Source organism: Lithobates pipiens, unplaced genomic scaffold (genome assembly GCF_037356315.1).
Source record: "Lithobates pipiens isolate NorthernLeopardFrog02 unplaced genomic scaffold, aLitPip1_a1.2 Scaffold_28, whole genome shotgun sequence".
Classification (NCBI taxonomy): Eukaryota; Metazoa; Chordata; class Amphibia; order Anura; family Ranidae; genus Lithobates; species Lithobates pipiens.
The window spans coordinates 161095356-161167444 of record NW_027507789.1 but is presented as its reverse complement, the minus strand read 5'-3'; the positions used below and the strand labels follow the sequence as shown (position 1 = coordinate 161167444).

The 72089-nt window shown below is 43.7% G+C and overlaps 1 protein-coding gene across 2 annotated transcripts; it reads right to left on the bottom strand.

Annotated features, from left to right (window-relative positions):
- Window positions 1-11609: 11609 nt before the first annotated feature.
- On the bottom strand, window positions 11610-48087 carry LOC143935728 (amine oxidase [copper-containing] 3-like). 2 transcript variants are annotated; one of them, XR_013263578.1, is made up of 5 exons: window positions 46377-48028; window positions 30578-30863; window positions 22606-22735; window positions 12313-14760; window positions 11610-12265 (listed from the first exon to the last, which is right to left on the bottom strand). XR_013263578.1 is itself a non-coding variant. In XM_077459811.1 (4 exons), the coding sequence occupies exons 1-4, from the start codon at window positions 47956-47958 to the stop codon at window positions 14473-14475; spliced, it is 2286 nt and encodes a 761-aa protein (XP_077315937.1). In that variant the 5' UTR covers window positions 47959-48087; the 3' UTR covers window positions 11610-14472. The 2 variants fall into 2 exon arrangements, 1 of the variants encoding a protein (XP_077315937.1); XM_077459811.1 differs by having other exon boundaries at window positions 11610-14760; window positions 46377-48087.
- Between the last annotated feature and the right edge of the window lie 24002 nt (window positions 48088-72089).

Genomic DNA, 72089 nt, shown 5'->3' with positions numbered 1-72089 from the left:
GCATGCGCCATACTTAGTCCGTCCAACTTGCCTACACACGAGCGGACTGTCCGCTGAAACCAAGTTTCGGAAATTCCGAAAGACTTAGTCCGCCAGACTGTCCGCTGAAAAAGTCAGCTGAAGCCCACACACGAGCGGATTGTCCGCTGAAACACGTTTCAGCGGACTAAGTTGGGCAGACAATCCGCCCGTGTGTACGCGGCCTAAGGCTTTATAGATGTGGTTATAAGGTGAGAGTTCTGTGAGCACTGAGGTGACTGGTAAAAGCACAGCATTTTTTTGGATTTCAACAAAGAAGGATTATATACAATACTTGAATAGATCACTTGTATACTTTATTTTATATTCAATAAATTTACGTTGGTTCATTATTGATTTATGGTTTATGGTGATTTGTATGACTTTATATACAACAATCACTGAATATATGTTATGAATGTTTATGTTGATTTCACATTGGGGCATTAGAGGAATTGCACACCACTTATTATTTAAATTCTTTATATATGTAATTGTGAACACAATAGGTATTGCAGCATTTCCATTGAAGCACATTTGCTTTAATTTACTATAGTACTATTCATCAGTTTCAAGGATACCACTATTTATTACACTACCTAGTAGCACAGGGGACAACAAACAAATGCACACATGCTGACATGTGTTAGAACTGTTAAAAATTGATATCTAAGCATCTTTGATATAAATTAAAATTTGCCTCCTAAAAGAACAAATTGAAAATGGTTTTCATACCTTGTTTTCGGTCTCAGATGTTTAGGAGGTCTACGACCCAGGGGGAAGATTTCTTATTCTTAAATGTAAAATTAATAAAATATAATTTACTTTGATCAGTCTGTATACCAGGGGCGGACTGACAATTCATGGGGCCCCCGGGCAATAGGAGATTATGGGGCAACACAGTATACACACACACAGTATACAATCGCACAGTATACACATACATGTTGGCTGAGAAGGTACTGGAGAGGCCAGGCAGCTATAATCTCCAGATTTTTAGACCAAAAGGATGTCGGTAAGGGACATTTCAGAGACAGATGTAAAAAAACATTGATTTTTACATACTGTCCCTGGTTTTACTGAGGCTGGCAACCATGATGGGGCCCCCTAGTGGCCGGGCCCTTGGGCAGTGCCCGAGTGGCCAAATGGTCAGTCTGCCCCTGCTGTATACTCCTAATCATTGACAGATCCCTATGCTGCTTGCCCTCTTACATAAAGTGGGTTCTCTGGTGGATGGGAGGAGATCTACCGGTAAATATTATACTTGATTCATAATTAGATTCAACCTCAACCTGTGTTCGTTTTTCCCTTCCCCAACTTAACAGGTTAATTTGTGGCAGGTATTATATCCAACTGAACGGGACTACACATCAAAAGTGTCCGATCTATCCTTCGTAATGTCGCAGTACCACTAAAAAGCGCAGATCACTGCCACTACTAGTAAAAAAAAAAAAAATGCCATAAATCTTTCACATTTTGTAGACGCCAACGCACTTTTGCGCAAACCAATCAATATACGCTTACTGTGATTTTTTTTTACCAAGAATATGTAAAAGAATTTATATTGGCCTAAACTGATGAAGAAATTTGCCAAATTGTAAAAAGTGCTCTGATCAGAAAGGGAATAAAATCTTCCAGGGCTGAAGTTGTTAAAGATCAAAAAGACCCAGCCAAATGCTCAAGCTACCTTCCAATATCTTTAATCAATGTTGACCTTAAAAAAAAAGCTAAACTATTGCCGGATAGACTTCAGTTGGTCATTCCAACTATTATTAGTCTTGACAACAATTGGTTTTGTCCCCACTCATGAACCACGAGATAACACTATTAAAATGATTTCCCTTAACTCTCATTGTCAATCACGAAAGATCCTTCTCTGTCTTCTCTCAATTGATACAGAAAAAGAGTTTTTATTCGCTTAGACTGGGCATTTCTGAAAGCAACGTTGGAGCAAATTGGCTTATCCTCAGCTTTTATCCACAAAATAATGGCCCTTTATTCTTGCCCTACAGCTTGGATTAGAGTAAATGGTTTACTTGCCGACCCAGGTCATATATCTAATGAGATCTATCAAGGACGTCCTCTTTCACCGCTTCTGTATGTATTGGCAATAGAACACTTGGCGGTTGTTTTGTGCTCCAATAATTCAATGCAAAGTGTGGACATTGCTGGCAAACAATATAAGATTAGTTCATTGTAACAATAAAAACCTCACCTTTACTGGTGAGACTGAAAACGGTGAGATACACTAGTTGGATGTACTCCTTAAGGGAGTGAATAAGGATGATATTACTATTCTCTATAGAAAACCTTTGTCAGGAAATTCCCTCCTTTTAGCTCAATCAGGACACCCTAGACACACCATTAAGGGGATCCCTGTGGGACAGTTTGTATGAATCAGTAGAATCTGTAGGGATGATGTCGATTTTGAGCAAGAGGCAGCATCTTTATCCCACCAGTTCTTGGAAAGAGGATATCCAAGATGGATGATCAATAGGTCCTGGATGATTGCCAAGAATAAAAACAGATTGGACCTTATCAGTAGTTTGTCTCTTCTATCTCCATTTGAACAGTTAACAAAAGAAATAAGCTCAACTAATGCTTCCATTGCTGAGGTTATTCCCTTGATTGCTGCACTGAAATGTCTGCTTGGAAAAGAGGTAGAAACAGACCATGGTGTAAAAACAGCTAAAACCACTCTACTGGAGGCCGTTACCAATCAGTTTCAAGACACCGAGTCCATCACTCTGTACTTCATTGCAACAGTTCTAGATCCTCGATTTAAAGAGCATTACTCTAATGTTGAGAAAAAACAGCGTGCACAGGAAATGATACTGGCACAAATGGAGGTGGTGGAAGCATCTATTGAACGAGTTTAGAGGTGTTGCACAAAGGAAAGGGAGAAAGGTCACATACATGTGAAGAGGAACACACTCCCTCCATATCTGATATGTTTGAAGAAATTTTACACGAATGCACCCCAATCCATAGCAGTGTCACAAAAAGTGCAGCTACCCAACAGCTGGACATTTATTTAGCCTATTGCCAGAAGCAACAATCCCCTTGAGTACTGGCGCATCAAAAAATAACATTTTCCCTTGCTTGCACAGATTGCACACAGATATTTATCTGCCCAAAGCACCAGTACAGAGAGTGAGAGACTATTCAGTGTAGCATCTCATATTCTTGATGAGAAGAGAAACCGTCTCTCCTGTGAGAAAGCTGAACAACTTTTGTTCTTAAAGCGAAATCTGCCACTTTTACTGAAATAGATTTAAAAATCCGTAGAATAGACCAATTCATTTACCATGTTGAATATAGTAAATGAATTGGTATTGGACTGTGCTATTGGACAATTGGAACATACAGCATAGTATGACTGACTAAATAGTATGTTCCAATTGTCTAGTTGTGCCATTTGTTGGTTGTTCATTGTAGTTCTTCTACAGTTTTTTGCACTTCAATTTAAGAGAGAACTCCAGCTTTTGAACTACTGTACCATAGTTTGTTGCTGTTGGGCCAAACTATGTTTTTCCCTAAGCTGTCAGCCCACTGCATGTGCAAATGCAAAATTATATGTTCTGTATACATAGTGTGAGGGGTTAGCTCGGCAGCGGGTGTGTGTGACCCCCTGGATGGGTTCACAACACAAAATCAGGCACAGCAGACAGCGTTGTAGGTGCAAAAAACAAAAGATGCGGTTTATTTATGCTACATGCAGTGATACATATAACAGCCAAACAAAAATAAAACATGAAAATAAATCCTGGTCAGCTTGACCTCTAACTACATACTTAGATTCCCTGTCTAACAACTGAGTGCAGCCTTGTGCTGCACCAGTCCCTGTCTCTGTTGTAGAGGTTTGCCACACAGGCGTTAACTCACCGCACAGAACAGATATCACACTCCCCAGTCTATACAACACAAAACTGGTTCCAGGATGGAGCATCTCCCTAAGCATGCTGGGGTTTTTTGTAGAGGTCTTAATGAGCCCATTTACTTCAGCTGGGCTCATTAACTCTTTCCCTCTAGTTGTACAAGTCTGCATAAAGCCTGAATCTAGGGCACACATATTTCCCATCCTGGATACAACCAGGTGATTTTACCTGCGTGTTGCCACAATAGTTTGTTTGCACTTCATAGTTTGTTAATGGGCCAAACTATGTCATTGTCTCTCCCTAAGCTGTCAACCCGCTGCATGTGCAAAATTGTATGTTCTGTATCTGTGGCTGTCTACATACTACAGTACCGCACTGTGTTCCGGGTATGGGCGGTGACCTCCATAAACACAGACTAGTCTACATTGCTTGCTGTGATTGGCTGAGCACTGCTGTTGTAGACTAGTCTGTGTTCCAGTGTTCTGTCTCCGCCCATACCCAGGGCCGTAACACAGTGCAGTCTACTGTATTGACTATGTATCTAACCCGCAGCTACATACATACACTTTTATATCGCATTGTCTCTCTCTAAGCTGTCAGCTCTCTGCATGTGCAAAACTGTATGTTCTGTATCTGTGGCTGTCTACATACTACAGTACTATATACACTATACCGCACTGTGTTCTGGATATGGACGGAGACTTCCATAAACACAGACTAGTCTACATTGCTTGCTGTGATTGGCTGAGCACCGCTGCTGTAGACTAGTCTGTGTTCCAGGATGTCTCCGCCCATACCCGAGGCCGAAACACAGTGTGGTCTACGCTATGACTATGTATGTAGCCCGCAGCGACATACATACACTCATCACACATCCAGCCGCTGACACCTTAGGAGGAGAGAACTGAATTACTAGTTCTGATGTAAATTGGAAATTAATAATATAAAAAATTCAGTCTTTGGCATTTTTATATTATTATCAATTATTATTATTAATATTATATATTATTATTTATTTTATTTTTTATGCCTGTTTTATTTGGTATGGTGGCGTAATGTGCACCGACTGCAGTCTTATTTTATTTTATTTTTATCTTCTGTGTCCACTGTCCAATTTTATGTGGGTTACTTTTTATTAAAGTACTTTTTGACATTACTGGATTGTAGTATTCTTTTCTTCATAAAACGAATGATTAAGTTGAATATAAATAATAACTAATACGAATGTAACACAATTTTGCTTATCCAATAATTTTTTGGGGGTAATATATAAAATAAAGCCTATTTCGGTTACGGTATCGGTTTTGGTTTTTGGGATGAAGGAAGATTTATTTTCGGTATCGGTTGGCCCCAAAACCCATTCGGTGCATCCCTAGTAATTACATATACATTTATCCAGGTTTCATGGAGTATAGCAAACATACATTCATCTTTAATCACTGGGATATAAATAGGTTGTAATGTTTTTAAATGTGGATGTTTTTTCTCTTCTATATGTGTATATGTGTGTGTGTGTATATATATATATATATATCTATATCTATATATATATATATATATATATATATATATATATATATATATATATATTTTTTTTTTTTTTACTCATACTTTATATGTACCGTATATACTCGAGTATAGGCCGACCCGAATATAAGCCGAGGCCCCCAATTTACCCCCAAAAAACTGGAAAACTTATTGACTCGTGTATAAGCCGAGGGTGAGACATGGCTGTCCATCCCTGTGTGTCCGTCCATCCCTGTGTGTGTGTCCGTCCATCCATCCCTGTGTGTGTGTCCATCCATCCATCCATCCATCCATCCCTGTGTGTGTGTCCGTCCATCCATCCCTGTGTGTGTATCCATCCATCCATCCATCCCTGTGTGTGTGTGTGTGTGTGTGTGTGTGTGTGTGTGTGTGTATCCATCCATCCATCCATCCCTGTGTGTGTGTGTGTGTGTGTGTGTGTGTATCCATCCATCCATCCATCCATCCCTGTGTGTGTGTGTGTGTGTGTGTGTGTGTGTGTGTGTGTGTGTGTGTGTGTCCGTGCAGCCTTGTGTGTGTGTCCAGCCTACCTGTGTCCCAAGCCTCCGTCCCGAGCCGCCGTCGTCCCGAGCCTCCTCTGTCCCGTGCCTCCTCTGTCCCGTGCCTCCTCTGTCCCGTGCCTCCTCTGTCCCGTGCCTCCTCCGTCCCGTGCCTCCTCCGTCCCGTGTCGTGCCGATGGATCGCCGCTCCAGGATCGCCGCTCCAGGATCGCCGCTCTTCTCGGCGGCCATTCTACAATTCAAAAGCCGCGCCTCCGTCCTCCGCCTGTGATAGGCGGAACACTCAATTTCCCAGCAGCCTGTGTTCCGCCTATCACGGACATCCTCTCATACTCGTCCGTAGTATGAGAATGAACGGATGTCCGTGATAGGCGGAACACTGACTGCTGGGAAATTCAGTGTTCCGCCTATCACAGGCGGAGGCGGAGAAGGAGGCGCGGCTTTTGAATTTTAATGTCCGCCGTCTGTCTGCTCGATACGCTGATCGAGCAGTCAGACAGCGGTGACTCGAGTATAAGCCGAGGGGGCACTTTCAGCCTCAAAAAAGAGGCTGAAAATCTCGGCTTATACTCGAGTATATACGGTACACATTTTTCCTGTTTTTTCATAGCATATGAAATGTCTATATTGGTATATCCTCACTACTACCATTTATTTATGAAAGGTTATCCAAATATGTGCAAGTTTATATAACAGTTTTTTTCTTTCTCATGAATGTTTATGTGAATCACATGTGGCTAGAAAGAAGTCTGCAATTTAATGATCTGTATCACCTGTTGCTATATTGGATAGATTTATATAAGGAGAATAATGCTGACTTATCTTTGTAATAACTAAGCGCACCTGTTAGTGTGTGAAACGCGTCTACCATTTGAACTGTCTGTAACACTTGCGATGTTTTTTATTAAATAAGAATTCTGATGTATCTTGGAATGCAGCCATTTCCTCAGTGTTGATCGTATGCGGAGGCGAGCCGAGGCGGGCACCTGTGATATCATTAGGCTTCCTGTCTCACCTGGAGCAGCGAGTTCTTTTGTTTGGATACACCGCTTCTGTATATATTGGCAATAGAACACTTGGTGGTTGTTTTGTGCTCCAATAATTCAATAGAAGGTGTGGACATTGCTAGCAAACAATATAACATTAGCTTATTTGCGGATGATCTCTTGCTCTATATTACCAATCCGATAATAGCTTTCCTCTCACTATTAAAGGAAATTGAACTATATGGCAGTAATTTTAAAATTAATGCTACTAAATCATATTGTTTAGATATATCACTTCCGGCAGGTACTTGAGACTCCATTGCAAATAAATTCCCATTTCATTGGGCACAGAATTCATAAAATATCTAAGCCCTTGTACACACGGTCAGACATTCTGATAACAAAATCCGTTGGATTTTGTTCCGACAGATTTTGTCCGAAACTTGTGTTGCATACACACGGTCGGACACAGTTGTCAGAAAATCCGATCGTACGTAACATGATAACGTTATTTCGTTATGACGGGACAACGTTCAGGCTAGTAGCCAATAGCTTTGGTCTAGGAATTTGATCTGAGCATGCGTGGCACTTTGTCCAAACAGGATTCTCTAGAAACGATAGGACAAAGTCCCATCGGATCATGTTGTCGGAAAATTTTATATCCCAGCTCTAAAACTTTGTCGGTCGGATATTTCGACGGAAACAGTCCGATGGAGCCCACACACGGTCGGATTGGACATTTTCCGTTGGAATGTCCGACCGTGTGTACAAGGGCTAAGAGTTCAAATACCTTTGCAGCTTCAAAAACTGAACAAGATAAAATACTCTCCGCTCCTGAATAACATGCAGCTGCGCTTTAAGAGATGGTCATCAATGCGTCATTCTGAGCTAGGACGGATGTCCCTCTTTAGGATGGACATCCTCCCTATAATCATTTAAAATGCAGCCATTTATTTTTAGGGTACCCCTGAGACAGTCACGTGATGTGACGTAACGAGTAGGGCATGGCTGGAACAGAAGGTGGAGAGGAAGTGAAGTGAGAGTCAGAAATGCCGATGTTTTAAAGTTGCCATGCTTTTTTAACTCTAATATTTAAATAAATGGCTATATTTTAAATGATTTCACACTATGAGAGGCATATTGTCTATTTCATTCCCCTATGTGGATTGGTGCTATTAGTGATAATTCAAGAGCCTGGATCTTGGAAACAACATAAAGCAGATAAGGAGAGAGGTACTCCAAGGAATGTTCATCAGTCCCATATATTGGATTTTAACAAAGAAGGATTATACACACTACTTGAATAGATCACGTGGACACTTTCACTTATATTCAACACATTTACTTTGGTTCAGTATTGATTTATGGTTTATGGTGATTTGCACTACTTTATAAACAACAATCACTAAATAAATGTTATGAATGTATATGCTGATTTCACATTGGAGCATTAGAGGAATTGCACAACACCATTTATTATTTTAACTCTTTATACCTGTAATTGTGAACACAATTCTGTAGGTATTGCAGCATCTCCATAGAAGCACCTTTGCTTTAATTTACTATAGTTCTATTCATCAGTTTCAAGGATACCACTATTTAGTATACTACCTAGTAGCGCAGGGGACAACAAATAAATGCACTGCTGATATGTGTTAGAACTGTCAAACTGATATCCAAGCATCTTTGATATAAACCAGGCATGTCCAAAGTCTGGCCGTGGGCGAATCACAGCCCACGTTCCAGTTTTGAACGGCCCGTCTGGTTATTTGGACCTATATATCTTTTGTGGCCCCCCCAACGATCTCCCAGCGCCGGGGTCACAAAAGATGTATATGCCTTGGAGGGGACAGGGAGGAGATGGGACGAGCAACATTCACACACAGGAGAATTTCCTGTTTATGGGCGGCCTCTGTAATAGGAAGTCTCTGGTGCTGCCATTGGACGACTGTTCTGTCCATCAAAGGAGGCTCGACTTTCTATTAAAGAGGCCGCCGTGTAAACAGGAGATTCTCCTGTAGGTAATCTTTGGCGCTCGTGATTGCATTCCTGGCAGTGGTGGGTTCTGCATTCCTGGCAATGGTGTGTTCTGCAGATAGGCACTGACCCTTATTTTGCTTCACAGTTCTTTATTTAAAATGTTATTTTATTTCCTGAAACTTGCCTCTTAGGCCGCGTACACACGGGCGGACTATCCGTCCAACTAAGTCCGTCAGACAATCCGACAGACAGTCCGTCTTACTTTTGAATGAACGGACTTGACCACACACGACGAACAGACAGTCCGCTGAAAGCTTGCGCTATGACGTGTACAGCACGTACGACGGGACTAGAAATACGACGTCCAATACACTGCAATGCAACCTTCGGCCGTGTAAATCCTTTTTGAACATGCGCCATACTTAGTCCGTCGAACTAGCCTACTCACGAGCGGACTGTCTGCTGAAACCAAGTTTGGACGGACAATATTACGGAAATTCCGAAAGACTTAGTCCGCCAGACTGTCCGCTGAAAAAGTCCGCTGAAGCCCACACAAGTCCGTCAGACAGTCCGCCCGTGTGTACGCGGCCTTAAAGTGAAGGTGCGTGTTATATGCCAATAAATACGGTGCATCCAAATAATACGCCCAAGCTCATCTCTTTACTCACACACAGCCACAAAGGCAAGAGAATTCTTGTTGCGCAGTGTATTAGTGCTCGAACAAACACACTTAGACCAAATTTTAATGGTTCAAAGAATGTCAAGCAAAATGGTCGGCCCTTGCGTATGTTCACTTTGTCAAATCTGGCGCTCTTTGAAATAAGTTTGGATACCCCTGATATAAACTAAAATGTGCCTCCTGAAAGAACAAATTGCAAATGAATTTGTATTAGGGCAGACGAAGTTTGTAAAATAAACCATCAACAAAAGGACTGGATAAGCAGTACCAAACTTCAAGGAATGAGTGCCTGAGGGTTGTTGGAACAGGGACAGTATGCCCCCTTACAGTGGTATTTACTGTCCACAGTTGTTCAGCATTGCAGTGTGCTTGGTGGAGGAACAATCATTATGATTATGTGAAAAATCTCAACTCTGAGCCTAGGACAGGAGTGAACCTTTATGACCCCTGGTGCAAGATTTCTGTAAAAATGGGATGCGATTCACTGGAACCCACTTGAGGGAAAGGGTCCAAATTTGGCCAAGAATCCCTTGTGTATGAAATATTGCAACAAGAACAATTATGTGAACAATTGTGTGTTAACATAAAAAGACCCTTTAAATCTTCATCACCTTTGTCCTTATCCACTTTTCTATATATATTTTTGTAACATGATAATATGTAAATCTCCATTTTTTTATTAGAATCTATGTATGCCCATTTATAAATTAACCTAACCCTTCATTATAAAATAAAGACACCCCTAAGTGAACACATTCTACAGTGTGTTATACCATGTGTTGCATTAAGGCAGCCCATTCATTTTGAATTGGCAGCAAACGCATCTTAGTGGCCACAGATGGCTCATATTTGTGCTATGCTGTATACTAAAACTCTTGCACATTGTATTGAGCTGTATAGATATATTGGGGAGCTAACGAAAAGAAAAATGTAAGGCACCATCTATTGTGGGATACCAGTGGTTTACTACAAGACATAGTGTGAATGAGCCCTTACTGTCACGAACAGGAATATTATTGACTGTGTAGCACTCTAGAGCAGTGGTCTCCAAACTGTGGCCTGGGGGGCCAGAAGCGGTCCTTTGCTTTCTTTTATCTGGCTCTTGGGGCACTTTTCCTTCCACTGACACCAAGAATGTGCCACTATTTCTTCCACTGACACCAACAATCAGGCATTGTTATTTGCACTGATGCCAGCAATGACACCAACCATTGACACCAACTAATGGCCAGTATTCCTGCCACTGACACCAATTATGGGGCAATATTTGTGTCACTGACACCAACAGTAGTGTATGATTCCTCCTAGTGATACCAATGATGAGGCACTATTCCTGCTACTGACACCAATGATGGGGCACTGTTCCTGTCACTGACCCCAATGATGGGGCACTGTTCCTCCCACTGACAACAAAGATGTGGAACGATTCCTCCCATTGACACCAACAATGGGGCACTATTCCTCCCCCTAATATCAAAGATGTGGCACTGTTTACTCACACTGATGTCAGGCCATTTTCTACTTCCTTGGCCACACTCCGGCCCCCCTAAAGTCTGAAGTACAGTAAATTTGGCCCTTTGTTTAAATAATTTGGAGACCCCCTGATCTAGAGGATCAAACATGCACAAGCTCCTGCCATTTGACAAATTGATCAGATCAACAGTTACAGTTACACTTGGTATGGAAGAAAGCACATGCCACTCAGATGGATTTTGGTCTAAGTCACCAAAGCTAGACGTCCACTTTTAATGGCGATCTTCAGGAATGCCAGAATAAGTATACCACTGCCCAAAGCAGCCAGCCAAAACAGAATACTCACAATGCTATTGATGACAAAACATTGCAATTTGGAAGGTGGTAGTTGGGGCATGGTGGTGAACATCTAAACTAGATGGACCAAATAAAAAAACAATGATGTTTTATTGGAAACACGTGAGACTTACAACCCATTTTGTGGCTGCCACTGGCGTTTTCAGGAAGGTCACACAAAGCACTTGAAAGAATCAAAATGACAACATCACAGAGTGTACACAATTTACTATTAAAATGAGAAATTCACATTCACATGAACTGGATTATTACAGACAATATATGATTTTTTTAAGTAATCAGTTCTATCTCCACGCTTAATACTAACGAATCATTAGTGGTTGCAGATAATAAAAAAATAACATAAAAGACACTTCCATTTTGTTGATCACTATGTAATACGATTGAAGGAAAATCTTAAATGATTTATATACTTACCTTTTCTAGCACTGTCAGCACAAGAAAGACACCTCTAGGTAATTGCACTTTAGGTTCTTTTTCAGCATAGACACCCAAGTGTCCTGGTGTGCATTTTCTTACTTAGTCCATATGTCAGAAGGTTACCTCAGCCGTTCCTGTCTCACTATTAACCAGGGGAGGTGTCCATCGTCGTACGCCAATAGAGAAGTATAAGGGACAGGAAGATATGAGGCCTGGTTTTTGACCTATCAATCCAGGAGTTACATGCATATTAGAACAGTTGAGCATTCCCAGCACCCAAGGTTCTTACACTGACATTAAGTGCATGCATTCAGAGGGGCCTGCTATGTGCTGCCAGCACGAGATTAGGTAGATAGATCACTTCAGATTAGCTTGAAATCTGGGTCCATTTTGCCTGCTTGTGCTCATGAAAAAGGGTGTATAGAACTCCCAAAAAGTTACCTCTATGGTTCAACCATGGGTGTCCGCAGGACTTTTTTCAGGGGGGGGCATCATTTTAGGGTCACCCATGCACCGCCCATTTTCGACAATGCCATTATCACATTATCATGGTCAGAGACTGCAGACATAGTACAGTCCCTAGGATAAGTAATGGATAATGGCCAACAGGCCCTCTTACCAGACCCAGCAAGAATACAGCAAGGATCCCTCCGGCTGGATGATCGCTCACTCTGGGTTCCCCGGGGGCTTCTCTAGTTAGTAGTGTAGTGTGTCTGTACCCTGGTAGTGGCTCAGTCTTTCTCTCTCTGGTAGCGCTGGGCAGTGTGGCTCTCTCTGGTGGTGCTGGGCAGTGTAGCTCTCTCTCTGGTAGTGCTGGGCAGCGCAGCTCTCTCTCTGGCTTCCACCCAGCACACTCCTCGTTCTTTGCCCTGTAGCACTCTCTCCCTCAGCTTTTTTCCATGCTGCAGTCTCTCAATCTCTCTCTTGATCGAGCTGTAGCTTCCTCCCTGTGGAAAATGGGGCCATCAATCTTTGGGACTACAGGTCCCATGATGGTCTCCTCTCCTAGTCTCCTTTGATTGGCTCTCAGTTATGGCCAATAGGGAAGGAACGGAGCGGGCAGGAAGCTGGGCGGGGAACCTGGTGAGAGCCGCCATCTCTTCTCCCTGACAGGAGAAGGGGGGGGGGGGCGAGTGGGGGAAACCTTTGATAGTCCACAGCTCACCTTTCTCCTGTCACAGCGCCGCCGAGTTCTCTGCTGAACTGAGCAGGGAATAGAGCCCGATGTCACACTACACTGATGGGGGGGCTTGACAGCACCTTGATGGTGTCACCCCACTGGCGGGTAGCACCCAGATGTGGGCTGCCTGCACTCCGATATCAACACAACTGTGCTGAATTTAAGATGTGATCCCTAATTCTGGGGGGGGGGGGGGCACTAGACCCCCCCTAGCCCCTACCTGCGGATGCCCATGGGTTCATCATAAAAACAATAAGGGCGCTTTGACACTTTTTAAAAAGTGTTGACAAATGGCCCATACTCTCCAACCCCAAAACTTCCTATTGGATCTTACAGACCAATAGGCAGGAACAGGAGAGGTGGGTAAGATACCAACATTGCTAGGAAGTGCTAGAAAGTGCCAAAGTGTGCATATGAAAGTGTCTCGAAAAGTTATATAGAGAGGAGAGCATAACAAACAATTACAATTTTAGTATGACAGTAACAACATTTCCAGCAACAAAGCTCCAAAATTCTTGGAAAGGAGAGCTAATTATGGATTGTTAGGCAAAGGTGGCTTTCTGGTGGACTACAAGATGCCTGAGAGACATCTAGATGAAAAGGTAAATGTTACAATGAGTGGTCACTAACTGAAATAGGTGTCTCTTAATATTATATCTATTTTATTACTACACATTGCCTTATTTCTATCTGGGTGCAAAGGCTTTAGCCTTTGTCCCCAACCTCACGCCATATCTCTTGCCCTGTGTCAAATAGTTGTGGAAAGGATTGGCATTGTTCCGCGTTTCTGTTTGCGTGATTTTACCACGATTGTCACTAGACCAATTGCAGCAAAATCGCAGCGTGATCAGGGTGCCATTGAAAGTGACAGGGATCGCATGGACGTCCCTTGATTTGCTGTTATTTCGAAACGCAGGCAGAATTGCAGCGATTTCACTCGTGATTCGGAATGCCACGATGTAAATGGAGCCTTAAGGCGGGTTTCAAACCTACTGTTCTGTACTACTCATTACAGTATGTTTAAGGTGTGCTGGAACATGTGTCATTGTGTTATTATGTGCATATTTACATACATTTTACAGCCATTGATATGCATTACACCACACGCTGACACATATTAACATTCACTTCCATTGATTTTAATGGGGCCCTGAGTGTGTGTTAAAGTGAAAAGGAATATATAATCAATGACTCTCACAGAACAGTGTTGTTAACCCTCCGTTTGTTACTCTATCTTCATCTTAGCACATGAACAGAACTGTAATTCTGTAAGCACCAGAGGTAATGACCACAACACAGGCCATATATGTAAGTGCGCTTATCCTATTAACAGGGCAATTATCAATGTTACCAAAAACCTAGGCCTTCAATTTATGTCTATTTTTCTGAACGCATTAGTTAAAAGAGATAAATCTAAAACCATGTCACAGTTCCTGAGCATATAACAATTCAGTTATAATATAATGTAGGTGTTCTCAAACCCATTATAGGTAAATGGTGGTGGTTTGGGAGCACACGATGCTTTTTCGGGTATACAGGCTAAAGGATTGACACTACAAGAACTGAGTTCTTCTTCGGGTAAGAAATAGACAGCATCCTCTGAGTGAACCGATGGGTCTTCATCAAAGTAGTTATAAGGTCGGAGGAAGAATCCAACTGAATTTCCAGCTGTCACGGTGTTTGGGATGTCCTCTGAATGTGGAATGTGTAGGAACCCAGTTGTAATCCAAGCAACCAAATCCTGTGTATGAAAAAAATGTTTGTGTTTGAAATAGAAATGTATCTTGTTTATTGCTGTAACATAGGCATACAATATGTAATAGGGAAGATGTAGATGTTATAATTTCAGAAGGCAGTAAGCAAACACTTACTACTGAAGTCTTAGGACTGGTCATGCCTAGGGATGAACTCAAGTGTGTTCAGATCCTATTCCAAACCCACATGAGCAAGTCCACAAGGAAGCTGTCACTGTATTGGACCAATCAATCCCAAGGCATACTCTACCCTACACATATACTGTATATGTCCCTGGTAGATGAATAGCCCAGTATAGCTTCCTAGAGGGCTTGCTCAGTTGGGTTCGGACTAGGATCTGACCACGCCTGAACTCATCCCTAGTCGTGGCTTACATTAAACCTGTGCTTTTCCCCTACAAGTTCACTTCCATACTGCACCCCATAGATCCCCCATTTCCCAGCTTATTATACTCTCTTTTCACTTCCTTGCCACTCCGTTTATGAGAGAAATTAATGTCTGGAGGACACAAAGAAGGTCCAAACTTGAGCTTACACACGACTCATCACACCCCCATGTTATACTGTCAAGCACCATTCCCATCATTTGTGAAAGAAGAATGAACCATATGGCCTTCATAGCTGTGAGAACCCGAGTACACCACTTCCTTTCTGTTTCTGTCAGATGAATGTATGGAAAAGGAACAAAATATAACTTTTGCGCAAACCAATCAAAAAAGGCTTATTGCAATTTTTATTACCAAAAATATGTAGAAGAATACATATTGGCCTAAACTGAGGAAAAAAATTAGCTTTTTTAAAAAAAAATTATGGATATTTATTGTAGCAAAAAGTACAAAATATTGTGTTTTTGTCTATAGAGCAAAAAATAAAAATCGCAGAGATGATCAAATACCACCAAAAGAAAGCTCTATTTGTGGGAAAAAAAGGACATCAATTTTGTTTGAGTACAACGTTGCATGACCGGGCAATTGTCAGTTAAATCGATGCAGTGACGTATAGCAAAAAATGGCCTTGTCATTGAGCAGCCAAATCCTTCCGGGGCTGAAGTGGTTAAAGAGAGATATCCAATTGACCCAAAAATGGGTGGTGTTTGTGACGCCACTGCGATCCTTATCCATGGATTTGATGTTTATACCTATTTAGAAGTGGACCTATGTAAGCGTACATCTATCTTTTAAATAAATCCAATTCTCCGTGTACATCCCCTCCGGTAACAGCCAATACGGTCTCTTCTCCTCTCAGCCAATTGAATGAATGAAATACTTGTATCGCGCACAATGCGAACTCAATCGCCTCTAAGCTCAATTGGGTCTCAGGACCCACTCCCTGATTGGCTGGGAGGAGAAGCAGGAAAATAATAGTGAATATTAATTTGCTATTGTCACACAACTGGGTGGGCTCAGGGTGCAGTGTTCTGCGCCCGAGCCCACCCTTTTTTTAATCCAATTAGAGCCTCAGACTCTAATCATGTGCTTCCAAAAAAAAAAGTGTTGGATACGGTTGGAGTGATTTCCTGTAACTGCGTGTTTGACTAACTGCGTGTTAGATACTTGCAGTATATGAGTCCACATTTTGTGGCTTTACACATTGGTGGTGGACCACAAATTGATGGTGGAGATTTCCGATATTCTATTCCCTCACCGGTTACACCAATCCAATCTTTTATGGGACTCATCTTTTCACAACAAGACTACTAGACTATTGATTTTAATTGATTTTTAATATCTATGAATTTTTCATCTGCATTTTACTATTGTTTGATTATCACATTTGGACCACCATAGACATTTCACATTGATTGGAGTGGTTTATTTCATAACTTTGTGGTACCGAGAGCAATGTCTCAGAACCAGTAGGCAATATTAGTTTTTGCTTTATGTATGTTTTTTATGCTTTTTATTGTTTATTCATGTGTATGCACTATATGTCTAGTGAAGTGCCAGCAGCTACATATATTCTCTAAGCACAGGTCTATTACACTCTTTTACTAGTGGTACAGAATTGACATACGTACCTCCTATTGATATTGTATTATTAAACTGAGTATGTTTAGCTGTGTTTTTGCCACCTGCCAACCACCCCTCCTTAAGCTGCAATAGGTAGTAGACGGGGTGGTTACATGCTTCGCACCCATGGCAAAGTTGACTCCCCAAGCACAACTTCTAAATGAGGCCTTACACCTTTTATGATTTTTTTTAAACAATTGGTTAAAATGTTATTTTTTTTAATTTTGAGGGGTCCTGATGTCTCACTTTTGAGATAGAGAATGTTCCTCAATCCCTTTCTCTGCAGACTCTAAATGAATGCAGGAGGCTCTATACAGAGGTCCCTGTTCATTCATAAGCAGAAGCATGGTAAATAATGTTTACTATGCTTTTGTTATAAATGAACACAGTGAGCGATCAGTAACAATCTCTCACTGTGTTTATTCAGAAAAGGAAGTGGCCTGTAATTTACATATTTACCGGCCCCTTCTTCTTTCAAGACTGAAATATCCACTTGCGTGCCTGCAGCAGCTGCTGGCGAGAGGCACAGAAGGGGAATCTAGTAGTGCTGGGGGGGCACACAAGGGGGCCTGGGCATCAGGAAGAAGTGGATGGTAGACAGGATGGAGCGAATATTGAGGTAGAGGAAGAGGGGGGCAATTACAAGAACCAATCTCCTGTGTGTCTCTGACTGCTGCCGCTGGAAGCCCTGGGTGGAGGGAGAGGAGGAGAAACTGGTTTTCAGTGGCTGCAACCAAAGACACACAGGAGATTGTAATTGCCCCCCTCTTCCTCCACCACAATGATCGCTCCTTCCTGTCCACCATCTGCTTCTTTCTCCTTCACCCCCCTATATCTGCGACCCTGCTGTCGGTACACACAGTGACTCTTTACTCTGCTTTTAATGCCTGTCACATGGAGTGAAGAGTAGTGCTGCCAAAAGCATACCTCCCAACTGTCCCTGATTTGGAGGGACTGTCCCTGATTTGGAGCGATGTCCCTCTGTCCTTCTTTCCTCCTCATTTGTCCCTCATTGTCCCTCAGTTGTATATAAAATGCACTTTTTATCTTTCAAAAAGTATTCCCCAATGCTAAAATTCTGCATTTGTAAATATTATAAGCCAATATAAAGGAATAGTAGTGTTAAAAAAAAGTCCCTTGTGGATTTTATTAACCTTTTCTTGGGTTAATTCTCCTTTAAGGGGGTGTGGCAGGGGGCGTGCCCTATGCCTACATACGTTTGCTAGTAGGTGTCCCTCATTCCCATCATAAAATGTTGGGAGGTATGCAAAAGTGTGTTAGGACTACAAACCCCTCATTGTCAGGGCAGGACTTACCATTGGGCTTGACTGGGCTCAAGCCCATGGGCCCCACCCATTAGAGGGCCACACGGGCCTTGCCGAGATACATAGCCGAGTGTACTCGGCTCCGCTCCGCTTACAGTCACGCCCAGTCCCGCTCTATGATGGACATAACACAGGGACTGGGCTTGACTGTGAGCCGAGCCGAGTACATTCGGCTACTCTCGGCTCCGCTCGGGACTGCAAGAGGACCCGAGAGCCACTGTAAGGATATATTCGGCGACCCATCGCAGTTTGCTACGAAAGTGACATTCCTTCTCCGCCATCTTGCTACACCCCACACTCGTCCACAGTAAGGATACAATAAGAAGGGGTAAAGCGGACATGTTGTTACACCCACTGGAGTTTTGCATTTTAGACGTATTTATAACATTAAGGTTAGTATATAGTGAAATACAGGACTTACAACTCCGTCTGACTACTTAGATGTTGAATTTTAAAAGCAGCAAACATCTGTCAGATTAGCAAACCTGTGAGATGGGCAGGGTTGCCGCTGCTTTTAAAATTCAAGATCTAAGTAGTCAGACGGAGTTATAAGTCCTGTATTTCACTATATAAATTGACTTTACTGTTATAAATACATTTAAAATGCAAAACTCCGGTGGGTGTAACAACATGTCCACTTTACCCCTTCTTAGTGTATCCTTACTGTGGACGAGTGTACCAAGATGGTGGCAACGGAACGCCACTTCTGTAGCAAACTGTGATGGGTCGCCGAATATCTCGTTACACCGCCAAGAGGACCCGAGAGCCGCCGAGATACACAGGACTCTATATTTTGGCGGTGCCATTTTTAAACTTCAAGACTGCAATGACAAGGCTGCAAATGACACTGGACAAGGCTGCAGATGGATGGGCAAGGCTGCAGTAATGGGCATTTAAATGTTTTTTCCTTAAACTTCCCTCCTAAAAGTTTTTTTCCTTAAAATTCCCTCCTAAACTTGGGGAACGTGTTATACTCTGATAAATACGGTAATGTATGGAAGGTAGGGCCCGAAAGTGACTCAAGCCCAGGGGCCCCCACCACCCTAAGTCCTGCCCTGCTCATTGTCATAACGTGGTGGGTGTTCTGTAGGCTGATAACATTATTTGAGGCTTCAATTTAGTTCACAGGAATTAAAAAGGACATTTTTAAAAAGGCATTCATGCCAGAATCAACATATTTTTTCTGTACTTGTAAAACACGTGTTTTTGTCCATAAAAAAAGGTAAACTAGTGCAGCCATCCCATCTAAGGACTGGTAAGCAGCAATATGTTACATCTTTGCTCTAGGGTTTGAGTGTACTGTAAGGCCAGGTTCACATATGTGCGGCCACGGTTACCAGCATGGATTCTGGTGCGTTCCTGTTCATCAGTTCAGTGCGAATCCCCAAAACACCCCTACCAATATGTGGGGGCTCTTCTTTGCCCACATAGCCACATTATAAGCTTACCAAGTTCTGCGTGGTGATTACTTCCTCACAGTCCATTGCCACTTCCAGTAACACATTGCATTGCTTTGCAGGCTGATTTATCTTTATTATTTTTTGTAGAAGGTGATGAACCGCAAATTACAAAATTATCAAAATTTGAATGTTGTAACACATAAAATCAATCACACTCCAAAATTATGATACTATTAACCTCTTCGGCTCCAGAAGATTTACCCCCCCCCCCCTTCCTGACTGGGCCATTTTTTGCGATATGGCACTGTGTTGTTTTAACTGACAATTGCGCGGTCATGCCACGCTGTGCCCAAATAAAATCGATGTCTTTTTTTTTCCCACAAATAGAGCTTTCTTTGGGTGGTATTTGATCACCTCAGTGGTTTTTATTTTTTGCGCTATAAATAAAAAAAAAGCCACAATTTTGAAAAAAAAAACAATATTTTCAAATTTTTTCATCAATGTAGGCCAATATGTATTCTGCTACATACTTTTGGTAAAAATATCCCAATAAGCGTATATTCATTGGTTTTCACAAAAGTTATATTGTCTACAAACTATGGGATAGATTTATGGAATTTACATAAAAAATAATATTTTTTTACTAGTAATGGCGGCGATCATTGATTTTTAGCAGGACTGCGAAATTGCGATGGACAAATCGGACACATTACGCCTCGTACACACAATCTGAAAATTGGACAACAGGTCTTTCGTTTTTTTTTTTTTCATGCTAGTCGTATATCAAACCTGAAGAGTTTCCTAAAGTTGCGAAAATCATGTGTTGTAGTGTATGTGTACTGTGTTTTCGGACGACAACTCTACTGTACTGATCTGGTATCTGGATGAACTGTCGTAATTGGTTATCGAAAGCTCTGTACTAAGGATCCGATTATCTTATGATCGTACGAAAGCTTAGAAAGCGGTATTTTTCGGATGATTTTTGGATCGTATGTGACGCTTTTTTGGGTCCAGTGACAATAATACAGTGATTAGTGTTAAAAAAAATACACTGTATCCAGGGGTCAAGTCCTGGGTAAAAAAGTGTGGGAACTCCCACCCTCGATCCACTCCCCCACCAAAAAAAAAAAAATGATACGCTCATATGCACGAACGCTTCAAAAGTGGTATTTTTCATCCAATTTTTGTATTGTGTGTATGAAGCTTAACTGTTAGTACATAAAAAAAACAATCCTCAATAAACATAAATACGGTCATTCTCTGAATAATCAGCATTCATTCAATTGTGCTTCCATGCAAATGTGAACATCATGTTCTGATCTTTATTGGGGAATTTTATTTTGTATATAGAGTGTTTATGTGGTGAGTTTACACTTTTCATTGAACAGAGTTTGGATAACACAGGGTTAAACGGAAAAGGTCATAAATGAACTGCACATTATCTGAACAGAATGCTTGGGGAGATAGTGATGTGTTCCTGCTTAGGAGATGTATGTTAGCTTGGGGGGGGCTGCAAACTCTGCAGGGCTCCAACAAACTCGCTGCTATTCCAACCCTTCACATTTTTTCACATAAACCTCCCTCCTGGCATTAAACTTTGCCAGGTATTGTGCTCAGCTTACCACCCCAAACTGATGTTCCTCCCTCAGCTCATCTCTCTCTCTGCATATCCTGTGAGCAGAATAGCTGATCTACCCATCAGCTAGACCTAGACCTGTTTTACCCGTCAGCTAGCTGTGATTGACAGGTAGATCAAAGTGGAAGCTGTCATGGGGCCCCCTACTAGCAATGCCTGAATGGTTAGGTATGTGGCACCTACTATTGTGAGCTGTGTCAGCAGCTGCTGGTGTAGCACCTGCCACACAGCTACATACTTCAAAGTCTTGCAGGACACGGCTGCTAACGGGAACTGAGTTCCTGTTGTGGAAAAAGTACAGGAACTCCGTTCCCATGCATTGCCGCAGGACTTGAGCCCTGACTGTATCACTGTACTAATGACGCTGGCAGGGAATAGGTTAACATCGGGGGCAATAAAAGAGTTAAATGTGTTACTAGGGAGTGCTTGCTAACCTTGGAGGAGGTGCTTTGACTGGGGGAAGACAGAGATATGTGTTCCTGCTTAGCAGAAACATAAGATCTCCATCTTCCCCTCTGACAGAATGGATATCTGCCTTTTTTGCATAGGCAGCCTGCCTCGGGGACCACCAGACCCAACGCACATGCACGCCCTCGACCCGATGAAAGAAATCACGTACAGGTACATGATTTTGCACTGGAGGGCCACCCTGCTGCAGTATATATGCATTGGAGGGGGGCGGTCCTGAAGCAGTTAAAATGCCAAGCTACAGATGTGCTCCTAGGAAAACTTCACTTCGCAAAATCAGCTTACACCAAAAGCATTAACAAGCGTTGTCATCATATGGATATTACATATGTCCGTCCAAAGATCTTTGGTCAGGGCACGTAGATCCTTCTCATCTCAATCATCAACTCACCCAGTTTTACTTCCCCTAATTTTTATGAAGCATGAATGTTATTTTCCACGTATACAAAGAGTAACTTTATTTTCTGTATTTAGACTCAGCACAGGATACAAGATAATGTTCTTGGCGCTTGCATCCCGTACTGATTACGAATGAAGGAAAGGAGTTCGACCTTTTTCTTGTATATTATGCTGATTTGGAATAATGCAAACCTTGAGCTTTATAATAAATCGTGTTCTGATTTGGAATATAGAACATAAATTGCAATCTTCTCTTATTCTTTGTTGGATGTTGTCAGGTCTGGGATAGAGACTACACCAGCATCTACACCTTGAGTCACCTCTGGGCTGGCTAGGTATAGACAGACCCGGAGCAGGTGATATGTCACCTACTCATTATGTGGCTGCCCACTTAACAGGTTTATTACAAGCAGATGATAATAATTTTGAGACATCTTGCAAGGATTGTGCTCAGCTGCATAGATACCTGTCTACATACATACCATTGAAGCATCTGGTATATTTTTCATTTTATTCCACATTCTAAATTCAGTAACTTATAAATAGTGTACAGTCCTTTTCGGAGTGAATTTGTATTATCTCATCAAAAACTCACCTCATCCTTAATGTTTTCGTTATTAATATATTTTGAGAATGCCAGTGATGGTGACCATGGATCATTTTGGTTGTAGATGCTGCTGCTCTGCTGCTCGTTGTCTTTGTATTTGGTAACAGCCAACTTGTATCTAAAAGATATACATATGAACAATTAAAAAAAAAAAAAAAAAAAAAAAAGGAGATTTTGTTTTAAAAAAAATAATAATAATTTGTGAGGGGGAGATGGTAATTTGGGGTTTTCATTATTTTGAGGCTTTTTTTGTTTCTTATGTTGCTAGGTCCTTTTTTTTAGGCCAAGCTGCTTTTTTTGTTGCAAGTATTTCCTCTAAAAACAATGGCCTTTTATTTCGGGGATAGGGGTCTAGGGGTCTTGGGGTCACATTTTTTTTTGTTTTTTTATTTTCAATTTATATTCATAAGGCCTTTTTTAAGTTTGTGGTGTTCAAAGTGTAACTGTGATTCGTTACTAGAGATGGGCTTGGGCGTGTTCGAAATCTCACGTGCCCTATCCTGCCAGGAAGCCAACACTGCACAGAGCAAATCACAAGCAGTGAGATATTTTCCAATCTGTGTAGCTGCGGACCGGAAAATGTCTCACTGCCTGTGATTAGCGCTGTGCAGTGTCGGCTTCCTGGCAGGATTGGGCACGTGATATTTTGAACGCGCCCGAGCCCATCTCTATTTGTTACTTACCATCTGTACTTGGAGCTGCCCTTTATTCACATCTGCATCATTTGAATTAAAACAAGAACCCTGCAAGAACAGCGTGCTCTCAACTCACCTTAGATTATATCAGTCACATACACCACACTCCCTATCTCCATAGTCAAATTATAAGTTAGGCATACAAAAGTTAGGCCTACTATGCATGCTTAAAACTGTTCTTCACAGAAAAAATTTAGAAAAATTTCAGGCACAGCAAACTATACAAGTTCAGCATGTAATAAGTGAGAGCAGCCTCCTCCTAACTCCATCCAGGTCATGCACCCTAACAGGTTTCGTCCCACCCATGGGGCTTAGTCATGGAGGTAAGTTTAACCCCAAGCTGGTTCATGCTTTTGACTGTATACTGCATAGGCTGATCTAATTCTCTGAGTTTGTAATTTCTCCACATGCTGAATACCAGGGTATCAACAGTATACTACTAGTATAGGGGTAAGGTTAGGTCCATTATGTTTATGTAATTTGGTAGATCTGTTTCTCTATTTTGCCATTGCAGTACTAAGGTGTAGTGCCGGGTAGACCATTGCTTGAATGGGTCACATTTTTCCACTTGTGATAGGTGCGAGTAGCAGGTATTTCTTTGGGGGGGGGGGGGGTCTTGTGGGGTGGCTTATAAGCTGATACACAGATCAGAGAGGTATGATAGCCACAGGATACATATGACATTTGTCTATGGAACTTGATGGTCTTTTTAGCTTCTGCAAGATTTCCCAACTACCGGAGAAAAGTTCTGCATATCTTCCAGGAGACATAATTGGAGTACAGTGTGAGACCGCTTCTCCTTTATTGATGGATGCCGTTTTTACACACATTCTGTTCTGGAGCAGGAGTACTTACTGTTTCCTGGTAATATCCTGATTGGAGATACAGTTTACTACACGCTCTTTACCCCTGCAGGGGTTGGGGCCTCTGGTGAGTGCACATACTTGAGGGGGAGCAGGAGAAGTCACTTTATATTGATACACTTGGTCCCTTTATTTCATGCACAAGAAGTCACTTTATTTTATGCACAGAAGAGGACATTAAGTCGCAATACCTGGAAATCAGCACAAGTCACTTTCATGAAAATATGAATATGGGACATTGAACAATTTCTTATTATATATTGGTTTATGGACTTCTGTCATCTATACACAGTGATACATACATACTTTTTTTTATGATGAACTGCTCACGGATTTTTATTATTAATTATTCACACTTGTCATTTTATCTTGCAACTTAGGATTCACTTTATTTTATCAACTATTGGTCATTGCATACCCTATGTATATGCATTATATTTGATGTGGTGAGAGAGTGGTTTTTCACTTACCATTAGATTTTCATCATACTGTTCAAAATTTGCACCTTATATTGTTTTAAATTAGATACATTACCATTACCAACTCATTAGATTTTCATAGTGGTGCAAGATTTATTTACTTCCTTGCCTTATACCCTCACCATGTTTGGGGGATAGTCAATTACACTTATTATTAGCAGCGCCAACATTGGCGTTTCTTATTACACAAGTTAAACTGAATTGGACTCAGGACAGAGCCCTGGGGCACCCCACTCACAACTCTAGACCATTCAAAAAATATGCTATTAATCAACACCCTCTGGATACACTATAGAAACCAGTTTTCTGTCCAGGTATATATAATATCATTAGTGCCAAAAGACCTCAATCTGTAAATTAAGCATTTTTTGGGGTACTGTTAATGCCTTAGCAAAATCTAGATACTATACGTCCATAGGCCTTCCTCTATCCAAATTTTTGCTCACCTACTCATAGAATGTTAAAAGGTTGGTCTGATAAAGGTCTTTCATAATTCCATGTTGGTTACTACAAATATTAAGATTTTCACTGGCAAACTCTTGGATATGGCCATTTATCTTTACTTCCAATAGTTTACATTCTTTTAATGTTAGGCTGACTGGTCTGTAATTTCCAGGTATACAGCTTGGTCCTTTTTTCAATATTGGTACCACGTTTGCTTTTCAATAATCTGCTGGTACCATTCCAATCAGTACACTAACCTTTAAAAGTAGGAATAATGGTCTGACTATAAAATGGGTAAATTCAATTAGAACTCTTTCGTGTAAGCCTTCTGGTCATAGTGATTTGTTCACATTAGGTTTTCTAGTCTTTTTTGAACACTGGTATCTGTCAGCCAAGTGGGTACAGTCAATATAATGTTATAAATAATATTGCCTTGCTTACTATACACCTCCTTTTTGCTTGTATATACTGAAGAGAAGAATGTATTTAATACGGTTGTCTTCCCCCTGTTGCTTTTGACTAACTCCCCTGATCATCCTTCACTGGGCCAATATTTCTTGATCTAGCCTTCTTACTATTAATATAATTGAAAGAATGTGGGGGATTTTTTTTACTCTCATCACCTCAGCAACAGGTCTCTCATAAACAATTAATTAATTAGCTGCCCTGATATCGCTTTCACATTTATTACTGCATTCTTTGTGGTTTTGGAATGCCGATGATGATCCTTCATTATTATATTTTTAAAGGGCATTTTTTTCTCATTAATATGCCTTTTTACATTATTAGTTAGTGACCCAGGTTTGATATTTTTTCTTTTATATTTGTTGCCAAGTGGAATGCATTGATGAATGCCATTGTTTAATATGTCCTTAAAGCACTCCCACTTCTCTTCAGTATTCTTTGTTGCAAGAATGTGATGTTTTTACAGCCCCCCCAAACACAAGTTTAAAGGAGCCCTCCATCTGCTGAAGATCTTACATTTGTGTCAGATAATGGATAGGTGAACCATGAGCAGTAACCTCCAACAATTATAAATATCTAAACATAGTGAGCCAATTCACAAAAGACTTTCAGAGAAAACCAGTGGTGAAATGCAATGGGGGTTATTTATGAAAGACAAATCCACTTTGCAAAGTGCACTTGAAATTGCACTGAAAGTGCACTCGTTGTAAATCTGAGGGGTAGATCTGAAATGAGGGGAAGCTCTGCTGATTTTATTATCCAATCATGTGCAAGCTAAAGCGACTGCACTTCCAAGTGCACTTTTAGTGCAATTTCAAGTGCACTTTGCACTTGTAGTTTGCACTTGTAGTGCAAAGTGGATTTGCCTTTAGTAAATAACCCCTTAATATGTCTAGTGAAACTAAACTGAACTGTCAGGATATGCTGTATGTTGTTTTGATGACAAAAGCAGTCATTCATTTTCCACTTCAGAGTTCTTTGCCATGTTTAATCTAAAAGGAGAATTACTTTCCAGAGTGCTGTACACTGTGCTAAATTATAAAAAATATGTGGTCCTTTTTTAACAAATAAAGTGCAACATTTATCATAATGTGCCTAAATAAATAAATATAGCACAGATGTAACAACAAAATAATTTAACCTGTATGCTAACCAGGGCTTGACAAATTTCTTTAGAATCTAGGAGTCAGCTGAACAAGTTCGGAGCCAGTTTTTTAAATCAGCTGCCCAGCACCCAGAACTGCATGTTCGGGGCGTCAGGCAATAAGAATTGCACACACCTGATGCCATGCAAAAAAAGACTGAATGTTTAAAATTAAAAAAAACTTTTTGGTTTGTTATCAGATTTTGCAAATAATTTATTTTTCTCCTTCTCCTGGCTGCAGACTTCTATGAGATGTTCTTCCTCGTCCATGTGAAGGGGCCGGCCAGTAGCTCAGAGGCAGGACACGGCTGCAAACGGGAACGGCATTCCTGCTGTGGAAAAACTACAGGAATGCTGTTCTCAAAGGACTCGAGACCTACTTGTAATGAACTCTCAGCTACATCCTCACTCAGGGTCTCTGGATACCCATCCCTAGAAAGTTCTTGACTGCCAACTTGGGTGAAGTTTTTCTATTCGTCTTTTGGAATTTGCAGTATATAGTCTGCAACAGTGTAAAGCAGTGTTAAAAAAAAATTTCTGGGTTGGATATAGAGGAACAAAATGGCTGAAATAGTTATGTTTCCAGGACAAAATAATGCTTCAGATGGCCACATGTCTGAGGTCCAAGAACTAGGTCATATGATCTTTGCTGATGAAGATAAGATGAAGAATTGCCTGATTCTCTTCTCAAACCATGCTTATCCTTTGAAGAGAATCTGTCTAACAATAATGAGGATATTTGCCAGACACCACGGATATCCTTATTATTGTTAGCCCTTGTACACACGGTCGGACATTCCGATGGACAATTTCAGATAGGACCGTGTTGTCGGATAATCCGACAGTGTGTGGGCTCCATCGGACTGTTTCCGTCGGAGTATCCGACGGACCAAGTTTTCCAGCTGGGCTATAAAATTTTCCGACAACATGATCCGATCGGACTTTGTCCGATCATGTGTAGAGAATTCAGATCGGACAAAGTACCACGCATGCTCAGATCAAATTCCTAGACCAAAGCTATTGGCTACTAGCCTGAACGTAGTCCCATCCTAACGAAATAACGTCATCACGTTAAGTACGATCGGATTTTCTGACAACTTTTTCCGACTGTGTGTATGCAACAGTTTCGGACAAAATCCGACGGATTTGGCTGTCGGAATGTCCGACCGTGTGTACAAGGGCTTAGATAGATTCTCTTTAAAGGATAAGCATGGTTTGAGAAGAGAATCAGGCAATTCTTATCTACACACGATCAGAATTTCCATTAACAAATGTTCGATGTGAGCTTCTTGTCGGAAATTCTGACCGTGTGTATGCTCCATCGGACATTTGCTGTTGGAATTTCCGCCAACAAATGTTTGAGAGCTGGTTCTCAAATTTTCCCGACAACAAAACTTGTCGGAAATTCTGAGTGTGTGCACACAAGTCCGACACACAAAAGTTCACGCATGCTCGGAATCAAGCAGAAGAGCTGCACTGGTTATTAAACTTAATTTTTCTTGACTAGTTGTACGTGTTGTACGTCACCGCGTTCTTGGCGATCGGAATTTTCGGCAACATTTGTGCAACTATGTGTATGCAAGACAAGTTTGAGCCAACATCCATCAGAAAAAAATCAATGGTTTTGTTGTCGGAATGTTTGATCGTCTGTACATGGCATTAGTCTTATCCTCATCAGCAAAGATCATATGAGCCAGTTCATGGACCTCAGACATGTGGCCATCTGAAGTAATATCTTGTCCAGGAAACATAACTATTTCATCCATTTTGTTCCTCTACATCCAACCCAGAAAAAACTGTTAACACTGCTTTACACTATATACTCCAAATTCCAAAAGATGAATAGAAAAACTTCACCCTATCGGCAGCCAGGAGCTTTCTGGGGACATGTATCCAGAGACCCTTAGTGAGGATTTAGCAGAGAGATCATTACAATTGGCACAGACAGACTCCTCTCCCTCTGCCCCTACTCACACACACACACACACACTGCTTCAGCTCCTACATTTCGCCCGATCGGCTCCTGGCAGAGAGATCATTACAATTGGCACAGACAGACTCCTCTCCCAGTGCTCCTACTCATACACACTGCTTCAGCTCCTCCGTTTTGCCTGCTCGGCTCCTGGTGCGGTGTGGTGCTGTGGCAGGAATACACCATGACATCATAGAGTCATCACTCACCTCCTGACCTATAGGTGCGCCGCACTTGCACAGCCTCTGCCAGACCCGCCCCCGAGCTCCACAGGCCCAATACAGGATCGAATGGTGGTTGCTAATGGAAATGGTGTCCCTCCTGTGGAATAAGTGCAGGAACATCGTTCCCATGTATTGCTGCAGAACTCAAGCTCTGGTGCAAACATACATGCGTTTGCTAGATGCGTGGGCTTGCCAATAAGAAATAATGGGATCCACATGTGACTGCAAAAGGCAGCACATTTTTGTGCATTAATACTTGCGATATGGCACGTGTTACCTCCCTGCACCTGGTTTGAACAAGCCCCAAATGTAGTCTGTGAGGCAAAGTTCAGTGATCTTGGGCTTTAACTCCTCCAAATTCCCCCTTCTAGCACAAACCCACCAGAAATGTGTTTTTCCTAACAAACCCCCCTCTCAAATTCCCCTCCTAGAACAAATCCGCCACCAAATCCACCCTCTTAGCACAACCCTCCCAAATTCCTCCTCCAGCACAAACTCCCTAAAATCACCCCTCCTAGCACAAATTCCCCACCAAATGCACCATCCTAGCACAAGCCCACCCAAATCACCCCTCCTAGAACAAATACACCACAAAATCCCCCTACCTAACTCAAACCCCCTAAAATAATCCCTCCTAGCACAAATACTCCCTCAAATCCCCCCTCCTAGCACAAATCCTCCACCAAATCCACCCTTCTATCACAACCCTCCCAAATTCCTCCTTCTAGCACAAACCCACTAACATCACCCCTCCTAGCACAAATCCACCACAAAATCCCCCTACCTAGCACAACCCACCCCTCCCCTCAAATCACCCCTCCTAGCACAAATCCCCCCACCTAGCACAAATTCTCCACCAAATCACCCCTCCTAGCACAAATCCCCCCTTTTAGTACAAATCCCATACCAAATCCACCCTCCTAGCACGCCCCCCCCCCCCAATTCCTCCTCCTAGCACAAATCCCCATCCGCCACGTTCTTAAAAACCGATGACCCACACAGCTTTATGCTTTGCCAGCAATGGTACACATAGCTGCAGGGAGTATTAGAGAGCCCTATGGACTGCACACGAGTTAACACAAGTAGCACTCAGACCAGGATGTGGCCATGGCACCCCATAGGACTCTTTGTGTCACCCCGTTTGAAAAACTCTGCTCTAGACCACTGACCTCTGCACACACCATTTTTTATTGTTCTGTAGATTGCAAAGTTGTTGAGACTATGGCACTATGTAGTCTCTGAGTTATATTACATTTTACAGTTGTATGTTATATACTACAGTTTATTCCCTTTTGTGTGACTACTGCAGTCTGTGCACTATGCTGTACATTACATACTCCACAATGCTGCAGGGTTTTCCCTTGTACCACAAAATATATTCCCCAAACTGTATGCTTGGTTGTACCTCCCCATCACTCCACTCTCTATGCATTACCGTACACACTGTAAATGGGACCATTGCGTTTTGTAAGCTGCACAGAGTGTCTACTGGACAAAAAATTGCTGCAACCTCCTGACAGACCTTTTAATAAAAATGATGGTAGCCGAGGATAATTTGGCAAATAACTTAAATACAGAGAAGGTGTTATTATTCCTGTAGGCATTCAACAAATGACAGCTAAGAATACATTTACTGCAATATATTTTATACTTTACCACACGTAGTACACTTACTTTGCCCAGCTCATTGAATCGTGTAATTTGCTCTTCTCTGGTAGATAGTCCCCTGCAAAGCTGACTATCTGGATCCTATAGCCACGATTGTGGTTCCATTTATTCTTCTGCTTGCTGGCAAACTGGATATATCGTGGCATTGGTCCATGCAAGGTAAATGCTGTCTGATCTTCAGTTTCAAGTACTTTCTTGGTAAGCTTTGTTTGGTCCAACTTCCATTCAGGATTCCAAGGAGCAGCCACATCCTGAAACTCCATGTCAAGGGCCACCACAGAATTATTTATTCCTGTAAATAATAATAAATATTTTTTTTAAAATATGAATGTGTGAAAAGGAACATAAGGCACACATCTCTGCAAACCCAGTGCAAGGAAGTGTGTGACAGCCTCAGCCCTGGGCTACGACCAGGCTGTACCCCCAACCCGTTTCACTCCACCCCGTAAAGCTTAATCATGGGGATCATCATAATTATCCACTTGCTGCCAAATCACATGGTACATCATTTGGCTTCAATTGATTATACCCCAGTACTGTTTTTTAGAGCCGACGGTCGGCTCTCCTGTAATAACAACCAGAGTGGCTAAGCAGTCGCTCGGTTATTATTACAAGCGGCAGAAGAGGAGTTCCCCCCTTCCCAGCCACGTGGGACTCTCCCGTCCCACCCGAGACAACCAGCAGCACGTCCGCCAGCTGGCCGGAGAACTGAAGAAATGGTCAACTGGAGTCTTAAAGGCACCAATTTTTGAAAATCAAAAGTATTCAAAAACACCAATCTTGGTGTTTTGAATGCTTTCAAGTGCAAAGGAGGGATTTGGGGTCTTACAGACCCCAGATCCCTCCATAAAGAGTACCTGTCACATGCCTATAGCTGTCACATGGAATTTTACATTCCCTGTGACAGTAATAAAAGTGATTAAATAAACAATACAATAAAACAGAATAACAATAAAATTAAATAATATAAATCAATTATTAATTTTTTTTTTTTAAAGTTCCCCCGTCTCCGCCATGCTAGAGAAAAGGCGGACATGTGTGTCGGCTCCAAACGCATGCAAACCACGATCGTCCCACACATGTGAGGTACAGTGCCTTGGAAAAGTATTCATACCCCTTGCAATTTTCCACATTTTGTCATGTTACAACCAAAAACATGAATGTATTTTATTGGGATTTTATGTGATAGACCAACACAAAATGGCACATACTGTATCTGAATCCCTAAACATTTAAAACAATATGATAATGGTGACAGTGGTGATAGTGTGAAGTCTATTTTATGGTATCTGGGATAGGTGGTTGAAACAGTGATTTATCAAGACAAGAACAATTTATAAAACTCAAATGTCTTTAGAGGTGCAGCATACAACTTTCTTTGCTGGTTAGCGATAACGACAGTGGCTACTCTCAAAATTCTCTTGAAATGGAAACTGGAGCGTGACTCGATAATATTTGTATACAAATGGTCTGTTTGGGCCATTGGCCCAGTGTACAGGCCCAATAATCCCCATGTGTCAAACACAAGGCCTGTGGCTTGAATCCAGCCCACCACACCATTTCATGTGGTCCTCGCACCCAAGGGTTTTTTTTCAGCTGAAAGGTGGTAAAACTCCAGAACTCACTCCCCACTGCCACTCTTCTCGGCGGTTCTCACAGATCCCTGCATTCACAACGGTATCAAGGGAGATGTAGGTGCCGTGTGGGATGGGGAAATCATGTGGTAAGCTGCACTTTCTATGTAGCACACCCCTAAACTCTGCACTCTGTATATAGCACACCCCTGATTTATGCACTCTGTATATAGCGTATTCCTAAACTCCACACATAAAGCAAGTATTTATTGCCCCCTTTAAGATTCTCCCACTGTTCAATTTGTTCACACTCACATATAGTTACATAGTTACATAGTAGGTGAGGTTGAAAAAAGACACAAGTCCATCAAGTCCAACCTATGTGTGTGATTCATTGCAGTTCATTGGGGTGGCATGGTTGAGTTCCTTCACTTATTCTCTCAGAAGAAAAGCCCCGGATACATTTATATAGTCTTACAGATACAACCGGCCCTTTTGGGCAACCATAATGCTGATGTGGCCCGTGATTAAATTGAGTTTGACATCCCCTGAAATAATCCATCGGGCCAATGGTTATGGCTTTTGCATTTGTCAGGGAGTTTTAATCACCATCCAAATCATCCCTTAGCACACATTTTCTCTCATTTCTTTATACTCAAAGTTCTTAGTGCCACCATCAGTGCCCATTACAACTCTTATTTTTCCATCTACTAGATCTGCTCTCCTCTTTCAACTCACAAACTGCAAGGTGTTTAGACTTTTAATGCATAAAGCTACTGCAATTACAAGCACATAAATGGAGCATTCAAAGATACTTTACTCATGCTCTTGCAGTTGACCTTTTTCTGGCCTGTATTTGACCTGCTTCAGGGGGTTTTGCATTTCTATAGACTTGTATGAGTAAGCAAATTCCCCTTGAAGGGACGAGAGGCCAGCTAATGCAGGCCTTTATAGTGTCCAAATCATTTTAGCACTAAGTGTGGCCCCTGCACTTCACTGTGTTCTGTCTGGCTCAGAAATCTGCAGTTCTGCATCACACAAATGGAGAAAGGGTATAAACAGGTGATCCTCTTCACAGAAGGGAAGAATTAGAAGTTTCACTCTGCCGTTCTGCCTAATGTCCTTCTGCCTACTTCCTCGCCCCTCAAAAGTCATTTGCTCCTGCTGTCTGTTTTCCCACCACAAACCATGCCCGCTGACTTTTAGCCCCTCTGTACTGTAAGCTATTGCTAAGGACACTGCCAGGACGGATGGTGCGACCTACGGACCCCCAACACAGCACAGGGAGTGAAAGCAATCCTCAGCATAATGCCCATTTCCCTCTACAATGAAGGATTACGGAAAGGCCTTACGCAGCCCCTGCTGAGAGAACCCCTTTGTATTAGCTTTCAATATCCTGTCACCTATCAATACTCTGCTTTGTGGGGGAGATTGCTATGACATAACCTGTAGGTTCAGAGACTTTAAAGGAGGCTAGATCAGACCTCCTAACACACCATCCATCGACATCGATAACTCAATTTTTCCATACATTTTTCTGAACATCTCTGCATCTGGGTGCTGCGGCATTCATCGTACATTGAATACAAATTCTTCCACATAAATACCACTGATGAAAGGGCTTTGAGCCTGAAACACATTGGGTACAGAGAGTACTGAAGCGTCCTTCTCGGGCATTGGAGAGTAACTACTTTACATATATACCGGCACTTTATTTTGCAAGAAAATATGTTTATTGTTCATTTGTATTTGTGTTGTGTTTTTAACTATCATCACATTTGTCATTAACGAGTTTTTATCCAATTTTTACCTATTAGTCTGTTGGTTGCCATTTAAAGTCCCATACAGGGGGGAAATTAATTTATTTTAGTAAGCTATTGCTAATGCTTTCTCTTTCCCAACTTCCCATCCATGATCTGTTCTTCCAGACTGTACTCTTGTCCTGGATCTCCTCATTTCTGTTCCACAATCTGGCCACAATCTGGCCTTGCTTATACTCATCGTTGCTTCATCATCATGCTTATCCCAAAATACCCTTCCCCCTAGTCTTTATCCCAGGTTCTTACAGCTTTTTCTCACATACTCTACATAAGAAAATTCCTATCCTCTGATCTCCCGATTCCTCCCCTAAGTAGCCTCCACTTATCTATCTTAAAGTTCAGATTAAAATCCATGCTGTGTCTCCATTTATTTACTTTACAGCTTTTGTTGGAAAATTACATTGACTTCTCACGTCTAAACTTGATATACAGGGGGAGATTTACTAAAATTGGATCACTCGTAATCTGGTGCAGCTGTGTGTGGTAGCCCATCAGCTTCTAACTTCATCTTCTTCCATTAAAGTGATATTAAAGTCTTGTTTAATTCCTCTATAAAAATAACAAACACGTTATACTTACCTGCTCTGTGTAATTATTTTGCAAAGAGCAGCCCACATCCTCCTCGTTGGATCCCTCGCTGGCGCTCCTGGCCTCTCTCTCATGCTGAGTGCCCCCACAGCAAGCAACTTGCTATGGAGCACCCGAGCTGACCTGCTGCTCTGTGTGTCCATTCAGACAGGGATCTGTGGCTCGGCTCCACCCCCTCTTCTCATTGGCTCACTGACTTTGATTGATTGTGTCTCAGGAAATCAGGAGGGAAATTCCCGAACAGCCGAGGCTCTTGTGCAACATCGATAAAAAACCTTCTGCTTTTAGAACCCCTGGGGTATAGACCCGGGAATGTCCGTGACCGTTGTGTCTCCCAGATCTGGCTTGTCACGGATCGGAGTAAAGGGCTAATGACATCGGCCATTTACCATGTGATCACTCCAAATGACGGAGTGATCGCTTGTAAACAAACCAGAGCTTATCCGGTTCAGCTCCTCTCATCACGCTCATCATTACAGCATGTGAGGAGGGAGCTGGTACAGCAGCGCTGTGGGCTGGATCTGAAGTGCCCACAGTGCTGGTCTGTGCCCATTCCTGGCTCATCCATCCACCCATCCCCAGCTCCTCCATCCCTGGCTCATCCATCCACATTCATGCTCATCCATGTTCCATCCCAGGTTCATCCATCCACATTCATGCTCCATCCCTGGCTCATCAATCCACATTCATGCTTTATCCTTGGTGAATCCATCCCCATCCATGGCTCATCCATTCCATATGAGTGATCATCCATGCCACGTCCATGCGATATCAGTTATCATCCCTGCCACAGCAGTGATCATCTGTGTCACATCCATGCCACATCAGTGTTCATAGGTGTCACATCCATGCCACATCAGTGCTCACCCATGCCACACTAGTGATCGTCCATGCCACATCAGAGCTCATCTGTGCCACATCGGTACTCATCTGTGCCCCATCAGTACTCATCTGTGCCACATCAGTGATCATCCGTGCAGCGCCGGAACAAGGGGTGGGCAGGAGGGGTGGCTGCCCTGGGCACTGTGGTATCATGTGAAGTGGGGGGGGCACCACATGGAAAATGGGGGAGGGAATTTGTGTTGGAAAGGGGGATTTGGGGGGCAGCAGGGAGTAAGTATTGTTCTAGGAGGGGAAATTTGGGGGGTATGCTAAAATGTAGGGGAGGAGGAATGAGGGAAGAAGATTTGTGCTAGGGGGGATGATTGTAGCACTTTGTGCTGGAAGGGGGGATTTGCAGTGGGGTTATTGGGGGGGGGCAATTTTAGTGGTAGAGAATTTGTGCTAGGAGGAGTGATTTTCTTTTGGGGGCACTTGAATTGGGGGGGATTTGGGGGATGGGGGTTAAGATTTGTGCTGGGAGGTGGGATTTCAGCAGGGGAGCAGATTTGCACTGGGAGGAGGGGGCATTTATGCTTAGGGGGTGAAAAAGAATAGTGCTCAGTCTTTATTTTTGTGGGGGAGGGATTTTTGATGACATATAATGCTCTTACACCTTGGGGGCAGGGGTGCAGTTTGGCATGTTTGCCCTGGGCTCTGGATGACCTTGTCCCAGCAATGCATCCGTGCCACATCAGTGCTTATCCATGCAAGCTCAGTGCTCATTCGTGCCATATCCATGCCACATCAGTACTCATCCGTGCCACATCAGTGCTCATCCATGCCACACCCATGCCACATCAGTGCTCATCCGTGCCACATCCATGCCACATCAGTGCTCATCCGTACTATATCAGTTCTCATCTGTGCCACATCAGTGCTCATCCGTGCCATAACAGTTCTCATATGTGCCACATCCATGCCACATCAGTGCTCATTAATGCGACATCGGTTCTCATTAGTGCCACATCCATGCCACATCAGTGCTCATCCATGCCACGTCCATGCTGAATATATTTTGGGATGTAATTTTTGCTATGTACATGCTATGAGTTAGAAATAGCTTATAAATGGAGAACTTTGTGTAAAAAAAAATGGGTTTTCATTTTCTTTACACGTTTTCCAAAAAAAATTACATGTTAAAAAGACTCATTATGCCTCATAGATTATACGTTGGGGTGTTTACTTTCCAAAATGGGGTAATTTTGTGTGTGTTTTCATTGTCCTGGTGCTCCAGGGCCTTCAGAATTGTAAGCCCTTGTACACACGGTCGGAGATTCCGACAACCAAATCCGTCAGAGTAATTCCGACGGATTAATTCCGGAAGAGGTACGGAAGTGATGTTGCATACACACGGTCGGACTAAGTTGTCTAAGTGATGACGTTATTTCGTTACCACGGGACTACGTTTAGGCTAGTAGCCAATAGCTTTGGTCTAGGAATTTGATCTGAGCATGCGTGGCACTTTGTCCGTCGGAGTAGGCTACACATGATCGGAGTATGTCCGATAGGAGCATTTTGTCTGAAAATTTTACCGGCAAGTTGGAAAAATTGGTCCGTCGGATATTCCGACGGAAACAGTCCGATGCAGAATATCCGACAAAACGGTCCGATAGGAAACATTCTGACGGAATCTCTGACCGTGTGTACAAGGGCTTAGAGGTAGTCTAGAAATGATATGTGTAATTTATGTCCCTGGAACGCCTAATGGTGCTCCTTGCATGTTGGTCCTCTGTATGTGGCCAGGCTGTGTAAAAGTCTCACACATGTGGTATCGCCATACTCAGGAGGAGGAGTAGAATGTATTTTAGGGTGTAAAATTGTGGTATGCATATGCTGTGAGTGGGAAATAACTTGTTATGACAATTTTGTGAAAAAAACAAAAACTTAATTTTGCAAAGAATTGTAGGAAAAAATTACAACTTCAAAAAAACTCACCATGCCTCTTACCAAATACCTTGGACTGTCTACTTTCTAAAAAGTTAATTTGGAGGGTATTTTTACTTTTATTTCTCAAGAAATTAGATCCCTCAGTATACCAGGTGTAATCAATTTTCAGTAATTGGCACCATAGATTGTAGACTCTACAACTTTCACAAAGACCAAATAATTAATATGCACTTATGTGGGTTATTTTTTACCAAAGATATGTAGCAGTATACATTTTGTCCAAAATTTATGAAGGAAAATTACTAATTTGCTAAATTTTATACAGAAATGAAGAAAATGCTTTTTTTTACAAAATTCTAGGTCTTTTTCATTTATAGCGCAAAAAATAAAAAAACAAAACCCAGCGGTTATTTAATACCACCGTAAGAAAGCTCTATTTGTGCAAAACAAAGACAACTATTTCATATAACTACAGTGTCGCATGACTGAGTAATTGTCATTCAAAATGTGAGAGCACCGAACGCTGAAAATCGGTCTGGTTAGGAAGGGGGTTTAAATGCCCAGTGGGCAAGTGGCTAAGTTTTGACAATAAAACACCAGTTTTAGCTGCCTGGTCTGCTCTTAAAGGTTTTGAGGATGGCTGGTAATATTCATGAATATTTAGGGTTTCAATGATATCCTTTATTGGCTAACTTAACCACTTCCCGACCGACGATGTACATCGGCAGAATGGCACAGGCAGGCATATTGGCGTACAGGTACGTCCAGTTTTAAATGCCGCCCTGCCATCGCAACCCCTGTGAGTCCGGTCGCAGGTCCTGCAGACTCAATTGCCACGAGGCATACCCGCGATCGTCTCAAGGGGCGGCTGAACGAGGAGATGCCGTTGTAATCAGCATTTCCCAGTTGTGTCTAGCAACAAGTGACGCTGATCTCTGTTCCATGTGATTGGAGCAGAGATCAGTGTTCACTAAAACAAAGACCAGCACCCCACAGTTAGTAACACGCCCCTAGGAACAATTAACCCCTACACTGCCCCCCACTGGTTAACCCCTTCACTGCCAGTGTCATTTACACAGGAATCACTGCATTGATATAGCAGTGATTGCTGTATAAATGATAATGGTCCCAAAAATGTGTCAAAAATGTCCGATGTGTCCGCCATAATGTCGCAGTCACAATAAAAATCGCTGATCGCCGCCATTACTAGTAAAAAAAAATTATTTATAAAAATGCCATAAAACTATCCCCTATTTTGTAAACGCTATAACTTTTGCGCAAACCAATCAATAATCGCTAATTGCGATTTTTTTACCAAAAATATGTAGAAGAATACGTATCGGCCTAAACTGAGGGAAAAAAAATGTATTTTTATATATTTTTGGGGGATATTTATTATAACAAAAAGTAAAAAATAATGCGTTTTTTTCAAAATGATCGCTCTATTTTTGTTTATAGCGCTAAAAATAAAAAACGCAGGGTTGATCAAATACCACCAAAAGAAAGCTCTATTTGTGGGAAAAAAAGGACGTCAATTTTGTTCGGGAGCCACGTCGCACGACCGCACAATTGTCAGTTAAAGCGACGCAGTGCCGAATCGCAAAAAGTGGTCTGGTCTTAAGCCAGCAAAATGGTCCGGTCTGAAAGTGGTTAAAGTGATTGTAAATGATCACCTTGTAAAACAACCCATTCAGTTTGAAATGGAAATGAAAAGGTAAAGCATTTTTGTATAGATATAACAAAATTATAAAAAAACTTTTTTTTTCCCTTTTTTATAAGTGATCTCATTCCCTCTGTTCCCTCTGTTCACAGCTGCATATGAGCTGGGAGAGGAGAAGCAGCAGTACACTGAGCTTCCCAGTGATTGATCAAGTCTTATCATTGGAGGAGGGTAGGCTGAGTTCCCAGCTCAGCCAGAGAAATGACCACAATGTGCTCTCCTGCTTAGTGTGGTTAATTTTTGATAGGAAAGCAAGGGGACCAGCAGGAACACCAGGGATTTTACACAAATGAAGCAATACAAAACGAACAGGATACTTTCTCATACAAATACATGGTATAGCAGAAATATATCTGGAATATGAAATTTTGGGATAACAAATGTTTTAAGTAAATTAGGATGCAATTTTTTTGGGATGCAGTAGATCCCCTTTCTATGCTTTATGAATTGTAGAAACCCTGAAGAAGGGATCCAAGTCATCTCAAATCATGCATCTCTAATAAATTAAGCTCCAACGTTCTGCATTAAAATAGGACTATCCGGGTACAATATTCTGCTACTGGTAATAATCATTAAATCTGTGTAAATTCTTCCCACAGGGAACTAATCCTTTAATGATTTTACTTTCCTGAGAAGATATGAAGATTATATCATTGAGCATACCTAATTGGGGGGGGGGGGGGGGGGGATTATTACAGTAAATCACAAGAGCTGTAACTGTTTATATAATTCTTTAAATAAATAAGCCTCCTAAGATAAGATAAGATGTTCCTGCGTACACATGCTTCAGTACTCCGATCTAAGTGTAGACTGACAAAGTTCTTTACTATATATATATATATATATAGTAATATTTGGGGGTTATTTTAGCTTAAAGGTAGAGCTTACCAGTGAGCTGGATCCACACCAGATGTCGTTTAAGGGCTCGTAGGCCCACTTTTATTAAAGAAAGAAAAGTCGGATAACAAAATAGTTGCCCACACAGGGGTTTCAGCTTTCCACAGCAGTAATGTATGTAGAACCAAAAATACCAAGCCACCTGGCTCTCTTTAGCAGCACTGCTGCTCAGACTTCTGCTGCAGCCCTCTTGGCTCTTTAACAGAGTTCCTGTACACCCAGTACCTCAGCACTCTTTAACAGCTTCTCTTTCAGCCCACAAGCTTGGACCCTCTGTCTGCTCTGACAGACCGACCTGTGCAGACATGCACACTTCTTCTCCCTTACACGCCTGGACTCCTCGGGAGGGTGGAGCCCAGAACCATGGTGTTGGCTTTGTTTTAAGCCCAAGACCCACCTGTGCAATCATCCAGCCAGACTGCTGGCTGTTCCCAAAACCCGGTCCCAGGATTGGAGATTCCGTACTACCACATATCCCCCCCTTTGTTTCGACCCAGAGGGCGGAACACCCAAGTTACTTTTGGCACCTCTGTGCCAGATACCATTTACAGAAGTACCCTCCTGTCCAACCTCGCTTCTCCTAACGGGGAACTCCACCCAATGCCTCCTTTGGTGTCTCCCTCTAAGCCTTACTGTCACTCTGCTATGAGCTTTGATGCAACCTTCCCAACTTTTCTTCCGAGTGCATTTCCATAAGCACTTCCTCTCCTGAAATCTTAATGGGTTCCCGTTGGTCTTCCTACCAACCCTTCTGCCTCCACGCTTCAGGTTCCCAGGTTTCCCCAAAACTCTCTCAGCAGTACTGTTCTGAGACTGTAGGGGGCCTATTTTTATAGTGTTTAGAACGGAGACCCACCTCTTATTTCTGGTACCTGACTCAGCAGTCACTAATTGATTACCAGGTTTACCTGTACCTTTGGGCACCACATTATCATGTACCATTAACACATTATTTGGTTCATCATTGACAGACATATTCAAACCAACATTAGACCTCTCAATGTTGCACATGTCACCAATGCCTTTTTTTTCAAAATTTGCTAGGGCAGAGTCTGCAGAGGGCATACATACCAGAGGGCCGCCATCACCCACAGGAACCTCACAGGACGCCACCTCCCCTGGGTTCACCCACTCTGCAGGCAGCTGTCCTACCACTTGACCCGTTCTGATGCTACCTGTATTTTTATCCACCGGAACAGGCAAGCTCTCGTCTGATCCACATACAATTTTTACCATGCTCCTTGTCCATTCCCCTGTCCCGGGAACCTTATTAGGTTTTTCACCTAAACCAACCACTGGACTGGGGACCCCAGTCTCTTTAACCACCTTTGTTTGAGCCCTGGTCAGGATCTCTGCTGCTTTCAGGTCCACACATGGCCCTTCCACCTCATGTGGTTTTTCTACTGGTGCAGTATACACGCCCTTCACCAACTGACCAGCACCACACTGGACCATAGCAGCAGAAATGCTTCCCATCTGGCTGTTAGGAGGTGTAACCACAGGCAATTTAGGCTTATTTTCAACTTCTCCAATGTCTGTCTCAAATATTTCTTCTGGATCTAATCTAGCAGCATACGTAGCGGCAACTTTTAACAAAAGTAGCAAATTTAGGAATAAACCATTCCTGTCCTGTTTTGCTTTGCTCTGTACAGCCTGCCATACAGTGCTCCACCTAGTGGTACTGCGCAGTACCAGCCCATCAGACTGTGGAGGAGACACACTAGTATAGATTGGCTGTACATCCCAAAGTTCAAGCATCTCTTTTAATGCTTCAGTTATAAACCAGGCCCTTGACTCCAGACCTAAGTCCTTCCTGGGGATTTTCATGACACTGGGGATGCAGAGAGACCCACTTGCTGAGACTTGAAAAGTTGCGAAGGTTAACGGAACCTCCTCCCGTCTGGAGGTAAACCCAGCCTGGTGCTCCACCAGAGCGCTGCCAGGTGCTGGACTTATACACAACTTCTCAGGCTCAGCATCAGTGAACTGCTCCAGAACATTACCAGTGACATCACGTTGACACTCCATGCCAACCTCAGTTTTGTGGGTCACGGACAATGTCTCTGCTGTGCCCTTATTTGCTTCATCCTGCTCACCAGGGTTAACCCCTGCAGCAGCCACCGCGCCCTCAGGTACAGGCTGTTCTGCAGCCCCTCTTGCTGGCCCAGCAGAAACCGTGTCCACCTTATCTTTGTGCATAAAAGCCTTATCTATCAGGGAGATAAGATTTTTGCTCCAACTATCCCAATCTGTTGTATGTGCGCTCCCTTCTGCGGTACTCCTCAGCACCAATCCATCTGCCCAAGGAGAGACATAAGAACAGACTGGCTTAGTTGCAGACTCATAACACCAGTCATTGTAAATCATGTCAGACTGTGGTAGCACAGGTTGCAATACACCATATTCACCACCTTTCTCAGCTTGCACTAACACATTACCATTACACGGTACAGTTCCATTCTGTCCCACCAGAGTGACATCGCAGTTGTCCAGGGCAACCTCTGACTCCAACACATGAAGTTCCCTGGAGATTCCTGTGGACAACTGTGCTGTCTTACCACCAGTTGCTACAGGCAACGGCCCATTTTTGATAACCTCAGGTTCTTTCAGAGCAAAAGTTTTCCCAACAGCATTAAACTTTTCATTAACAGTAACACTTATAGCATTTTTCGCATTTGTAGGCTGTCCTAGCCCATGGTCAACTTGAGCCTGATAGTCAATAGACACAACACTTTTAGTCATCAACACAGGTTCTATTTGGATTTTAACCCTTGCATTCCCACTATATAGGGAAAAGTCATTCTCAAGTGCACATTCAGTGGCCCCACTAACTGGGGTCACTCTCACATCGTCATGGACAGTCTCGTAACCAGTCCTTTTATACATGAAATCAGCAGTTCCAGCCATAATTTCATTAAAGACCGTCTTACCCACCGCAGTAGTTGGTGTCACCATCTTCATTTGAGTACGTCGTCTTATGCACCAGTCCTCTGCTGCACTTTTACTGGCCAACTCCTCCTGGTGGCCATGGGATGAAACCACAGCAGGCATCTCCCACCGTTTAGCACCCCCTGCAGGCACAACAGGAAACTTCTTGTTGCTAGGGGTGACTGCAAACATTTTCACCGGAATCTGGGCCTACAGACAAAACTTTCTCAGCAACATTATCTCCAGCCGTATTCCACAACCTAGGGCAAGAAAACATGCCATGCCCCAGCTGGCCACATTCCAGGCATGGTACTGGACGATTTTTTCCAAAAGCGATTCTCTCCTGGCGATTCCCAGCTGGCCGGAATGCACAGGCCTCTTTGTGGGGACGCTGAACCAAACCTCTACTGCAGCTCCTTTCAGGCATAAATTTCACTCCGGTTGCCATGGGAGACCGCACTCTCCCAGCAGAACTTTGCTGGCTCTCTCCAACATAATAAACTGGCTCCTCCTTAAGCCACTTTCCACGATCCTTATTAGACATAGCCCATGGTACAGAGACAGCCAGATTGGCTTCCTTTGCGTTGCTATGGGCAACCACTCTCATCCTAAGCCTTTGATCAGCCTCTCTCCTTGCATATCGCATGGGCTTCGCTCTGCTGGATCCCATCTCATGCTGTGACACATTCACATCTTTCACAATAGCTGTTGTTTTAACTGCAGCAGCTTTGCCAGGGGCAACAACAGCCCTCTTCCAGTTATGGACATCCAGCGGCTTTTCCCTTGCACTGAGGGTTGGCTTCCTTTCCTCTGTAGCTTGGTTCAGTGCTGCTAAATGCCGCTTGCACCAATCCACTGCAGATTCAAATGCTGGTGGACTCTCCATAACAGCAGTCACCTGTGCACTCATTGCACCAGGGTTGCTAGGGACAACCCCAGCCATTTTTCTCCTTGATAAACTCTGATCAGGTATGTATGGGGCTCGTTCAGGCGGTAACAACCCCTCCAACCACAGAGCTCTGTCTCTCATTTCAGCAAACCTGGCTTCTTTTAAGAGCTTTGACCGCCCCATACTTAGAGACTCCAGAACAACTTTAAACAGTCCAGGAAAATGAAAGTGTCTCTTTTAAAGCAAGTTGCTTTTCTCTTCATGCAAGCTTTCCTCACCTGCACATTGCACACACTGATTGTGCTGTCTCATACACACAAACACAGTTCATAGCAAGAGAAAAAAAAATTTGACTTTTCATTCACAGGTACACCACCTGCAACACGGAATGCCTTTTGCCTGGCTGCACTTTCACACACAGCCAATAGTTCCTGACTTGAACTTACTGTGGAGCAAGGACCCGGATTCCACCATCTTGTGCCCACATTCGAACACCACTTGTAATATTTGGGGGTTATTTTAGCTTAAAGGTAGAGCTTACCAGTGAGCTGGATCCACACCAGATGTCGTTTAAGGGCTCGTAGGCCCACTTTTATTAAAGAAAGAAAAGTCAGATAACAAAATAGTTGCCCACACAGGGGTTTCAGCTTTCCACAGCAGTAATGTATGTAGAACCAAAAATACCAAGCCACCTGGCTCTCTTTAGCAGCACTGCTGCTCAGACTTCTGCTGCAGCCCTCTTGGCTCTTTAACAGAGTTCCTGTACACCCAGTACCTCAGCACTCTTTAACAGCTTCTCTTTCAGCCCACAAGCTTGGACCCTCTGTCTGCTCTGACAGACCGACCTGTGCAGACATGCACACTTCTTCTCCCTTACACGCCTGGACTCCTCGGGAGGGTGGAGCCCAGAACCATGGTGTTGTCTTTGTTTTAAGCCCAAGACCCACCTGTGCAATCATCCAGCCAGACTGCTGGCTGTTCCCAAAACCCGGTCCCAGGATTGGAGATTCCGTACTACCACAATATATATATATATATATATATATATATATAAATAAATAAATAATATATATATAATATATATATATATATATATATAATATTTTTTTTGTGCAGTCTACTGAATGCATTTGCCTTCCTGGTTTAACCACCAACTATTACTTGCTTTGCTAATAATTAGCTGTAAGACATTATTATTACAGATAACTATTTTACTGTCAAATATTTCCTAATTATCCCATTACCTCTCCTATTGCAAGTCAGCATGGCCCTTGTACTTGTTAAATACATAAACATTTCACAAGTCACTTGGGACTCTAATAACAATTATGCAGGGAGGTCTGTGTACATCTCAGGGTCTTTATTTAACCACTTCAGCCCCGGAAGGATTTACCCCCTTCCTGACCAAGCCCTTTTTTGCGATATGGCAAAAAACTGACAATTGTGCGGTCGTGCGATGTTGTACCCAAACAAAGTTGATATCCCTTTTTGCCTCAAATAGAGCTTTCATTTGGTGCTATTTGTTCACCTCTGCGGTTTTTATTTTTTGCGCTATGAACAAAAAAAAGAGCGACAATTTTGATTAAAAAGCAATATGTTTTTACTTTTTTCTATAATAAATATCATATAAAAATATATTTAAAAAAAACAAATTTCTTTCACAGTTTAGGCCAATATGTATTCTTCTACATATTTTACATATTTCTACATATTTTTTGTAATAAAATCACAATAAGCATATATTGATTGGTTTGCGCAAAAGTTATTACATCTACAAAATAGTGGATAGATTTATGGCATTTTTATTAATAATTTTCTTTTATTAGTAATGGCGGCAGTTTTTATCATGACTGCAACATTGTGGTGGACAGATTGGACACTTTTGACACTATTTTGGGACCATTTGCATTTATACAGCGATCTGCGCTATAAAAATTCACTGATTCACTGATGTAAATGTCACTGGCAAGGAAGGAGTTAAACACTAGGGGGCGATCAAGGGGTTACCTGTGTTCCCTCAGCATGTTCTAACTGTGGGGGGGGGATGGGCTCACTAGAACATGACAGAGATCACTGCTCCTAATCACTGGGAGCAGTAGACCCCTGTCATTTTGCTAGGCAAAACAGGGAAATGCCTTGTTTACATAGGCATCTCCACGTTCTGCTTCTCCGTGTCAGGATCATGGGACCCCGGTGGACATCGAGTCCGTGGGCCCGGCGGGCACGCTCCCGTAATGCCGTGGATGTCACAGCGGCATATGGCTCTGTTGTTTTGCACACCCGTGCCACTTTGCCAACGTATATCGGCTTCAGCCGGTCGGCACGTGGTGAATGACTCAAAACTTTAGCTGCTGACTAGATGTAATAGTAAAAGGACTGCATCCCAATCCCAATCCCAATTTGATTTCCGATTATTTGCTTACTGAATATAATTTATAAACCCAAACATGATCAATATACATGTTTGCATTTCACAATTTTACACCCCACTCCTTCTCCTACATACATTCCTAAGAATTTGAAAATTGATTGTTTTTAAATGACAGCTTTAAAACATTATCTTCAACTCAAATACATGCTTCTACCACTTAAATTATGATTTGCACTGATGCATGCTTACCTCCAACATCCAAGTCAACTTTGTAATTCATAAAATGTGTGTGAATAGTTCCCAGTGTATGGGGCCCCACTTTGTGTCCATGTTCAACACCATTTTCCATAAAGAACGATGTGCTTATATATCCTGTTGCATGAACTTTTGATTCTATAGCCCCATTTTGATAGAAGATATAATCAAACACATAGTCATAGTTGCCCAGTGTGGCAATAGTTCTTATGACAAGAACAGTGTTGACCAAACCACCATAAAAATTAGAACCTAAACTTGAGAAGTGACGTCTTAGAGGAATGCCAGAGTTGAGCTCAAAGACACAGATGGAGCCTTTGTTTAGGACTGATGTATCTGAATCAAGCAAGTAATGAGTGTCTATATAAGTAGCAAAGTAAGGACAGTCAACGCCACGAACCAGTTGGTAGACAGAACGTCCAATGCCAAAGTGTCCATCCATATACCTTGTTGACATCCCAGTTGGGGCATTGGAACCATAAATACTAATTGCTTCTTGGAGACCAAGCTCATAGACAATTCTGTCACCCTTGAATTTAATATCATATAGTCTGAGTCCTGTGTTTACATTAACCCCAAATGCAAAACTCCAGTGTTGGAATAACACCTGATTATTTCTGACACTGTAGCGGGCACCTTGTGGTTCATATTGCATGGGCATATCAGATAGCACACGTTTTTGAGGCTTCAGTGAAGCAATGTCATCTTTAAGTTGTGGCTTTTGCATCTTAACTGTCTTTAAACTCCCTCTTTTATACTGCTCCTCTAATTCAGAAAATGTGTCAAAATACTGACCATTGTAAAATACTTTATCCACTGTCCATTTCTTTACATCAAGGTGTTTGTGGTTAAAGAGTAGTTCTAATCCAATTGGGTGTAGGAAATATCCACTGCCCCGTGTGTTATAGAAAATAGAAAACCAGGTGCTCCGGTCTCCAGATTGTAATCCTCTTGGAGCACTGGTTAAAGCAGTGAAATATTCATTATCAGACTCATTATGGCCAAACACTTCTTTGAGGAAACTTTTTGCCTTGGGAAACTCCTTGGAATGTACATGCTTTCTTATCTGTATGTACTCATTGCCAATTGCAGGTCTACGATAATAAGGTAGTTTGCCTTTGTATTTTTTGGCAGTAATATCACTATAGTCCGTTGGTTTTGGAAGGGGTCCCACTACATATTCTTTAATTTCTGGTTCCTGATGGCTTCCAAAATAAACTACGACCAATGCTTCTCTTCTGGGTTTGGGTCCTCCCTTATCCAAATACAGTAAGGCATCTTGTTTTGTTGGTGGTACAAGTTCCACGGAATATATACAATTAGAATCAGGTTCAGCCGTGGAGATGTCCACCAGATTTGCGTGGAGATTTTTCTTTAAATAGCTTACCACTGCATCATATTCTTCAGGTGTGAGATCCGCAAAGACCAAACTCTTATCATGGTGCTTTAGGAGGGAAACTTTTTCATTTGTCAAACTGCAGGATTTTGGTTTTGGATCAAACAAAATGACCAGCACCAAAGCTAAAATTGTTAGAACGGCAAGAATCAAAATTGCTGTAACAACTTTCACATTCATGTTTAGTCGTAGTAAACCAGCTCCAGTGCAGAACTGTGAGCTTCCAGACTTGACTTGGCACAGAAAGAATTTTACTTACTCATTCCCAGCCTTTTTAACTTGCTGGGTAAGAGAAAACTGCTGAAATAGGAGGGGGAAGGAATTGGATGCACTAGAATAGGAGATTGTGTGACTTATATTGAAACGTTTCAACTGAGGCCCCTTAAGAACCTCTCATACATCACAATTATATCCTGTTTTTTTTTCTCCTCTCAAATTCCACATTTTTAGAAGCAATTACATTTTAGTAGCATACTGCAGAGATGTTGTGTAATGCCTTTGTTGTTTTGTGAATGTTATAATCCTTTAATAAGTAAATAAGTATGATTTTCAAATGAAAATAATCTAAATTTGTTAGAACACCATCTTTCACTGCTTAATTATTTCTAACAATTTTTTTTTAAGATTTAATGCTATAATTGCATACATTGTACCTGTTTATCTGCAACCCTCTCTTCTCTATAGCCTCTCAAAACACACTGATCAAAGGCTTTTTCTCAGCTCCGGGAGGCAGGGGGTTGAAGGAATGGGCACACCCCTGTACAAATTGTTAAAGGGAAGATTGGACAGCTGAGGCTGTCAACTACCTGCTGTGTACTGGAGAGGGCTGTCACCTGAGATTGTCTGATGTTGACAATCTGCCCACATACAGACAGTAGTAGATAGCAGACAAAGGAGACAGCAGAGAGAAATTACACTCTGTGCTTTGGACTAAAGTAAACACACGCTATTACATGTTGGCCTGGTCTTGTCGATGTCGCCGCCTTCTTCTTTCTTCTTCCTTCTTCTTCTGTTCTTCCAAAGTTGACACAACGCTCTCTCTGGCCACAATGCCAGGGACGCATGCGAGGCGACTTATATAGGCATAAAGGGGCGGGTCACTGTGTGATGTCACATGGTGACTCCGCCCCTCATGATGTCACAGGCCCAGGGGATGCTGGGCCTGTGACATCATAAGGGGTGGGGTTACCATGTGACATCACCTATTGTCCAAGTCCGCCGGATAGTCTGATTGTGTGTACACGGCATGAAAGAATTGCATATAGAGTAATGGCACTTCTTACCTGGAAAGCAAACAGGTCTAACCTACAGGCCGCCTTCAGTCTCTGGCTGTTGTAATGCCTGAGATGCTGGCTTAAATGTGCCAGCATTTGTGGCACCTGACGTCACCGGCCGAATGCGGATGTGATGGCGCCAACGTGTATGCACCTGACCTCTGGAATGCTTGCAAAACTACAACAACCAAGGGGCCGAGCGATAAACACAAGGGAAGGGGATGCGGTCATCGGCACGGACAGGAAGGGTGGACAAAACCAGTCATCGCACCGCATCGCCGCCCATCCCTCAAGTCAATCCAGATGGCCCATTGGTTAAGAGAAAGAAAGGGGCAAACACCATAAGCAAAGAGTCTGGAGTGTTCAGAACTAGATGAACACCATGTTATGAAAACATCATAGGGGAAAAGAGACAGAGGCAGCACAGAGGTGCAGAACGGGCGGCAATTGGGAGACAAACCCCCTCAGCGATCTGGGCATCCATACGGTCCCAGAGCGTGCCTACCACCCCAGGAGATTCCACAAATCAGGATTCCCATGAAGGCAAGAGATGGAATACTCCTGAAAAACCCAGTGGGACTGGTAACCACATAACGGTAACCCACAAATCATGGTGAAAAATGCAAATGAGCTAGAGCATAAAATAATAAAAATAAACACTTATTAAACAAAGATATATATTTAACTAGTTGCTGACCGGCGCACCTATTGTGGCGGGAGGCCGTCATATGACGGCCTCCCGTTTAAACAGGGAATGCGTGCGATCGTGCGCGCGCATCCCTGTTTATTCGGTGGCGGCGTGTCACGGAGACACCGCTCGCCACCGAAGGGGGTGAACAGCCATTGGTTATGGCTGTTTACCACGTGATCGGCCGTGATGAAGTCACGGCCGATCACAGATGGTCACTCCCCGGCTGTACACGGCGCATGCGCGCGATCGCGAGCGCGCTGCGCGTGCACGTCGGTGGCGGCGTGTGCCCCGGGAACACTGCTCGTCACCGACGCTGGTAAACAGCCATTGGCCGGCTGTTTACCCACGTGATCGGCTGTGATCGTTTCACAGCCAATCACTAAAATGTAAACAAACCGCGGTAACGAGATGTTACCGGGTTGTTCTCCTCCTCACACACCGATCGTGTGTGAGGAGGAGATTGCGGTAACATCCCGTTACCGCTCAGTGTACACCAATCACACTGATTGCCCCCCCAATAAAGAGGACCTGTCACCACCCCTCATAGTACCTGTCAATAACAGTCCATCAGAGTACCTGTCACAGTCCATCAGAGTATTTGAGTACCTGTCCCAGCCCATCAGAGTACCCGAGTACCTGTCCCGGCCCATCAGAGTACCCGAGTACCTATCCCGGCCCATCAGAGTACCCGAGTACCTGTCCCGGCCCATCAGAGTACCCGAGTACCTGTCCCGGCCCATCAGAGTACCCGAGTACCTGTCACGTCACATCAGAGTACCCGAGTACCTGTCCCGGCCCATCAGAGTACCCGAGTACCTGTCCCGGCCCATCAGAGTACCCGAGTACCTGTCACGTCACATCAGAGTACCCGAGTACCTGTCACGGCCCATCAGAGTACCCGAGTACCTGTCAGGCACATCAGAATACCCGAGTACCTGTCACGGCCCATCAGAGTACCCGAGTACCTGTCACAGTCCATCAGGGTACCCGAGTACCTGTCACAGTCCATCAGGGTACCCGAGTACCTGTCACAGTCCATCAGGGTACCCCAGTATCTGTCACGGTTCAACAGTGTACCCGAGTACCTGTCACAGCCCATCAAAGTACCCGAGTAGCTGTCACAGCCCATCAAAGTACCCGAGTAGCTGTCACAGCCCATCAAAGTACCCGAGTAGCTGTCACAGCCCATCAAAGTACCCGAGTAGCTGTCACAGCCCATCAGAGTACCCGAGTAGCTGTAACAGCCCATCAAAGTACCCGAGTACCTGTCACAGCCCATCAGAGTACCCGAGTACCTGTCACAGCCCATCTGAGTACCCGAGTACCTGTCACAGCCCATCTGAGTACCCGAGTACCTGTCACAGTTCATCTGAGTACCCGAGTACCTGTCACAGTTCATCTGAGTACCTGTCACAGTTCATCTCAGTACCCGAGTACCTGTCACTGCCCTTCAGAGTACCCAAATACCAGTCACCAAGCCATCAGAGTACCTGTCACCAGGCCATCAGAGTACTCCAGTACCTGTCACCAGGCCATCAGAGTACCGCAGTACCTGTCACCAGGCCATCTGAGTACCCGAGTACCTGTCACCAGGCCATCTGAGTACCCGAGTACCTGTCACAGTTCATCTGAGTACCCGAGTACCTGTCACAGTTCATCTGAGTACCTGTCACAGTTCATCTGAGTACCCGAGTACCTGTCACAGTTCATCTCAGTACCCGAGTACCTGTCACAGTCCATATGAGTACCTGTCACTGCCCTTCAGAGTACCCAAATACCAGTCACCAAGCCATCAGAGTACCTGTCACCAGGCCATCAGAGTACCCGAGTACCTGTCACCAGGCCATCAGAGTACCCCAGTACCTGTCACCAGGCCATCAGAGTACCCGAGTACCTGTCACCAGGTCATCAGAGTACCCGAGTACTTGTCACCAGGCCATCAGAGTACCCGAGTACTTGTCACCAGGCCATCAGAGTACCCGAGTACCTGTCACCAGGCCATCAGTGTACCCGAGTACCTGTCACCAGGCCATCAGAGTACCCGAGTACCTGTCAGCAGGCCATCAGAGTACCCGAGTACCTGTCACCAGGCCATCAGAGTACCAGAGTACCTATCTCCAGCCCATAAGAGTACCCGAGTACCTATTTGCAGCCCATGTCTCATAGAATATACGTTGGGGTGTTTGCTTTCCAAAATGGGGTCATCTTGTGGGTAATTTCACTGTCCTGGTGGTCCAGGACCTTCAAAAGTGTGATAGGTAGGAATGAAATGAGATGTGTCATTTATGCTCCTAGAACGCCTGAACGTACTACTTCAATGTTCGGCCTCTCTATGTGGCCAGGCTGTGTAAAAGTCCTACACATGTGGTATCGCCATACTCGGGAGGAGTAGCAGAATGTGTTTTGGGTTGTAATTTTTGCTATATACATGCTATGTGTTAGAAATATCTCATAAATTGACAATTTTGTGTAAAAAAAAATACGTTTTAATTTTTTTCCACATATTCCAAAAACTTCTGGAAAAAAATTAACCATTAAAAAGACTCATTATGCCTCACAGATTATACGTTGGGGTGTTTGCTTTCCAAAATAGGGTCATTTTATGGGCAATTCCATTGTCCTGGTACTCCAGGGCCTTCAAAATTGTAATAGGTGGTTGAGAAATGAGATGCGTCATTTTTGCTCGTAGAACGTCTGAAGGTACTACTTCAATGTTGGTGCTCTGTATTTGGCCAGGCTGTATAAAAGTCTCACACATGTGGTATCGCCGTACTCGGGAAGAGTAGCAGAATGTATTTTGGGGTGTAATTTGTTGTATGCATATGTTGTGTGTGAGAAATAACCTGATAATATGACAATTTTGTAAAAAAAAAAAATAATAAAAAAAAATCTTCATTTTGCAAAGAATTGTGGGAAAAAATTACAACTTAAAAAAACTCATCATGCTACTTACTTAATACCTTGGAATGTCTACTTTGTAAAAAGGGGTCATTTGGGGGGTATTTGTACTTTCCTGACTTGTTAGTGTCTCAAGAAATGAGACTCACCTGATGTACTGAAGGCCTGATCAGAAGTGATCAATTTTCAGCGATTGGCACCATAGTTTGTAGACTCTATAACTTTCACAAAGACCAAATAATATATACTAATGTGTTTTTTTTTTACCAAAGATATGTAGCAGTATAAATTTTGGCCAAAATGTATGAAGAAAAATTACTAATTAGCAAAAATTTATGGTCAAAAACAAAGAAAAAGGCATTTTTTTCACAAAATGTACGTTTTATTTTATTTATAGCACAAAAAATAAAAAACTCACTAGTGATTAAATACCACTAAAAGAAAGCTCTATTTGTGTGGAAAAAAGGACGCAAGTTTCATATGGGTACAGTGTTACATGACTGAGTAATTGTCATTCAAACTCTGAGAGCGCTGAAAGCTGAAAATTGGTCTGGTCAGGAAGGGGGTGTAACTGCACTGTATTGAGGTGGTTAATAAGCAAAATATCAATAGTAAATATTATATGTAATAAACATAATAGATACAAAAAAGGAGGGAAAAACTGTTACAAATACGAAAAACATATACTGAGAATACCATAACTATCAGCATAAGCAAAAAACTAATAATAAAAAAGAAGAGAGAAAAGAAAGAGAAAAGAATAAAGAAAAAGAAGGAAAAGAAAAGAAAAGGAAAGAAAAGAGAAAAACAAAAAACAAAAACAAAAGACAAATAAGAAGAAGGAGAAAGAGAAATAGTTAATTGGCTATATAGACCACTATGAAATGCAATGCCCCCTCTCATGGGTATGGGTATGTATATGGGTTTGATATGATCTTGGATGCACTTGAAAAAGGGACGCTTCGTTTTCCCTATATAGAAGCCTCCAGATTATTAGTTTTTTGTATTATTACATTTCCCTTTGCATGGCAACCTTAAGTTATATCTGAGCTCATTAATCAATGGCATGGGCTCAGGAAAGTGCAATGAGTTTAATTAGTTTGGAAGATGCTAAGTAAAAACTTAAAGTGTATTTCTACTTTTGCAGCCAAATTGGGATAACACTTACTTTATACTTGCTACATGCCCTTTTTCCCCAGAGTTCTGAGGGCTCAGGGGAGATCGAAATTGAGTTGTGGTTACACGGTACCCTGCAGCCATTAGGCTGACCATGCACTATAAAATCTTCTTTAGTTCTACCATCAACTTTCATTGCCATTGGGCTAGCCCTCCAATCCTTTTTAACCAGTTCCAGACCAGCCGCCCCAGTAATACTATGGCAAGATAAAATAGTTTATTGCACAGCTCCAGGGGTCTTCCTTCTTTCGGGGGTCTTCTCGCCGGACTCCTCCGCTATCTTCTTGTAGCTCTTTTACTAGCGGAGGAGTCCGACTTTCTTCCTCGCCGCCGCCCTCTCCTTCCGACTTCGGGGGTCTTGTCCCCCCTCTTCGGTTCTTCTGCCGGGCCACCGCGCCTTCTTATAGCTCTTTTACAGGCGGTGGCACGGTCTTCTGTTGCCGCCGCCTTCTGTTCTGTTCTTCTCTTCTTCTTCTTCTTCTTCATATGTTGCCTCGTCGAGTCCTCCGCTCACAATGGCGCTGACCGGGCACGCGGCGACTTATATATATATGCTGAAGCATGGAGGCAGGGGTGGAGGAGTGGTTTGCGCCTAACATTAGGGGCAGATTGCCCCCATGCTTCGGCATATATTTTTTAGGTACAGATTGCGTTAAAAAATTAAGTTAAAAAAAAAAAAAGAAAAAGGTGCATGTATGCCTATCTTTACAAGTGAGTAAGGGCGGTATACTAATGGTGGACATACCCACCAATCAATCTCTTTTTTTCGTTCAGCCCACAGGCTGCATGAAAAAAAGAACATTACAATATATGCCCAACAAGGGGCATTTTGCAACGTCTCCCCCTCCCACCGTTTTTCATGGTTTTCTCAGGCTCTCCTGTCCCAATAGGGAACCCGATAATGCAGCCAGTGGTTCCGTCAGCTGACCATAGAGCTGATTGGAGACCAGAATGGCTCCAATCATCTCTATGGCTTAAGAAACCAGAAGCTACAAGCATTTCATGACTGAGGTTTTGCCAGATATAAACAGAACCATTGGGAAATTGGGAAAGCACTAGAACTAGAGTCTAATAGACCTCAATTTGTTCAAAAAGAGTACCTGTCACTACCCATAGCTATCATAGGGAATATTTACATTCCCTGAAATAGCAATAAAAATTATAAAAAAAATTAAAAAAATTAAAGGAGCAGTTTAAAAAAAAAAGCACCCCTGTCCCCCCGTGCTCACGCAGGCGAACGCAAGCGTCGGTCTGGTGTCATATTTTTTTTTTATAAACTTTAAACTTTTTTATTTTATTTGCTTTATATTCAAATTTACAAATATTGCCACAAAGTAATCACATACAATAATTCCCCTTACAGACAAATTTCCCTTATCCCCCCCTCCCATCCTCCCTCCCCCCATCAACCCCCTCCCCCTCCCATTCCCTCCGCCAATAATATTCCATTCACAATTTATACAAAAGAAAATTTTTAAATAACATCGAACTTAAACAAATTACTCATTCCCTTCTCCCATCCCCCTTCCCACCTCTCATTCATTCCCTCCTTCATCCATCACTCTTACAACTTACTCACCCTTTCTCATTGCTCGCCCCACTTTCCCCATATTTTAGTAAACTTCCCATAATTACCTCTTTTCCTATATATGTATTCCTCCTTTTTTATGTTATCTTTCACCCTTTCCATCCATTCCTTTACTGTAGGCGCTTCCCTCCTCTGCCATTTACACGCAATTAATTTCCTCCCCTGAAAAAGGCATCTAATAACCGCTGTGTGGATATCCCTTCGTACCTCCTCTTCTTCTATCAATCCCATTATACAGGTTTTAGCTTCTACTTCCAATGATAACCCAAACACTTTATTAATTTCCCCTATTATTCCTACCCAATATCTATATAATTTTGGGCATCGCCAAATCATATGTATTAAATCTCCTCTTCGGTCCCCACACCTTTGGCATTCTGCATCCTGTCTACACCCAAATCTAAACAATTTAAGAGGCGTGTAATATACCCTATGGATTAAATACATTTGAGATATACTATTTGATGGAGATAAGGAAACTTTCGCCCCCAATGCCAGAACCTTTTACCACTGTTCTACCGATATTGGGCCCACCTCTCTTTCCCATTTTGCCTTTTTTTCCTCCTCTATTACCCCTTCTTGTTCTGTTCCCTTTAGATACCTATAGATCTCGGAAATACCTCCTTTCGATATATTATAGCTTATGATTCTCCTGAGTGCAGGCATCTTACTCCATTCCAACTTCCTGTTTCTAAATTGTGCCTCTAACGCATGTTTAATTTGTATATAATTAAGGAGGTAATAAGCCGGTAACCCATATTCATCCCTTAGTTCCTGAAATGTTTTCAGTCTCCCGTCCTTATATAGTTGTACTAAGTAGTGTATGCCGCTCCGATCCCATTCTACTAATCTCCCCATTTTCTTAATTTCCTCTAAATTTTTATTTTCCCATATTGGTGAGAATTCTGTATATCCTCTATACCCCAATATTACTTTTACCTCCTCCCAACACTTTACCATCAGTTGGACTGTGGGGCAGCTAGTCCTAAATGAGTCGGCTTCCACGGCTTCCGCGACCGTATTATGTGGAGTATCCCTCCCCAGGGGTCCACCCCCCCTTCCTGTCACTGCCACCAGGTTACCTCCCCTCATATACTGTAATTGGGCAGCCAGAAAGTAGTATCTCATATTAGGTAGTGCCATCCCACCCTTTTCCCTTGGTCTCTGTAGTACTTGTAAGCTAATTCTTGCCACGCTGTTCTTCCATATTACCTCTCTAAACAAACTTTCCATTTTTTTAAACCAATATTTTGGAATCCAAACCGGTGAGTTTTGTATAACATATAATATTTGAGGCATCCACACCATCTTAATTAAGTTGCACCTACCGGCTACTGACAAGGGGAGGTTCTTCCATATTCTAATTTTACGTTTTAATTTTGACATAAGTGGAACTAAATTCCCTGCTATATACTGCCTTGGGTCTGCCGTCATATTCACTCCCAAGTACTTCATTTGTTTAACTGTTTCTATTTGGGATACCTGTACTGGCAGTGGGGTATCGAGGGGATCCACTGGTAGGAGGGCAGATTTTTCTCAGTTAATTTCAAGTCCAGAGAAATACCCAAATTCTTTTATCAGGGTCATTGCCGCCACCAATGAGGGCCCCGTGTCCCCTAATAACAGCAATACATCGTCTGCATACAAGGCAACCTTTTCCTCCTCGTTCCCTCTTTTGAACCCCCGGATATCCTTCGCCTCTCTCAAGGCTATAGCCAGAGGCTCCATCGAGAGGGCGAAAAGCAGGGGCGACAAAGGGCACCCCTGTCTTGTCCCCCTCTCCAAATGGAACCCCTCTGAACATTCCCCATTTATTCTCACTTTCGCCCTAGGGCCTGTATACAGTACTCTTATCCATTGCATAAATCTCGGACCAAATTTAAATTCCGCCAACACCCTCCTCAAATAATGCCACTCCACACTATCGAAGGCTTTTTTTGCATCTAAGGACATAACTGCTCTATTCCCTTTGTTTTCTGAAGGAATCTGAATGTTTAAATAGGTGCGTCTCACATTCATATTTGTGGACCGCCCTGGGATAAACCCAGTTTGGTCCTGATGTATTAGTTTTGGTATTATGTTTTTTACCCTTGTTGCAAGTACTTTTGCCAAAATTTTAACATCTGAACACAGTAACGATATAGGTCTATATGATGCGGTCTCCAATTGGTTTTTCCCTTCTTTTGCTAGGACCACCACTGTGGCCTCCATCATTGATTGCGGCAGCTGTCCCGCTTCAAAAGCGCCATTGAACACCTGTAGGAGAGCCGGTAAAAGTATCTCCCCAAATTTTTTATAAATCTCTATCGGCAGTCCATCCGGACCTGGTGCTTTCTGATTTGTCATTTCTGCTGTTACTTTTTGCAGCTCCTCCAGGGTCAATGGTGCTTCCAAACCCTCCCTATCTTCCTCCGACAGCCTGGGTAATGTTATTTTCCCAAAAAATTCCTGCATCTCCCCCTCTACTTCAGAGTTTGAAACTTTATATAGTTCCTCATAATATTTTCTAAACTCTTCCACTATTTCAGGTGTTGACTTCCTCATACCTCCCTCCCTGTCCAATATCGCCGGTATTATTGGGGACGAACTATTTGATTTAGCAATCATTGACAATACCCTCCCCACTTGTTCCCCTTCGCCAAAGAAGGACTGCCTCTGGAACTGCCTTTTCTTCTCTTCTTTCTCCCATATAAGTCTTTTATATTCTACCTGATTTTTCTCCCATTCCTTGGAACTTTCTTCTGAGGGGGCCCTTATATACCTCTCTTCTGACTTCCTTATCCTTTCTTTTGCTTCTATTTCCTTTGCTACCCCATTCTTCTTAATCTGCGATATCTTTTTTATTAGTTCCCCCCTTAAGAAGGCTTTCAAAGTATCCCACATTATTCCCAGGGACGTAGATCCCACATTTATGCTCAAAAATTCTTTTAGATTTTCTTTTACCCCCTCCATGTTATCCATTAGTTCTAACCAAAATGGGTTTATCTTCCATTCCCTTCTACTACATCCTCTCCCTATTGTCATTAAAAACATTACCGGTGAATGGTCCGAAATTCCCCTTGGCTCGTACTCCACTTTCTCCACCATCCCCAGCGCCTCTTCATTACACAGCACCATATCGATCCTGGACAAGGTGGAGTACGTCTTAGAGTGACAAGAATACTGTTTTTTTAAGGGGTTCCACCTTCTCCATATATCCACAAAACCCGTTTCTTCACAGAATTGAAATAACAACCCATTAGGTCCCTCCCTACTACCGACCTTCTGTGGGAACCTATCTATTTTTTGATCCATTATCATATTGAAGTCCCCTGCTATTATGACTGGGATTCCGGGCTTATCCTTTATAAACTTCAGCAGTTCATGTAATATTTCTGCATTAAATGGTGGTGGGATATACACAGTTGCAATCACACATACTCTATCTTCTATACCACAAAAAAGGAACACATATCTCCCTTTAACATCTACGATGCTCTGCCTGCAGGTTAGGCCCGACCCAGGATCTATTAAGACACTCACTCCCCTTGAGTAGGAAGTGTATGTAGAGTGATATTGTATCCTATATTTTCTGTGTCTTAGCACACTGATTGTATCACGGTCCAGGTGGGTCTCCTGCAAACAGAGCATCCCATAATTACCCATATTCCCCATGGAAAATAACGCACGTCTCTTCAGCTGTTCCTTCACCCCCCGTATATTCCAAGAACAAATTTTAACCTTTTTAGTGAAGTTCCCTACCTTACTACTTACTCCCATATTTAAAACCTAAATCACAATATCATACTTTTATTCTCCATTCTACGTGCTTTCTCTGTGTTTTCACACGTGCTCTCCCCCTCGCTTATTTCTTTTTTCCCAGTGCTCCAAGATTTTAATCCCACACATATTTTGTATCTCATATTTACCATATTTCTTATGCACATTATACACACATTTTATATAAATTAAGCAATATTATTTCCTTGTGCCTCTCTTAGTTTCATTTTCTTGTGCCCTTTTTCCTGACCACCGTATTCAAATGCAATTTCACCCATCAACTTTATACTTAAATATATTTTTTTTTGTGCAATTAATAATCCTTTACCATGCCTACCTATATCCTTTCCTATCCTTTCAACCTCCTTTCTCTCGTTATCATTCATCCATTCATACTCCCCATCCCTTTTTTCTTTCCCCTCCCCAACCCTCCCATGCCCCACTTGGGGCCCTTCTAAGGGGCTTCCAACATGACCGTTTTTACCTCCCAGGGTGATATATCCTCCCCACCTACTCACCCTACCCACCCACTCCCATAACTCTTATTTCTATAACAAAAAATAGTCCAAATTACTGCCAAGAGAGAGAAAAAAAAAAAAAAAAGGGGGGAAGGGGGGAAGAAGAGAGGGAGGGAGACAAACAGAGCAATATGGGGGCATTCCCTCTTAGTCCAGGAAAAAAAAAAAAGAGAAAAAAAAAAAAAAAAAAGGGAAAATAAATAAAATGTCCATTTTCTTTCTGTTTTCATATTACAGCATTCCCCTCTGTTGCAGCAGACATTCATTTTCCTCCAACCACGACTTAACTTCTTCTGGACTATTAAAAAATGTGTTTTCCCCAAATGCTGATACCCTCAACTTTGCCGGATAAAGCAATGCATAGTTCACTTTAAGACTCTGCAATTTCTTTTTGCACTCTATGAACTTGGCTCTCTGTCCTTGCAGCTCTGGGGAAAAATCCGGATACAATGAAATCTTTGTCCCATTATATTCAAGGTTACGCAGTTCTCTTGCTCTTTGAAGGATAACAACTTTATCTCTATAGGACAGCAATTGGATGATTATAGGTCTAGGATGACTTCTTCCTTCCACCATCCTAAACGGAATTCTATACGCCCTTTCAATTGCAAAAAATCTTGATAGCTTCTCACTCCCTACTTTATCCTTTATCCATATTTCCATAAATTCAGCAAGATTACTGCCTTCACTTTTCTCCGGGACACCTAAAACTCTGCTATTTTTCCTGCGTATAATATTTTCCATATTGTCCATTTTAACCATACACAAATTTAACTGGCCCTTCATCATTTGCATCTCCTGTTTCAACGGGAGTACTTCATCCTCCACCTGGCTGACTCTCTCCTCCATATCTGATATACGGGCCGCAGTTTTCTGTACTTCATTTTTAAGATTTATCCCATCTTCTCTTATCTGCTTTAATTGGTCTGATACATCATCCAATGATAATTTACATGTATTCACCGCAGAAAGAATTTCTTTTAGTGATGGTTCTTTACCTTTTGCCCAAATTTCTCCTTCTATACTTATCTCAGTGTCTCGTCCGGTCCCCCTCTCCAAGGAGAGATTACTCACGGACGCTTGTGCTTCCGATATTCCACCCATTACACCCGTAGTGTCCGACCGGACTGCCACACATATTGCTTTGTTTAAACTTGTCGGCTCTATTTCGGTCGTCAAGCCCTGGCTTTTCCTTCCGACCGTTTGCACGGCTGCAGTACTCTGCGGTCGCCCCTCTCCGACTTGCACGTTCTTTTTAGGTGTTTGGTTTGGGGTCTGATTAGGCGTATGGGCATATCGCTCCAGTTTAGAAGCGGCGGCAGCAGCAGCAACGCCTGTCAGCCCGGTCGAGTGGCCAGCCTTATCTTTGGAACTACGTAATGTTTGTGATCCATTATGTGTGGTCGCCTCCTCCACCCCCCTTTTCCTAGTCATACCTTCGGGTCTTACGTCTCTTCCACCGGGGGGGGGGGGGGGGGGGGGGGGTATCGCTCAATCCCTCCCTTCGCTTTGAGTCCCTCTCTCACAGGGTTTCTTACGTGGGGATCGATGTTCCTCTATGGGAGAGCTTCCTATGGCGACCTCCACATATCTCCACTGTTACGCCGTTCGGTCAACCGAGTGTACCGTTACTCTCGCTTTCGTGGTGTCACAGCTTCACAGCGTCCCCTCGTTTCGGCTCCTCAACGCTCGGCTTCTCCTTCCCTCCTCCTCCTCCACACTACCTTGGCAGCATTAGTCTCTGGAGCGAGCGGTAGGTCTGAGCCCGCCGCGACCTCTCACCCTGACATCCGGTCACGCCCCCCGAGCAAACCAATTAGCTGTTTTTAATGAACTATATTAAGCAATACTGTTAGAAACCAGCTGGTGTCATATTTAAACAGCAATTGCATCATGCATGTGAGGTAACACCACAAAGGTCAGATTGAGAGAAGTAATTTTAGCAGTAGACCTCATCTGTAAATCTAAAGTGGTAACCTGTAAAGGATTTTAAAGGCTTTTAAAAATGTATGTAATATGTCCCCGCTGCAAATTAGTGTGCAATTTTAACTGCTTGCTGCCCACCGTTAAATGATGACGGGGCAGTGTGGCTCTCATTCTGGGACAACGTCATATGATGGCGCCCCAGAAGGGCCACTCTTGCGCACCTGCTAGGACAGGGCGCGACCCCGAATTCTGTAAAGACCCACGTCCGTGCCTCTTTAACCATGTGCCCGGCTGTATCCAATCACAGCCAGTCACATGTTAACACGGAGATGCCAGTAATTGGCTCTCCTTGCCTCACACTGACAGAGTGTGTGGCGAGGAGAGCCAATCAGTGGCACATCTCCACGCAGGGGAATGTAATCAGGGCACTGATCAACAGTGTCACAAATCAGTGCCCACCATTGCCCACCAATGGCAGCTATCAGTGCCCACCAGTGGCAACAATCAGTGCCCACCACTGCCCACAAGTGCCACCAAACAGTGCCCATTTGCAATGCCAGTCAGTGTTGGCAATCAGTGCAGCCTATCAGTGCTTCCAATCAATGTCCATCAATACCCATCAGTAATGGCCATCAGTGCCACCCATCAGTGCCACCCATCAATGCCCATCAGTGCCCATCAGTACCGCCTATCCATGCCACCTATCAGTGCCCACAAGTGCCGCTTATCAGTGCCCACCAGTGCCCCCTATTAGTGCCCATCAGTGCCACTTAAAAGTGCCCATCAGTGTCGCCTATCAGTACTCATCAGTGCCACCTATCAGTGCCCATAAGTGCGGCATATTAGTGCCTCCTCATCAGTGCCACCTAATGAGCGCCCATAAGTGCTGCCTCATCAGTGCCTATAAGCCCCACCTCATTAATGCCCACCAGTTCAGCCTATCAGTGCCCATCATTGCCACCTCATCAGCGCACATCAGTGAAGGTGAAAAATTACTTAGTTACAAAATGAAAGTCTTTTTTCAAGTCTTTTTTTTCAACATTTTTGGTCTTTTTTTGTAAAAAATAAAAAACCCAGCAGTGATTAAATACCACCAAAAGAAAGCTCTATTTGTGCGAAGAAAATAATAAATAAATTGTTTGGGTACAGTGTAGCACGACCACGCAATTGTCATTCAAAGTGCGACAGCGCTGAAAGCTGAAAAATGGCTTGGGCAGGAAGGGGGTGTAAGTGCCCAGTAGGCAGGTGGTTAAAGCATGTAGTGTTTGGTATCCGTGTACTTGCCATAAGATCATCTTTTTTTATTTCATATAAAATATAGTGTGTTTTATTGCATTACAATTTAAAAAAGTGTTTTTTCCCAAAAGAATTGCGTTTGAAAAAAAGCTGCGCAAATACTGTGTGAAAAACAAAAATTCCAACACCCACCATTTTTATCTGTAGGGCCTTTGCTTTAAAAAAATATATAATGTTTGGGGGTTCAAAGTAATTTTCTAGCAAAAAAAAATAATAATTTTTCATATAAACAAAAAGTGTCAGAAAGGGCTTTAGAAGTGGATAGAAGAGTGGGTGATGTGTGACATAAGCTTCTAAGTATTGTGCATAAAAAGCTTGAACAGTTCAACCCCCCAAATGACCCCTTTTTGGAAAGTAGACACCCCAAGATATTTGCTCATAGGCAGATTGAGTCAATGGAATATTTTTGATTTTGCCACGAGTTTCAGGAAAATTACAAACTTTTTTTTTTTTTTGCACAATGTTGTCATTAAATTATATATTGCTCAAACATGCCATGGGCATATGTGAAATTACACCCCAAAATACATTTTGCTGCTTCTCCTGAGTACAGGGAAACCTGCATGAGACTTTTTGGGAGTCTGGCCAGTTACAGGACCCCAAAAACCAAGCACCACCTTCAGGTTTTCCAATGCCACGTACACACGATCGGACGGCGGACAAACCGCCAGACTTTGCAGCCGAGGTCCGCTGGACTTTCCAAACGATCGGATCTGCCCACACACGACCGGACTTTTGAAATTTGAAATGAACGGACTTGTCCACACACGGAGTAAAGTCCGTTCATTTTGAAAGCAGCTCCAGGTAGCCGGGACTAGCGCAGGAAGTCAATGTTGCTGCCTCGCTAGCCCCGTTACCTGGTATGGACTTAAAGGGGAGGCCCTATGCCGAAAAAAATGGCGTGGGAGTCCCTCCCAAGTCAATATCAGGCCTGGCCGGTCAGGAAAGGGGGTGGGGATGAGTGAGCGCTCCCCCCCCCGAGCCGTACCAGGCCGCGTGCCCTCAACATGGGTGCTTTGGGGAAGGGGTGCCCTATGACTCCCCACCCCAAAGCACCTTGTCCCCATGTTAATGAGGACAAGGGCCAACCCTGGTCGTTGGTTGTCAGGGTCTGTGGGCGGGGGGCTTATCGGAATCCAGGAGCCCACTTTAATAAGGGGGCCCCCAGATACCGCCCCCCCCACCCTATGTGAATGAGTATGGGGTACATGTTACCCCTACCCATTCACCTGGTGAAAAAAAGTGTAAATAAAAAAACAACACAAGTTTTTAAAATAATTTATTAGACAGCTCCGGTGGTCTTCTGTCTTGGGGGTCTTCTCGCCGGACTCCTCCGCTATCTTCTGCTCTTTTGCTAGCTCTTTGACTAGAGGAGGAGCCCGGCTTTCTTCTTCGTAGTCGCCGCCATCCGGGGGTCTTCTTCCAACTTCGGGGTCTTGTCCCGCTCTTCGGGGGTCTTGTCCCCTTCTTCAGTTCTTCTGCCGGGCCTCCGCTTTCTTCTTCCAGCTCTTTTACTAGCATTGGCCCGGTCTTCTGTCGCTGTCACCTTCTTCTCTTCTCTTCTTGCGATGTTGACACAACGCTCTCTCTGGCCACAATGGCAGGGATGCGTTGTGCGGCGACTTATATGGGGATAAGGGGCGGGGTCACTGGGTGATGTTACATGGTGACTCCACCCCGTATGATGTCACAGTCCCGACTGATGCTGGGACTGTGACATCATAAGGAGGCAGGGCCATAGTGACCCCGCCCCTTGTCCCTATATAAGTCGCTGCACAACGCGTTCCTGCCATTGCGGCCAGAGAGAGTGTCATGTCAACATCGCAAGTAAGAAGAGAAGAGAAGAGGACGTAACTGTATGTCGGTTCGTCTTTTGACCACTAGGGGGCGCGTGGGACACCGGAGCAAATGCGCATGCCTGGCGGTCACAATGACAGCTGGGCACCAACGATCGCTCTACACAGAGACAGAATGGAGATCTGTCAGGGTAAACAGACCCTGTTGAAGACTTTGAGGTCAAAACGCGTAGGGCTAGCAGTTGTCTGCTCCCCACATTGCTATTTTTTATGTATCACGTGATTTTATATTTTTAGTTCTGTTCATCGAAAATTTTTTTCAATAAACCATCATTGGTTGTATTTCACTAGGGATGAGCTTCGTGTTCGAGTCGAACGCATGTTCGACTCGAACATCGGTCGTTCGTGCGTTCGCCGAATTCCGAACGTTTGGGCCGTTCGCGGCAAAATTCGTGTGGCCCACAATGCACTGCGATGGCGCAATGCATTGCTGTCTCACGATTGGCCAAGCATGCACTGTGACCCCGCATGCTTGGCCAATCGCAGCGCCAGCAGCGAGGAGAGCCATGGTTGGCCACAGGCATCCTGCCTGTGGCCAATCATAGCTCAGGCTGTGTAGTGCACGCCCCACACTATATAAGGCCGCCATTAAGGCGGCCTCGTGCAGTGTGTTGGCGTCTGAAGCAGTGGGTGTTCTGTGTACCTTCAACACAGTTACACACCAATCGTTTTTGGCTGATTTACTATCTTGCTCTTGTGTAGTGGTTACTGTCTGTGCCCTGACCGCAGTATACACCACTATATTCACCTCACCTATATAGCTAGTGATCTAGCTTTAATAATAGAGCTTGCAGTCAGTAGTGTTAGTGCGTGCTGTGTGCGTGCTCTGTACCCAGTACATACCGCTATAATCCACCTACATAGCTGTTCTCTATTTGGGCCCGATTGTCATCTGCAGGAGTTATTGGAAGTTGTGTGTGCTTCCAGCACAGCACAGTATACATCTGTATATACCCCTTTAACTCTGCTGTTTTCTGGTTATTGTCTGCGTGCCCTGACCGCAGTATACACCGTGATATTCACCTCACCTATATAGCTAGTGGTCCATCTTTAACAATAGAGCTTGCAGTCAGTAGTGTCACTCAGGAGATAGTGCGTGCTGTGTGCGTGCTCTGTACCCAGTACATACCGCTATAATCCACCTACATAGCTGTTCTCTATTTGGGCCCGATTGTCATCTGCAGGAGTTATTGGAAGTTGTGTGTGCTTCCAGCACAGCACAGTATACATCTGTATATACCCCTTTAACTCTGCTGTTTTCTGGTTATTGTCTGCGTGCCCTGACCGCAGTATACACCGTGATATTCACCTCACCTATATAGCTAGTGGTCCATCTTTAACAATAGAGCTTGCAGTCAGTAGTGTCACTCAGGAGATAGTGCGTGCTGTGTGCGTGCTCTGTACCCAGTACATACCGCTATAATCCACCTACATAGCTGTTCTCTATTTGGGCCCGATTGTCATCTGCAGGAGTTATTGGAAGTTGTGTGTGCTTCCAGCACAGCACAGTATACATCTGTATATACCCCTTTAACTCTGCTGTTTTCTGGTTATTGTCTGCGTGCCCTGACCGCAGTATACACCGTGATATTCACCTCACCTATATAGCTAGTGGTCCATCTTTAACAATAGAGCTTGCAGTCAGTAGTGTCACTCAGGAGATAGTGCGTGCTGTCTGCGTGCTCTGTACCCAGTACATACCGCGATAATCCACCTACATAGCTGTTCTCTATTTGGGCCCGATTGTCATCTGCAGGAGTTATTGGAAGTTGTGTGTGCTTCCAGCACAGCACAGTATACATCTGTATATACCCCTTTAACCCTGCTGTTTTCTGGTTATTGTCTGCGTGCCCTGACCGCAGTATACACCGTGATATTCACCTCACCTATATAGCTAGTGGTCCATCTTTAACAATAGAGCTTGCAGTCAGTAGTGTCACTCAGGAGATAGTGAGTGCTGTGTGCATGCTCTGTACCCAGTACATACCGCTATAATCCACCTACATAGCTGTTCTCTATTTGGGCCCGATTGTCATCTGCAGGAGTTATTGGAAGTTGTGTGTGCTTCCAGCACAGCACAGTATACATCTGTATATACCCCTTTAACTCTGCTGTTTTCTGGTTATTGTCTGCGTGCCCTGACCGCAGTATACACCGTGATATTCACCTCACCTATATAGCTAGTGGTCCATCTTTAACAATAGAGCTTGCAGTCAGTAGTGTCACTCAGGAGATAGTGCGTGCTGTGTGCGTGCTCTGTACCCAGTACATACCGCTATAATCCACCTACATAGCTGTTCTCTATTTGGGCCCGATTGTCATCTGCAGGAGTTATTGGAAGTTGTGTGTGCTTCCAGCACAGCACAGTATACATCTGTATATACCCCTTTAACTCTGCTGTTTTCTGGTTATTGTCTGCGTGCCCTGACCGCAGTATACACCGTGATATTCACCTCACCTATATAGCTAGTGGTCCATCTTTAACAATAGAGCTTGCAGTCAGTAGTGTCACTCAGGAGATAGTGCGTGCTGTGTGCGTGCTCTGTACCCAGTACATACCGCTATAATCCACCTACATAGCTGTTCTCTATTTGGGCCCGATTGTCATCTGCAGGAGTTATTGGAAGTTGTGTGTGCTTCCAGCACAGCACAGTATACATCTGTATATACCCCTTTAACTCTGCTGTTCTATAAAAAAAGGCATCTGCAGGAGTTAGTGGGTGTTGTGTGCCTCCAGCACAATATAAACTACCCAACTACTGTTTTACCCAACTCCCTTCAGGCCATTACCATGTCTGGAAGGCCAGCAAGGAGAGGCAGACAGGCGCGAGCCGATAAAAGAGGGCAAGCAGGCTCTGTGTCTAGAGACAACAGTGCTGGTCGTGGACGCGGTGCATTGTCATCAGCACGTGGCCATGGGACATGCTTGTCCTTCTTTTCTGCAGCTGGACATGTTGAACCACAACATGCCAACGACTTGGTAGAGTGGATGACCAAGCCCTCTTCATCCTCCTCATCCTCTCTCACCCAGTCTCAGGGTAGTAGAAAAGCAGCTGCCAACACATCGTCGTCCCTCCTCTCAATGTCATCATCAGTGACTCCTTCCCTAGACCCACCACGTCCTCCTGAGGAGTCTCCTGAACTCTTTGAGCACAGTGTTGGGTACATGCTCCAGGAGGATGCCCAGTGTTTGGTGGGCTCTGATGATGACACTCAGCTAGAGGAAGGCAGTAGCGTGAGCGCAGAGAGAGAGGATGCTCAAGAAGCACAGCAATCTGGCAGTCATGTTCCACAAGCTGCAGCATACTGCCAGGTTTGCTACAGCGATGAAGAGGGAGGGGATGATGAGGGCACTGACTCCACGTGGGTGCCTGGATGGAGGGAGGAGGAGGAGGAGGAGGAGGAGGCACATGTCCAACGAGGCAGGATGCCCTCCGGGGGCCAGCTTAGGGGCAGCACACCGACTGAATCACACCGCAGAGCTCCGCCTGCGCAGAGCGCTTCCTCTGCGCGTTATTCTAAAAGTTCTTTGGTGTGGGCCTTTTTTGAGACGAGTGCATCAGATCGCACCGCTGCTATTTGCAACATATGTCTCAAGCGTATCTCACGTGGCCAAAACATCAGCCGCTTGGGCACCACATGCTTGACCAGACATATGTTGACCTGCCATGCAGCTCGTTGGCAAGCATACCTCAAAGACCTACACCAAAGAACAAAGCGGACCTCTCCTTGCTCCTCATCAGCTGGCATCTCCAACCCCACTAGACCTTCAGTCCTCTCTGAAACCTGCTCTGAGAGGAATGAAGGTGTAGAATTAGGTGTGTCACAGCCAAGTGCTTCCGGGAACTCTGCTAGTTGTACATCCACGTCCGATTATAGCAGGCAAATGTCCCTGCCCCAGCTGCTGGACCGGCGGAAGAAATTTACTCCCAGCCATCCACATGCCCAGCGGTTGAATGCTAGCTTGGCTAAATTGCTAGCACTTCAACTGCTGCCTTTTCAGTTGGTAGACTCGGCCCCCTTCCGTGAGTTTGTACAATGTGCGGTTCCTCAGTGGCAGGTCCCCAAACGCCACTTTTTCTCACGGAAGGCGATTCCGGCTCTCTACCGGCATGTGGAAGGCAATGTCCTTGCCTCGCTGGACAGGGCGGTCAGCGGTAAGGTGCATATTACCGCTGACTCATGGTCCAGCAGGCATGGACAGGGACGTTACCTGTCTTTCACGGCCCATTGGGTCACTCTTCTGGCTGCTGGGAAGGATGCAGGACAAGGTGCAGTAGTGTTGGAGGTTGTTCCGCCACCACGCCTCCAAAATGCTACTATTGGTTGTGACACACCTCTCTCCTCCACCCCCTCCTCTTCTTCTTCCTCCATGGCCTCTTCCAGTGCTCTGTCCTCAGAACCAGTGGTGCTCCGTAGGCGTTGCAGGGGCTACGCAAGTACGCAGGCAAAACGATGCCATGCCGTGCTTGCGCTGGTTTGTTTGGGGGACAGGAGCCACACTGGGGCGGATGTTTTGTCAGCTCTGCAGGGGCAGGCCGAGAGGTGGTTGACGCCACGCCAGCTTAAGCCAGGAATGGTGGTTTGCGACAATGGCACCAACCTCCTCTCCGCCCTCCGACAGGGACAACTGACCCATGTGCCCTGTGTAGCTCACGTCCTTAACCTGGTGGTGCAGCGGTTCTTGGGCAGGTACCCCGGCTTACAGGATGTCCTGAAACAGGCCAGGAGAGTCTGTGTGCATTTCCGCCGATCATTTAATGCCTGTGCTCGGCTGGCTGAGCTCCAAAAGGAGTTGAACCTGCCCAAGAACCGCCTTATATGTGACATGCCCACCAGATGGAACTCAACATTGGCCATGCTGCAGCGGCTGCACACGCAGCAGAGGGCCATCAATGAGTACCTGTGCGACTACGGCACCAGGACAGGGTCAGGGGAGCTTGGTTTTTTCTCACCACGCCAGTGGGGCATGATCAGGGATGCATGCACTGTCCTGTCACCGTTTGAGGAGGCCACAAGGATGGTGAGCAGTGACAGTGCATGCATCAGTGACACTGTACCTCTTGTCCACCTCTTGGAGCATACGCTGCGTGGAATAATGGACAGGGCACTTGAGGCAGAACAGAGGCAGGAAGAGGAGGACTTCCTTGCCTCTCAAGGCCCCCTTTATCCAGACAGTGTTCCTGCTGTGCCACCCATCACACAGGAAGAGGGTGAGGAGGAGGAAGAGGAGGAGGATGATGATTGTGTCAGCATGGAGGTGGAGGCTGGCACTCAGCATCAGCAGCAGCAGCAGTCTTATAGGGATGATTTACAGTCCCAAGAAACACGTGGACTTGTACGTGGCTGGGAGGAGGTAGCTGCGGATCATGTTGTCCTTAGTGACCCAGAGGACTCCGGACCGAATGCCTCAGCTAACCTACGCTGCATGGCCTCCCTGATCCTGCAAAGCCTGCGGAAGGATCCTCGTATTCTTCGGATCAAGGAGAGGGACCATTACTGGCTGGCCACTCTCCTTGATCCACGGTACAAGGGTAAGGTTGCCGACCTTATCTTGCCATCGCAGAGGGAGCAGAGGATGAGACATCTCCGGGAGGCCTTGCAGAAAGCTCTGTGCAACGCGTTCCCAGAGACTGGGAGGTCACAAACTCATGGTCCTGGACAACGTGTTGCTGAGGCATCAGTCAGAAGGAGCGGTGGAGAAGGTGGCCGTCTGACTGATGCTTTCAGTCAATTTTTTAGTCCGCAGCCCCAAGGTATGATTGGTTCCAGCACCCATCGCCAGCGTCTAATTTACATGGTGCAGGAATACCTAGGGGCAAGGTCAGACTTGGACACCTTTCCCACTGAAAATCCTCTGGCTTACTGGGTCTTGAGGATGGATCACTGGCCAGAGCTTGCACAGTATGCAATTGAGCTACTGGCCTGTCCTGCATCCAGCGTTCTTTCGGAACGCACCTTCAGTGCTGCTGGTGGCTTCGTTACCGATCACAGGGTGCGCCTGTCCACCGAATCAGTTGATCGACTGACCTTCATCAAGATGAATCAGTCTTGGATCATCCACAGCTACCAAGCACCTGAAGCTGATGTAACCGAATAATTTTTTTTGAAATACCACATCCCTTCAAGACTGCCTATGCTGATGCTGAGTGACTGTCCTGTTATGTTGATTGTCTATCCTCTTCCTCCTCCGCTGATATGTTGGAAGAACATTTTTGGTTCTGGGTGATGCCAGCAGCCCAATTTTTCTGCCCCTGTTTAACAGGGGCGTTTAAGTACAATTTTTGATGCAATGCTTTGCAGCAGGGCTAATTCCTGCAATAAAACTAGAGTATATGGCAGAGGTTGCAGTGTGATGGCACCAGTGCCTAAGGCCCAATTTTTCTGCCCCTGTTTAACAGGGGCGTTTAAGTACAATTTTTGATGCAATGCTTTGCAGCAGGGCTAATTCCTGCAATAAAACTAGAGTATATGGCAGAGGTTGCAGTGTGATGGCACCAGTGCCTAAGGCCCAATTTTTCTGCCCCTGTTTAACAGGGGCGTTTAAGTACAATTTTTGATGCAATGCTTTGCAGCAGGGCTAATTCCTGCAATAAAACTAGAGTATATGGCAGAGGTTGCAGTGTGATGGCACCAGTGCCTAAGGCCCAATTTTTCTGCCCCTGTTTAACAGGGGCGTTTAAGTACAATTTTTGATGCAATGCTTTGCAGCAGGGCTAATTCCTGCAATAAAACTAGAGTATATGGCAGAGGTTGCAGTGTGATGGCACCAGTGCCTAAGGCCCAATTTTTCTGCCCCTGTTTAACAGGGGCGTTTAAGTACAATTTTTGATGCAATGCTTTGCAGCAGGGCTAATTCCTGCAATAAAACTAGAGTATATGGCAGAGGTTGCAGTGTGATGGCACCAGTGCCTAAGGCCCAATTGTTCTGCCCCTGTTTAACAGGGGCGTTTAAGTACAATTTTTGATGCAATGCTTTGCAGCAGGGCTAATTCCTGCAATAAAACTAGAGTATATGGCAGAGGTTGCAGTGTGATGGCACCAGTGCCTAAGGCCCAATTTTTCTGCCCCTGTTTAACAGGGGCGTTTAAGTACAATTTTTGATGCAATGCTTTGCAGCAGGGCTAATTCCTGCAATAAAACTAGAGTATATGGCAGAGGTTGCAGTGTGATGGCACCAGTGCCTAAGGCCCAATTTTTCTGCCCCTGTTTAACAGGGGCGTTTAAGTACAATTTTTGATGCAATGCTTTGCAGCAGGGCTAATTCCTGCAATAAAACTAGAGTATATGGCAGAGGTTGCAGTGTGATGGCACCAGTGCCTAAGGCCC

Excerpts from the sequence above, each read along its gene's own strand:
- LOC143935728 (XM_077459811.1), bottom strand. The coding sequence starts at position 47,958 with ATGAATGTGAAAGTTGTTACAGCAATTTTGATTCTTGCCGTTCTAACA. Across the intron at positions 22,736-30,577 it reads GATTCAATGAGCTGGGCAAA|ATACAAGTTGGCTGTTACCA; the intron begins GTAAGTGTACTA and ends TATATCTTTTAG. Across the intron at positions 14,761-22,605 it reads ACGAAAACATTAAGGATGAG|GATTTGGTTGCTTGGATTAC; the intron begins GTGAGTTTTTGA and ends TTTCATACACAG.